Source organism: Rosa chinensis, chromosome 6 (assembly GCF_002994745.2).
Source record: "Rosa chinensis cultivar Old Blush chromosome 6, RchiOBHm-V2, whole genome shotgun sequence".
In the NCBI taxonomy this organism is placed as follows: domain Eukaryota; kingdom Viridiplantae; phylum Streptophyta; class Magnoliopsida; order Rosales; family Rosaceae; genus Rosa; species Rosa chinensis.
The window spans coordinates 60188729-60260817 of record NC_037093.1 but is presented as its reverse complement, the minus strand read 5'-3'; the positions used below and the strand labels follow the sequence as shown (position 1 = coordinate 60260817).

The following is a 72089-nucleotide window of genomic DNA, read 5'->3' as shown; positions in this document are numbered from 1 at the left end:
TGGCCTTTTATGTGTTTTTAAGAGGGCTTTTATATGCTTTTTGTTATATTCTCTTGATTTACCTATTCACAATGGATATCCATTCACAATATTGTAGGTAGGGAAAACATCATCAATGGTCACTGAGTTATGACTTATTTGACACTTAACTCACTGTATTTTCAACAATATCACTTAACTCACTTAGTTTTACATCCGTCTTTCATTTAACTCACTGTCGTTAATTTTACCGTTAAAAACTATTAAAATTGAGGGTATGTTTGTCTAAACACTAAAAAAAATGCATTTCTAACTTCTTCTTTTCTTTTTTTTTCAAATTATATTTAAGTTAAAAAAAAATCATTTTTTATTAGAAATCTCAGAAATTTAAAAAATTGAAAAAAGTCTAATAAATGTAAATTGAGGGTATATTTTTCTAAACACTAAAAAAATGCATTTCTAATTTTTTTTTTTAAAAGACAATTTTTTTTCTTCAAATTATATTTAAGTTAAAAAAAATCATTTTTAATTAGAAATTTCAGAAATTTAAAAAAATTGAAAAAATGTCTAATAAATGTAGTTTTTTTTAAGTTAAAAATGATTTTAAGTGTTTTGACAAATATACCTTCAATTTTAACGGCTTCTAACGGTAGAATTAACGGCAGTGAGTTAAGTAAAAGACGGATGTAAAACTGAGTGAGTTAAGTGATATTGTTAAAAATACAGTGAGTTAAGTGTCGAATAAGTCATAACTCAGTGACCATTGGTGATATTTCCCCTTGCAGGTACGGAGAAGTTGGAGAGAAGAGACAGCTTCAAGTGTAATAGATCATCTCACCTTGACAACTTATTCAAGAAGCGAAGCACTGAGATGAGTCCACATTGGATTGTTATGTGTGCAACAAACTGTAGTTGATAGACCAATCATGGCTTCAGTTATGCACTTATGCAAATGCCTACTGGCAACTCTCTCCCAGTACCTTCACAACCAGCTTTCCTGATTGGATCCCACATATCCGACTCAGATCAATCGCACAGTAACTCTATTCCAAAATCGGTGAATGAGGTTTCGATTACAGGACTATATCCTCGTCACTTGGTCAGTGCTTGATGAAGGGTGAGGCTTGGGAACAGAGGATGTGTTCTGAAAGTATGCATCTCAAGGCGCAATATTTTGGGTAATGAACTTCGGATAACAAATATAGCAATTCGCAATGGACCATATACCATATAGGCAAGTTCGTCAAATTTAGCTATGCACTTACACTTCTCCTTATTTCTCTTTTGTCTCTAGACCAACATTACGTGCCGACGACGCAAGCGCACCGATCATGAGGTCAACCGCGGCGGCCAGACCTTAGATGTTTCTTTGTAGAATGTAATTTAATAAGAAGCCGTAATTAAGAGTTAAAAAGCGACAGAAAAAATACGTATTTCCGTCATGAAGGACTGGGTTCAAAGCCTGAAATTATAATGAAATGATCTCCCAGCAGATTGCTGTGTCTAGCTGATAGGTTGGCTCTTTTTCCTAACCACTCCTGTTCCAACCAATTACTCAAAATATACATACTTATTTGCTTGATTGAATGAGTCCTCCCACCACAGGGATATTAGTTTCGTTTAAAGACAACATGGAATGCCATAGAAGGCAAAATGGATTCCCCATCAACCTTTGGGTTCTTCTTGTCAATACAACTTGTGTTTCTCCTAGCTCAATCCGATCAGTCACCTTCAATAGACAGCTTTTGCGGCCAGAACGGTAACTACACAGCCGGTAGCACCTATCAGACAAACCTCAACAACCTTCTCGGTTCTCTTTCCTCCCCCGGCAACGATAACGGCTACGGCTTCTACAGTTCCTCCGTTGGAGTAAACTCTGACAAAGTTAATGCATTCGGCCTCTGCAGAGGAGATGTCAAGGCTGGAGATTGCGAAAGTTGCGTCAGCCAAGCTAGTGATCCTCTCAAAAGAGCATGTCCTGTCCAGAAGGAGGCCATTATATGGTACGACTATTGCATGCTGCGCTACTCGAATGAATCATTATATGGCATCGTGACAACAGACCCTGCTGTGTTTCTGTCCAACACACAAAACGTTTCGTCACCGGATGAGTTCAATCGGCAGCTGAAGTTGTTATTGGAAGGACTAATTACTAAAGCTGCAGCAGGAGGTACTGATAGGAAGTTTTCACTGGGCACAAACACAACCGCCAGCTTTGTAACAATATATGGACTTGCACAGTGTACTCCAGATTTGTCGCTGGAAGAATGCACTCATTGCTTAAATGCAGCGTTGGCACAAATCCCACTATATAGTTATGCGAAGATTGGTGGGAATGCTGTTGCACCAAGTTGTATCTTAAGGTATGAAGAATACAACTTCTTTTACCCCGCGGCTGATGCACCCGCTCCATCGCCACAATTAGAAACACCAGTCTCTCCTCCTCCACCACAACCGTCAGGTATAATCCCCATTAATAGACCCTCTAGTATTGGATGTGAGTAATGTGTATTTAGCGACTCTGTTTTAAAACAGGGGAATGTTTTCTAAACAGGGGAATGTTTAATTATTTCGTAATTGGCAAATCAGCCACAAATACTTTCGGTTTGAGTATAGAATATTCCTTAAATTTTTCAGGAAAGAAGAAGAACAATACATCTCGGAACATCATCATTGCGGTGACAATTGTTGTTTCTCTGGCACTGATTGCATTGGCAATTTGGATTTATCTGAGATTTTGGAAGACAAAGAAACCACTTGAAGGTAAGTACAGATTTTTTTTTGTCTCCATCCCAAATAACATTAATATGGGGACAACTCACTACTGTTATGCAATGTACTTATTTGAGTTTTGTTGAACTGTTTCTTATACCAAGAAGCAGATGATATTATGAGCGCAGAAGCCTTGCAATACGAGTTTGATTCTATTAGAGTTGCTACAAATAACTTTTCTGAAGCAAATAAGCTTGGACGAGGAGGATTTGGTGTTGTTTATAGGGTAATTTAACTTTAAACATGAAAATAAATGTCAGTTCTATATGCGTCTAAAGGAGAATTAACTTAATTTTTAGATCTTAATTCTTGAGTGCAGGGAAGGCTTTGGAATGAAGAGGAGATAGCAGTGAAAAGGCTCTCCAGAGATTCTACACAAGGAGATATAGAATTTAAAAATGAGGTGGTGCTAGTAGCAAAGCTTCAACATCGAAATTTAGTTAGGCTCCTTGGTTTTTGTCTGGAGAGAAATGAAAGACTTCTTGTCTATGAGTTTGTCCCAAATGCAAGTCTTGATCACTTCGTATTTGGTATGGTTGAAGACATGAAATTCCGTTCTACTTATGTGTATGACATTCTTTTTATGAGTACGTCTGCAACAAACATCAATAGTCGTAACATAATTATATGTTCGCATCCATGTGCAGATCTAATCAAACGTGAACAGTTGGATTGGGATATTCGCTACAAGATCATAGTAGGCATTGGGCGAGGACTCCTTTACCTTCATGAAGATTCTCGTCTTAGAATTATCCATCGCGATCTCAAAGCAAGTAACATTTTATTAGATGCAGAAATGAACCCCAAAATTGCAGATTTTGGCATGGCAAAATTATTTAATATCGATCAAACACAAAGCGAAACCAGTCGAGTTGTGGGAACGTAGTAAGTGTTTCATCACTTAAATTGAGTTCTGCCAAGTTCATGTGATTAAATTATACAAGTTAAGAACAAACCATGAAATAATCTTAGCATAACCATGAAAAGTTTTCCTCCATGTTAATGAACTAAGCCAACCATGTTGTTGTTGATATGCAGTGGATATATGGCTCCTGAGTATGTAATGCGCGGACATTTTTCTGTGAAGTCCGATGTCTATAGCTTTGGTGTGTTGGTTTTGGAGATAGTAAGCGGACAGAAAACTAGCTCTTTTCATCATGAAGGAAATTTGGAGGATCTTCTAGGCTATGTAACATTTATATTTTCTTTTTGGGCACTTGCAGCATAGTATTGCAATTGATTGCAACAAAAGAAAGAAATACATGAAATTATCTTTAACTTTGTTTTTACAAATTCAAAATTATGCAGGCATGGAATAGTTGGAAGGAGGGGACATCTTCAAATTTGATAGATCCCATGTTGAGGACTGGTTCGAGGCCTGAAATAGTGAGATGCATCCATATTGGATTGTTATGTGTTCAACAAAGCATAGGTGATAGACCAACCATGGCTGCAGTCATTCAAATGCTTACCAGCAACTCTGATGATCTCCCAGTACCCTCACAACCAGCATTTTATATGTATAATCAAGGCATTGGATCCTCATCCGACATGTCATTGGGAATTGAGAGTTACTCAGGATTGACATGGTCTGATCAATCCAAATTAAGCAACTCTGCCAACAAAACCTATACTTGAAGCTTCAAATACCCGTTAAAAATTTCAAAGACACATTTTTTTTTCTTTTATTTTGTTATTTACTATTGAAATGTAATTTTCCTATCAATTTTTTTTTTGACAGAGTAATAGAGATTTCATTTAATCCTAAAGCTAGAATGGATAGGACATGGGTACCGTCCACTAATACAATGATGCTTACTTCTTTGAAAGCCTTCAAACTATGACAATTTCATCAACACAAAGAAAACTAATGTGAATCTCCTTTCGTCAATGTGTGGTACTCTGAGAGATTCATTAACTAGGTGTAAAAAGAACCCATAGCTTGTAAGCTAAAAAAGAAAAGAAAAGAAAAAAATTTCTCCTTTCCCTTAGAATTAGGGCAAGGAGAAAAGGTAGGATAGGTCAACCTTAATGGTTCCATAGTGGCATCAAGCTTCTTATTCTTTGGCGGATTCTTGTTCTTGGATCCCAGAGGCCTGCCTCTTTTTTTTTTTATCTCCATATTTTCCTTATCTGCCCCAATTTGAGGTAGCATCAGACCATCCGGAGTTTCCATCAGACCAAAAGATTTTACAAAAATGTGTGTTGGAAATTCCATCATTTTCACTTTCTTAGGAGGCAAGAAACAAGCCTGCCTACCTTCAAGCACTGCCTCCAGGGAGTCCATGACAAGACCCGCCCCGAATTCCACCCTGGAATCCGAAGTGGCCCTGCAGGATCCACCTTTAAAGGAGATTTACCAAAAATTTTGGCATAACCTCCCTTAAAAATGGATAACCCAAAATCCTGTGGAAAACCAAAATTCACTTCAAATAATCCAACCAATCCCATCTCAAAGCTAATAACATCATACACAATCTCCAAAAGTTAAAAGTTACTACAATCACCAAAGTTAGGTCGTAGACCTCAAATATAAATCATACAAGTTTGGGTCACATATCCCTTAGTAATCAGAGCAATTCTAGGAATATAAATAGACAAGGAGTGCAGTAGGTTAAACAGGTAACCTACAGAATGTGATGGCGGAAGCAGGTACGGTCACTATGGCTCACACTCGTACACCGAGCAGCAGTACTGCAATCTGGGCATTTGAAACCGAAGGGCCCAGGGAAAAGTATATAAAAACGTTAGCGTGAGTGGACAAAAATAAATGATTGGAAGGAAAAAGGGATTTTATACTTTTCCACATTTATATCAATCAAAGCTCCCGATGCATGCAATGATTAACAAAATAAAATAAGAGGAGTTTCGCTCTTGAAGGCCGACTAGCCCCGCTAGTCACATACGAAAACAAAAAGGTGGAAACTCTGATACTCAAAGAAATAGAACCAGCCCCGCTGGCTAAAACAAATCGGACTAGCCCCGGTAGTCGAAAATAGTATAATGAGTAGGGGAAGACGATAGCCATACGAGTGAGCCTCCCAGGCTCGGGTGATAGCCTCCCAGGCTAAAGTACTCCCATTACTCCCGTAATATACCCTTACGCCACTATGTGTAGCGATAGGATACTGGGCTTCAGAATTACTGTCACAGAGACAGTAACCAGCGCCACAAAGGCGGAGGGCTTCGGTGATCCCATCACCTCGCCACAAAGGCGGAAGATCAATGCTAGCAATGATAAGTCACCCAAAGTATGGCAAAAGAAAATCCGAAAACCGAGTAAATCCATAAAACTTCCCCAATTCTCGTAAATGAATTTCCCACGACGTGTCCCACATGCCAAGATAATCTCATCATCAAAAAATAAATAGGATATGAATGAGTATAAGGATTAACTTCATCGAATCTCAAATTGTCGAATATAAGTATAATATAAATAGTATAAATCCGGGAATCACACCGGAAATAAATAAATAAAAGAAGATAAGCGTAATCCAATGACGTGACCCCGCACGCCATAAAATCTCCAAGTAAATCAATTAACCAAAACCGTTTCCGAAAATAACCGTTTGCTCAAGGAAGTAAATTGATAAATAATTCAACTTCGGAACTGTTTAAATAAATGCATGCATCATTCTTTAAAAAAATAAAAGTCCACTCACTATATATGCTCAATCCTGACGTCGCTCGGTATTTTCCTCGTACGAAGATTCCTCTCGTCCTGTACGAATAGCACTCGTAAACAAAAACATTTATAGAACGACAATGAAATTGAAATTCATAACGTTCCCCCTTCAAATCCAACTCCTTAATTCATAATAAATCCATCCTCGAAATTCCATCAATATCCATTCATCGATATATAAATTCTAAAGTGAATTCGAACGAATTTCGGCGATCGAATTCACGCAAATCGTTAATTATTCGTTTATACACAATTTGTAATCCCTCCAATCTCCACCAAACTTCATGTATAAACTACTACAATTGTTAAGGGATTTATGGAGCCAAAACAGAGAATAAATTTCAGCTCCACACGCCTCCACGCGCCCCCCACAGTCCCAACCACCACCAATGGCCACCAAATTTTGGCAGCACCACCTACTCAACACGCCTAATCACTTTCTCAACTACAACAAGTGCCAATTTTACCTGGAAGAGCTCCAATTAAGCCGGTGAAGATTTTCCAGAAATTTCAAGAACCCTAGGATCGGGTTCGATCGATTCGACCTCTACACTGCAAATTGAGAAGCAAGACCTTAGGGAAAATAATCTCCAGCAAAAACCCGACCTTCGACGCCGGTCTAGTGACCGGAGAAGGCCGGAATCGCCGGAAACCGGCAAAACTAGCAAACTGCACCCCTTACCTTCCCGGCGCGAAATCGAGCTTCTCCGGCCAAATCTTCGCAAAATACCACCGCCAACGTGTCAAGGGAGAGGAGGCGAGCTCGGGGATAGCCGGATTCCGTCGTGGGTCGGCCGGAGGAGGGAGAAATCGAAGGTGGAACAGTTCGGGCCGAAAGGGGAAGGAGTCGGGGGTGAAGAGAGAGGGAGAGTTACCGGGTTTCCGAAAATGGAAACCCACAGTGGTAACTTTCCATATTTATATTTTTGTTACCATGAACAGTAACTTTCACATTTTAAGCTATAACTTTCACATACGAACTCCGATTTTTACGTACCACATATGCACGCGCTCGGTTTAACGTTCTCTACAACTTTCATGAAGGAAGTTTTCTCAAATTAACAACTCATAAAAAATCAATTTTTAACCACCCCCTAAACGTTAAAATTATAACTACGAACGGTAACCATAACGAATTTCACGTAACTCAGTAAAAAGGTATATCAGATGTGGGGTGTAACAATTCACCCCCCTTAAAAAAAAATTTCGTCCTCGAAATTTACGTACCTGTCAAAACAGGTGGGGGTACTGTCGTCTCATGAAGTCTTCCGGTTCCCAAGTAGCATCTTCCACCAGATGATTACTCCACAATACTTTAACTAGAGGTATCGTCTTGTTTCTAAGGACCTGCTCTCTTCTATCGAGTATCTGGATCGGTTCCTCCTCATAAGTAAGATCCTCCTTCAAACGAATGGGCTGTTCTTCTAAGACATGGGAGGGATCAGCAATATACTTACGGAGCAGGGACACATGGAAGACATCATGGATCTTTGATAACCTCGTACGTAGAATCAATCTGTATGCAACTGGGCCAACTCGATCTTTAATCATAAAAGGTCCAATGAATCGGGGACTAAGCTTCCCCCGCTTTCCAAACCTTACTACGCCCTTCCAAGGGGACAATTTCAAGATCACCCAATCACCCTTTTGAAATTCCAAGTCTTTCCTGTGGTTATCCGCATAACTCTTTTGTCTACTCTGAGCTGCCTTGAGTTTTTCTTTGATCAACTTAACTTTTTCGGTGGTAATCCGCACAATCTCTGGGCCTATGAGCTTTCTTTCTCCCACTTCATTCCAACATAAGGGAGTACGACACTGTCTTCCATAGAGAGCTTCGTAAGGAGCCATGTCAATACTGGAATGATAACTATTATTGTAAGCGAACTCAATCAATGCTAGATGGCTATCCCAACTTCCTTTGAATTGCATAACACAGGATCTCAACATGTCTTCCAAAGTTTGGATAGTTCTCTCAGACTGACCGTCAGTCTGCGGATGAAATGCCGTGCTAAAACTCAATCCAGTACCTAAAGCCTCATGTAGACTCTTCCAAAATTTTGAGGTGAAACGAGGATCTCGATCAGAGACAATGGAAACGGGTGGTCCATGAAGTTTCACGATTTCATTAACATAAAGTTCCGCCAGCTTGTTCATCCCATAAGTCTTGTTAACAGGTAAGAAATGAGCAGACTTGGTGAGTCGGTCCACAATCACCCAAATACAATCATGACCATTGCGAGTTCGTGGAAGACCTGAAACAAAATCCATGGTGATGTGCTCCCACTTCCACTCCGGAATAGGCAACGGCTGTAGTAATCCTGAAGGCTTCTGTCTTTCTGCTTTTACCTGTTGGCATACCAAGCACCTACTCACATATGCAGCAATTTCTCTCTTCATATTTCTCCACCAATAGTATGGTTTCAAAGTTCGATACATTTTTGTCCCGCCGGGATGCATAGCGTATGCAGAACTATGAGCCTCTTCCAAAATTTCTCGTTTAATATCCTGAAGATTGGGCACACAAATTCTATTCTCAAACATTAAGGCTCCATCTCTTCTAAGAATAAAGTCCATTCTAGAGCCATCACTCACTGCCTCCTTTAATTGTCTTAGATATTCATCTTCATCTTGTGCCTCCCGCACCTTATCAATGAGATTCGGTCTCACATGGAAACTAGCTATCAATGCTCCAGACTCATTCTCAATCGTCAAATTAACCCCTGTAGATCGCAATTCATAGAGTAAAGGAACTCGAACTGCCTTCAAATGGGCTAAAGAGCTAGAGGGCTTTCGGCTAAGTGCATCAGCTACCACATTGGCCCTTCCTGGATGGTACTCGATAGTGTAATCATAGTCCTTAATCAACTCTAACCACCTCCTTTGCCTCAAATTTAAGTCCCTTTGGTTAAGCAGATACTGCAGACTTTTGTGATCCGTAAAGATTTGGCATCGTGCCCCATAAAGATAGTGTCTCCATAACTTAAGTGCCAAAACTACAGCAGCAAGCTCAAGGTCATGAGTCGGGTAGTTCATTTCGTGAGGTTTCAACTGCCTAGATGCGTAAGCAATCACATTTCCATGCTGCATCAACACACAACCTAAACCTTGTCTTGAGGCATCACTGTAAATCACATACTCCCCGCTATCATCAGGCAATGCTAGAACTGGGGCACAAGTTAAACGTCCTTTGAGTTCTTGGAAACTTTGTTCACACTCTTCCGACCAAACAAATTTGGCACCCTTCCTGGTCAATTTAGTGAGGGGGGCTGCAAGTCTAGAGAAATCCTGCACGAACCGCCGATAATAACCAGCTAAACCCAAGAAACTTCGAATTTCCGTCACGGTGGTGGGTCTTCCCCAATTCAAAACCGCTTCCACCTTTTGAGGATCCACACTAATACCTTCAGCTGACACCACATGACCCAAGAATCCAATGTTGTTAAGCCAGAATTCACACTTACTCAACTTGGCATATAGTCTAGCCTCCCTCAAAGTTCGAAGTACAATCTTCAAATGCTTAATATGAAGCTCATTACTCTTGGAGTAAACCAGAATGTCATCAATAAACACGATCACAAAAAGGTCCAAGTATTGGCGGAATACTCGATTCATGAGACCCATAAAGGCTGCAGGAGCATTGGTTAATCCAAAAGGCATCACCACAAACTCATAATGACCATAACGTGATCGGAAAGCAGTCTTGGGTACATCAGACTCTCTTATCCGTAACTGGTGGTAACCTGTCCTCAAATCAATCTTAGAAAAGACTTTGGCACCCCGCAGTTGATCAAATAAATCATCAATCCGTGGTAATGGATACTTGTTCTTCACTGTGACCTTATTCAATTTTCTATAATCAATACACAACCTCAAAGTGCCATCCTTCTTCTTAACAAAAAGTACCGGAGCACCCCAAGGGGACACACTTGGCCGAATGAATCCTTTATCCAACAATTCCTGTAATTGGGTCTTCAACTCTTTCAACTCGGTTGGGACCATTCTATAAGGTGCCTGATATATAGGTGTAGTACCCGGAAGCAATTCAATGGTAAAATCTATTTCTCTTTCTGGAGGCAAACCAGGTAGTTCATCAGGAAACACATCCGGAAACTTCCTGACCACAGGAATATCCTCAATGTTCAACACCTCCCTCTTTGTATCCACAATGTGAGCCAAGTAAGCCTGACAACCTTTATTCAAAAGCTTTTCAGCTGTAATGGCCGAAATCAGGCAAGAGGAGAGAATGTTCCTCTCACCACGGAAAGTGATTTCCGGTTTTCCTGAACTTCGAAACACTACTTCTTTACGGAAGCAATCAACCAAAGCACCATGTGTCTCCAGAAAGTCCATCCCCAAAATTACATCAAACTCAACAAGATCTAGAGGAATTAGGTTGGCCTCCAGGCAAAAACCGTCAACCATTACACCACAACCATTAAAAACCCAATCTATCTTAAGTGCTTCTCCCGCAGGTAAATAAACATACCACTCACCAATAAGGAGTGATGATGGCACATTTGCAAAACAGGCAAATCTACTTGACATGAAAGAGTGCGTCGCACCAGGATCAATTAAGGTTAAAGCAGGTTGATTAAAGATAAACAACGTACCAACAATGACCTTCGGTGAATCACGGCCCTCCTGCTGCGTCATGGCGTGCAGTCTAGCATGTGTCACAGGACGACCTCGCTGAGCCCTGCCCTGCTGAGAACTAGCTCGGCCTACCGAGCTGGTGCGGGCACTGCTAGTCGATCCGCCAGCAGAGGACTAACCAACAGTCTGAGTGGGGGTAGATCTGGCTCCCTGAGCCAAAAGAGGGCAGTCTCTCCTGAAGTGGTCCTGCTGACCACACATAAAACATCCAATTGTCTGGTACTGCCCAAACTGAGCTGACTGGCTAGACGAAGCCCCACTCGAACCACCATGATAACTCTTCGACCTCTCGAGCTGCCCAGACTGCTGTCCACTAAACTGTCCCCGAGAAAATCTCCTGCCACGACCTCTGAACCTAGTACGGGATCTCGAACTGGAACCACTGCTCTTCCCACTACCCACTGAAGAACCAGAACCGGAGGTAGAAGTAGCCCTCTTAGATGGACCCTGGCTAGGGCCACCAGGATCCCTAGGGTGAAATCCAGCAGGTGAGTCCGACTCAATGTCTATGGCATAAGATACTGCCTCAGCAAAACTCCGGTACGGTGTGCCTAACATCTTATCCTTAAACTTTCCTCCAAGTCCCAAAACAAATCTACGAATCTTGTTTTGCTCAGAGCGAACCAAATCCGGCACATGGTGGGCCAAGGAGAGAAACTCCTGCTCAAACTCCAACACAGACTGATCATCTCTCTTCACCAAGCCCAAGAACTGATCCTGCATCCGATTAAGGTGGGCGTCACTAAAGTACCGTCCATAGAAATGGGTCTTGAACACATCCCATGTCATCGGGCCAACATTTGCAGGGTCATTGACAACACCAGTCCACCAATGCCAGGCGGTATCCTCAAGGAACTGTACTGCCAAAGTCACTTTCCTATCCTCTGGAAGGTCCATCTGGGAGAAAACTCTCTCCATCCTGTCAATCCACCGCTGAGCCTCTACAGGTGAGGGGGCAGAAGAAAAATTCTGGGCCCCATGCCTCCTAGCACGCTCCACAGTATAGTCGGTACGTGACCCGGGGAGCGCTGCAGCAATCTGCCGAAAGAACTGCCCAAAAGTATCCGCAAACCTCCTAGGTATCTGCTCATCATCCTCAACAGGAGGGGTTTCCCTACGTGCTCGGCGATTTCGAGCCATAGTACCTAAAGAAAGAGTATTTGAAAAGTTCAAGGATCAGTACAACAAGGCATCTACTTTACATGCATAATAACACACTAATACCGAAGAGCACACGATGGGGATCCGCCTCGGTCGGGCCATCACTCGGGAGGTACCAGGCGTCATTAGGCATATAAAGTAGTAAGGAAGTAAGGAAGTCTACAGAATCTAGAAACCTAGTGCTCTGATACCAACTAACAAGACCCGCCCCGAATTCCACCCTGGAATCCGAAGTGGCCCTGCGGGACCCACCTTTAAAGGAGATTTACCAAAAATTTCGGCATAACCTCCCTTAAAAATGGATAACCCAAAATCCTGTGGAAAACCAAAATTCACTTCAAATAATCCAACCAATCCCATCTCAAAGCTAATAACATCATACACAATCTCCAAAAGTTAAAAGTTACTACAATCACCAAAGTTAGGTCGTAGACCTCAAATATAAATCATACAAGTTTGGGTCACATATCCCTTAGTAATCAGAGCAATTCTAGGAATATAAATAGACAAGGAGTGCAGTAGGTTAAACAGGTAACCTACAGAATGTGATGGCGGAAGCAGGTACGGTCACTATGGCTCACACTCGTACACCGAGCAGCAGTACTGCAATCTGGGCATTTGAAACCGAAGGGCCCAGGGAAAAGTATATAAAAACGTTAGCGTGAGTGGACAAAAATAAATGATTGGAAGGAAAAAGGGATTTTATACTTTTCCACATTTATATCAATCAAAGCTCCCGATGCATGCAATGATTAACAAAATAAAATAAGAGGAGTTTCGCTCTTGAAGGCCGACTAGCCCCGCTAGTCACATACGAAAACAAAAAGGTGGAAACTCTGATACTCAAAGAAATAGAACCAGCCCCGCTGGCTAAAACAAATCGGACTAGCCCCGGTAGTCGAAAATAGTATAATGAGTAGGGGAAGACGATAGCCATACGAGTGAGCCTCCCAGGCTCGGGTGATAGCCTCCCAGGCTAAAGTACTCCCATTACTCCCGTAATATACCCTTACGCCACTATGTGTAGCGATAGGATACTGGGCTTCAGAATTACTGTCACAGAGACAGTAACCAGCGCCACAAAGGCGGAGGGCTTCGGTGATCCCATCACCTCGCCACAAAGGCGGAAGATCAATGCTAGCAATGATAAGTCACCCAAAGTATGGCAAAAGAAAATCCGAAAACCGAGTAAATCCATAAAACTTCCCCAATTCTCATAAATGAATTTCCCACGACGTGTCCCACACGCCAAGATAATCTCATCATCAAAAAATAAATAGGATATGAATGAGTATAAGGATTAACTTCATCGAATCTCAAATTGTCGAATATAAGTATAATATAAATAGTATAAATCCGGGAATCACACCGGAAATAAATAAATAAAAGAAGATAAGCGTAATCCAATGACGTGACCCCGCACGCCATAAAATCTCCAAGTAAATCAATTAACCAAAACCGTTTCCGAAAATAACCGTTTGCTCAAGGAAGTAAATTGATAAATAATTCAACTTCGGAACTGTTTAAATAAATGCATGCATCATTCTTTAAAAAAATAAAAGTCCACTCACTATATATGCTCAATCCTGACGTCGCTCGGTATTTTCCTCGTACGAAGATTCCTCTCGTCCTGTACGAATAGCACTCGTAAACAAAAACATTTATAGAACGACAATGAAATTGAAATTCATAACGTTCCCCCTTCAAATCCAACTCCTTAATTCATAATAAATCCATCCTCGAAATTCCATCAATATCCATTCATCGATATATAAATTCTAAAGTGAATTCGAACGAATTTCGGCGATCGAATTCACGCAAATCGTTAATTATTCGTTTATACACAATTTGTAATCCCTCCAATCTCCACCAAACTTCATGTATAAACTACTACAATTATTAAGGGATTTATGGAGCCAAAACAGAGAATAAATTTCAGCTCCACACGCCTCCACGCGCTCCCCACAGTGGCGGCGCGTGGGGCCCACGCGCCCCCGGCCAACCACCACCAATGGCCACCAAATTTTGGCAGCACCACCTACTCAACACGTCTAATCACTTTCTCAACTACAACAAGTGCCAATTTTACCTGGAAGAGCTCCAATTAAGCCGGTGAAGATTTTCCAGAAATTTCAAGAACCCTAGGATCGGGTTCGATCGATTCGACCTCTACACTGCAAATTGAGAAGCAAGACCTTAGGGAAAATAATCTCCAGCAAAAACCCGACCTTCGACGCCGGTCTAGTGACCGGAGAAGGCCGGAATCGCCGGAAACCGGCAAAACTAGCAAACTGCACCCCTTACCTTCCCGGCGCGAAATCGAGCTTCTCCGGCCAAATCTTCGCAAAATACCACCGCCAACGTGTCAAGGGAGAGGAGGCGAGCTCGGGGATAGCCGGATTCCGTCGTGGGTCGGCCGGAGGAGGGAGAAATCGAAGGTGGAACAGTTCGGGCCGAAAGGGGAAGGAGTCGGGGGTGAAGAGAGAGGGAGAGTTACCGGGTTTTCGAAAATGGAAACCCACAGTGGTAACTTTCCATATTTATATTTTTGTTACCATGAACAGTAACTTTCACATTTTAAGCTATAACTTTCACATATGAACTCCGATTTTTACGTACCACATATGCACGCGCTCGGTTTAACGTTCTCTACAACTTTCATGAAGGATGTTTTCTCAAATTAACAACTCATAAAAAATCAATTTTTAACCACCCCCTAAACGTTAAAATTATAACTGCGAACTGTAACCATAACGAATTTCACGTAACTCAGTAAAAAGGTATATCAGATGTGGGGTGTAACAGTCCAGGACATGCTTCATCTTCTTTGGGGACACGGTCAGGGATACCGATCTGCCCCTCTTCTTCTGTACGGGATCATCCACTGATACCACAGCCAAAGTATCATCTGGACTCACTGTAGACCTAGAATCTACATCCCTGATGACCACTGGCCTCTTATCCTGGACTCACTGTAGACCTATAATCTACATCCCTGATGACCACTGGCCTCTTATCCTTCCTAGGTTTGCCAACAAACTGCACGTCCGTAAACAACGACCGTGCCACAGGAGATGGAATAGAAGATTGAAACTGAAAAGAAGCAACTTTTAATTTTCCTATCAGTTAGCTTTAGAGAGACGTTAATTAGATTAAAGTCCAAAAACTAGACTCCATATTGGTTGTAGTCCGCATCAATTTTTCTTGTTAATTGCGGTCCAACGACTCAGTTGCCACCTCAAATTTATTTTCTTTTCCATCGTGCTGACTCAATCGTTATTGATTTTTCTTTTTTACATGACTAATATGTCCTTATTAAATGTCTCTGCACATAAAAAGAAAGAATTAATAGGATTAAAATTAGCAATATGATTAGTAATTTAATATCATATTTGATGCATATCTTTCTTAAATTATTCTTATTGATTTGGTATAAAATTATGGAATTGATATGAAATTGAATAAGATATTTAATGTAAATCATTCCTAAAATTGTTCTAACTTAAAAGATGTCTTCTATAAGTTAAGAATCTTTCTGAAGCAATATTTTGATAATGTTTTTCTTTAACACCAAAGGTTCTATGGTCGTGGCTCTTATATGTAATGTCAAGTATTTTATGAACGTGGTTCTCCTTCTTTAGCATTAAGCTTTCTATGGTCAAGGTATTTTCTTGTCGGCCCTAAACGATTGTGGTCCTTTTGGTGTAAATCATTCCATCGATGGTAGCTATTCTTCTTCTTCTTCATTTTTTTTTTCACATTTCCTTCTTAACTTACCTTTAACCTGGAAAAGAACATGCGTGTGTGCGCGTATATTATTGGTTGACAAACCACTATTGAATCTTATTCTAAGGTAAACATTACGTAATTTTTGTAGTATATGTATTAAGAGCTCAAAATTTCAGTATACCTCATATTAGGTATCTGCATATTAGGTATAGTACGTGGCTAAACTTTTACCTTTGTTTTAGACATATATAGTGAAAGAAATACCTCTTTATGAGGTGAAAATAATTATACCTCTATATGAGGTCTAGATTTGCATATTATTTTTTATGTTGATTTCATGTTCTATAATTATATGTACCTTATAGGTAGGTTTATTTAATGTTCTTCACTTTCCACCTTTTAGTTAGGTTTACACTAGAATACCATATTTTCTCTTTGCTAGGTAAAAATATAGAGGAATGCTAGCTACCTTCCCCTTCTACCTTTCCCTTTCAACCTTCCCCACTCAACAAATGACACGTGGATTCCACTACCACTTTAAACTCAATATTTATTACATTGAATAACTAATTCTATTTTTTTCATGTTTGCCCTTCTAATAAATGTCTCACATTTTTTTTCTTTCTATATTTTACTTTGACTTTGTAGGATGTTGAATTTATTTTGCATTTCTTTTTTCTTCACTAATTTGGCATTTTTTTGATTGTTATTTTGAGAATCTGGGTTGTGGTTTTTTTCTTTCTGGGTTCATCTAGGTCAAACTTCCCTACACCTATCTTCCCTTTCTCTCACATCTTTCTTTATTTCTTTCTATTTCTCTAGCTTCCATTCTGAAATCCATTCCCCTTTTTTAATCTTCATCCAATCAATTCTTTCTTTCTCTCTTTCTATTTCTCTAGCATCCACTCTGAAATCCATTCCCATTTTTTAATCTTCGTTCAATTTCATTTCTTTGGTGGAAGAAATATCTTTTGCAAACTATGGGCTGAATGTAAAATATGAACAAGATCAACAACGAATTGTTTTTAAAAAATTGAAAAGAAAAAAGAACTAAACTAAACTCAGAAAAGAATAGAAGGATCAAGCAAAAGTGCAAAATCAAACCAGATAAATATTTCAACAAAAGAAAAATTAAAAACTCTGATTATGAAATGGAGATCTAAAAACGAAATTGATAGGAAACTAAAAAAAATTAAGAGAGAGGGAGAGAACAAAACAATTTGGGGCGCAATTTGAGAGTTTAATATATATATATATATATATATATATTTTATGGAAATTTTATTGTGAGTTGGTACTAGAGATTCTTTGGAAAAACAAAAATTATCAATTCATGTTTTATAAACTCAGAAAAGGAAACCAAAAACCCAGGGAAAAGTAATAAATGCAAAAATATATATAAAAATATTGTAAAGGGTAGACATGAAAAAAATAGAATTAGTTATTCAATTTAATAAATATTGAGTTTAAAGTGGTAGTGGAATCCACGTGTCATTTGTTGAGTGGGGAAGGTTGAAAGGTACAGGTAGAAGGGGAAAGTAGCTAGCATTCCTAAAAAATATATGCATTTCTATGAGCTAAAACATTCATGCTTGCATACTTTTTGGTTAAATTGATTTCAAGTTCTTTAATTATACCTCGTAGTTTGGTTGACTTGATGTTTTAAGTTTTATATTTTTTAGTTATGTTCATTTTATATTTATTCATGATTTTTGGAATGATTATGTATAATTAATAATTTAAATTTCAATCTTTGAAAAATAAAAAATAATAATAATGAAAATTTTGCATAATCAGGTAATTTAAATTTATTTCCTTTCTTGACTTGAATGGACAAATTGGACAGAACAAATAGTCAATGAACCGCAATTAACAAATAAAAAGTGACCGGACTGCATCCACTATTAAACTACGAAATTGGACCTTGATTTAAATAACTTAGCTTGACTAATTAAGGAACAATATCCCTTGTTTTCGTTGCGAGTATCATTTATTATCCTCATATTCCTACCTGCTAAGCTGTGAGTTTGATTTTAATTTCTTTTGACCGGTTAAAACAACCTAATTGAAATGTTCAGCCAAAATGCCTTCAATTCAAGTACAGAAGATATTCCTGATTTTGCAGGAAAGAAGTAATACATCGCGAACCATCATCATTACTTTGACAATGGAAAGTTTTCTCTGTTGAAGCTAATGCTTACTTTAGTCAGACTAGAAAGAAAAAAAACAGTTGGTCAGCCATAAGGCATTATTAGGCATGTGGTCAACCGTGGCGGCGAGACCTTAGAAGTCTTGCCAGGGACTATTTGCGTCTGGGTAGTAAGTTGAAAAATGGGTGGTTTTTGTCCTGAACCACACCCGTCCCAATCAATTACTCTAAATAAGTAAATATACGTACTTATTTGTTCAATTCAATGAGTCCTCCCACCACGGGGATATTAAGTTTCGTTTAGAGACTACATGGAAAGCAATAGAAGGCAAAATGGTTTCCCCATCAACCTTTGGGCTCTTCTTGTCAATACAACTTGTATTGCTCCTAGCTCAAGACGATCAGTCACGTTTTATATACTACTTTTGCAGCAAGAACGGTAACTACACCCCCGGTAGCACGTATCAGACAAACCTGAACAATCTTCTCGGTTCTCTTTCCTCCACCGGCAACGATAACGGCAACGGTTTCTACAGTTCCTCTGTTGGAGTAAATTCCGACAAAGTTAATGCATTCGGCCTCTGCAGAGGAGATGTCAAGGCTGGTGATTGCGAAAGTTGCGTCAGCCAAGCTATTGATCCTCTCAAAAGAGCTTGTCCTGTCCAGAAGGAGGCCATTATATGGTACGACTATTGCATGTTACGCTACTCGAATGAATCATTATATGGAATCGTGACAACAGACCCTGCTGTGTTTCTGTACAACACACAAAACGTTTCGTCACCGGATGAGTTCAATCGGCAGCTGAAGTTGTTATTGGAAGGACTAATTACTAAAGCTGCAGCAGGAGGTACTGATAGGAAGTTTGAACTGGGCACAAACACAACCTCCAGCTCTGTAACAATATATGGATCTGCACAGTGTACTCCAGATTTGTCGCTGGAAGAATGCACCCAATGCTTAAATGCAGCGTTGGCAAAAATCCCACTATATAGTTATGGGAAGAAAGGTGGGACTGCTGTTGCACCAAGTTGTATCTTAAGGTATGAAGAATACGACTTCTTTTACCCCGCGCCTGATGCACCCGCTTCGTCGCCACAATTAGAAACACCAGTCTCTCCTCCTCCACCACAACCGCCAGGTATAATCCCCATTAATATACCCTCTAGTACTGGATGTGAGTAATGCGTATTTCGCGACTCTCTTTTAAAACAGGGGAATGTTTTTTGGGAAGAAAAAATAAAACAGGGGAATGTTTAATTTTTTTCGTAATTGGCAATTCAGCCACAAATACTTTCGGTTTGAGTATAGAATATTCCTTAAATTTTTCAGGAAAGAAGAAGAACAATACATCTCGGAACATCATCATTGCGGTGACAATCGTTGTTTCTCTGGCACTGATTGCATTGGCAATTTGGATTTATCTGAGATTTTGGAAGACAAAGAAACCACTTGAAGGTAAGTTCAGATTTGTTTGTGTTTACATCCCAAATAACATTAATATGGTGGACAACTCAATATTATGATCACCTAGATTCAAACATACATATAACAAGTTAGAAGTTAATTTTTCTTCAAAACATGCAACAGACTTATTTGAGTTTTGTTGAACTGTTTCTTATACCAAGAAGCAGATGAAATTATGAGCGCAGAAGCCTTGCAATTCGAGTTTGATTCCATTAGAGTTGCTACAAATAACTTTTCTGAAGCAAATAAGCTTGGACGAGGAGGATTTGGTGCTGTTTATAAGGTAATTTAACTTAAAACATGAAAAACAATGTCAGTTCTATATGCGTTTTACTTAATTTTTAGATCTTAATTTTTGAGTGCAGGGTAGGCTTTGGAACGAAGAGGAGATAGCAGTTAAAAGGCTCTCCAGAGATTCTGCACAAGGAGATATAGAATTTAAAAATGAGGTGGTGCTAGTGGCAAAGCTTCAACATCGAAATTTAGTTAGGCTCCTTGGTTTCTGTCTGGAGAGAAATGAAAGACTTCTTGTCTATGAGTTTGTCCCAAATGCAAGTCTTGATCATTTCGTATTTGGTATAGTTGAAGACTTGAAACCTATTCATGTGTATGACATTCTTCCGATGAGTACGACTGCAATAAACATCAATAGTCATTAACATAATTATATGTTTGCATCCATGTGCAGATCCAATCAAGCGTGAACAATTGGATTGGGAAATTCGCTACAAGATTATACTAGGGATTGGGCGAGGACTCCTTTACCTTCATGAAGATTCTCGTCTTAGAATTATCCATCGTGATCTCAAAGCAAGTAATATTTTATTAGATGCAGAAATGAACCCCAAAATTGCAGATTTTGGTATGGCAAGATTGTTTAATATAGATCAAACACAAGGCGAAACCAGTCGAGTTGTGGGAACTTAGTAAGTGTTTCATCACTTAAATTGTGATTAAATTATACAAGTTAAGAACAAAACAATGAGATAATCTTAGCATAACCATGAATAAGTTTTCCTCCATGTTAATGAAAGTCAACCATGTTGTTGATATGCAGTGGATATATGGCTCCTGAGTATGTAATGCGCGGACATTTTTCTGTGAAGTCCGATGTCTATAGCTTTGGTGTGTTGGTTTTGGAGGTAGTAAGCGGACAGAAAAATAGCTCTTTTCGTCATGAAGGAAATTTGGAGGATCTTCTAGGCTATGTAAGTAACATTTTCTCTTCTTTCTGGGTTCATGGATTTTAAATATGGGAGCATATTATTGCAATTGGTTGCAACAAAAGAAAGAAACACATGAAATCGTATTTGATTTTGTTTATAAAAATTCCAAATTATGCAGGCATGGAATAGTTGGAAGGGAGGGACATCTTCAAATTTGATAGATCCCATGTTGAGGACTGGTTCGAGGCCTGAAATAGTGAGATGCATCCATATTGGATTGTTATGTGTTCAACAAAGCATAGGTGATAGACCAACCATGGCTGCAGTTATTCAAATGCTTACCAGCAACTCTGTTAATCTCCCAGTACCCTCACAACCAGCATTTTATATGTATAATCAAGGTATTGGATCCTCATCCGACATGTCGTTGGGATTTGAGAGTAGCTCAGGATTGACATGGTCTCACTCTGATCAGTTCAAAAGCAACTCTGCCAACAAACCTATAGTAGAAGCTTCATCTACCCGTTAAAATTTCACAGACACGTTTTTTATATTTTATTTTGTTATTTACTATTGATATGTTAATTTTCCTATCAATTAGCTTTAGAGAGACGTTAAAAATAACTTAGCTTTGACTAATTAAGGAACAACATCCCTCGTTTTCGTTGCGAGCATCATTTATTTGGATTTAAATTTGCTCACCACTTTTATTTTGTGGTGATATTACCATCTTATTAAAATTTGTCACGTCATTTAGAATTAATTGAATACTTAAATAATATTTTTTTAATAAAACATCATGATTAACTATAATTATGTTTTATAACACATGACAGTTTTATATTGAGTAGTGGTATCACCACAAAAATATTGGTGGTGAGCAAATTTGAATCCCATTTATTTAGCTACTCTGTTTTGAAACAAGAATGTTAATTAATTATTATCGTTATATTCTTACCTGCTAAGCTGTTCTTTGATTTTCTTTTGACCGGTTAAAATACAACCTAATTGAAAAGTTCAGCCACAAAATGCCTTCAATACTAGTATAGAAGATTCCTGATTTTTGCAGGAAAGAAGTAACACATCTCGAAACATCATCATTACTGTGACAATGGAAAGTTTTCACTGTTGAAGTTAATCTATTAACCAGGAACCATGAACTAATTTAGTCCAGCTCAATAAGAACTTAGAAGATGATGCAAATCACATGGCCGTTCACTTTGGTCGGATTAGATTGAAACATTGGTCAGCCATGAGGCAATGGTACGTAGCCCCGGCCCAAAGAAAAAATACATTAGGAGGGACCAAAACTAAGCACGGCTCTATATAGTGAACTAGTGAAGGCATTATTAGGAATGTGGTCAACCGTGGCGGCGAGACCTTAGAAGTTTGTTGCCAAGGACTATTTGCGTCTAGGTAGTAAGTCGGAAAATTGATGGTTTTTGTCCTGAACCACTCTCGTAGCAATCAATGGTTTAATTATAGGGTCCTTGACCAAAAGCCCTAAATGAGCTAAAGTTATCCCACTTACCCTAGCAACAGATTTTTATTCCCACTAACCCAATTTAAAGAGAAATGACAACTTTGCCCTTCACCTAATTAAAAAACTACATGATGCCATTATGTCCTCTCTCCTTTCTCCTCTCTCTCCACGCTGCTAGCAACTCGTTTCTCTCTCCTCTCTCTATCTCTCCTCCCCGATCTCCACCTCCGGTTTCTCTCTCTGCGATCGCCGCGCCGGAGATGCAGTCCAAGCTTGAAGACGATGAAGAAGGTGAGGATGTGAGTGATGGTCGAGATCGACCTCCTCGGAGGTCCAGAACGACCTCATCGACGTCGAAGGTTGCCGATACCCTTGGTCCTTGTCCTCCGGTCTCTCTCTCTCTCTCTCTGCCATGAAAGCTTTGTCGCCCTCTCCTCGTCGTAGTAGGACAGACGATGGCGCTGATCTTCCTACTCGCCGACGGCGGCTTCTGCGATAAGAAGGTTTGGATTGAAGAGCTTGGTCGGCGATCTCCTTCGCCTCGATTCCACTGCAGCCACCAGAAATCAATCATCTCCGGCGAGATTCAAGTCGGATTTCGGGGATTTCGAAGCGGGGATATCCGGGTTTGGTCCGCTCTGGCCCATTCTCTTCATTTCCGGCCAGATTATGTCCTGAGCCAGTCTCCTTTTTACAAAAGCTTTTTTTTTTTTTTTTGGGTAAATGGTTCTACCGCGGTTGCAAAATAGTAGGCCTACAAGGAAAGAAAAAATAAAAAAAAAAAGGTTTTATTGTCTCCCAATAGAAATCTATTGGGGGGCAATAGACTTTTGAATTGATGTAATTTTTTTTTTTCTGTATTCAAAGCTTTATTTGTCTAAATTTAGGGAAATTAGTTCCCATTCTGGAGACTGAAAGTCCTATTGGAGGGCAATAGACGTCTATTGGGGGCAAAAAAACCTTTCCGGTGAGATTTTCAGCAAATTCCGATGGGCGGCGGCCGGTGACCGGAATCCGGCGAAAGTTGGCCTGATTCCTGCGACCGGTGACTGGGCTCCAGTGAAGTCTCTTATGATTTCTCTATCTTCCATTTTCTCTCTCTCTAAATAACAAAGAGGTAAGGGTAAAATAGTATTAACAAAATAAAAAAACAAAAAAAAAAAATCTTAATGGGGTATTAGGGAATACCTCCTTAGAGTGTTTTGGGTAAGAGAGAATTAAAAAAACTTAATGGGGTAAGTGGGAAAAAAATCTCTAAAAATGGGGTAAATGGACAAAAACCCTTAATTATATAATGAATTTGATTAAGATGTTCAAATTCAAATTCAGAATATAATGATGTTTCTTTCTTTGTTTCTCGGGTGCCGGCAAGCAAAGTATGGTTTCCTCATCATCAAGCTCTAGATTGTTTCTTTCATTGATAGAACTTGTGTTGCTCGTAGGTCAAGCCCTTGATCAACCATATTTCCTATACAACTTATGTATAAACGAGACGGGTAACTATACCGCTGGTAACGGTAACGGCTACAGCTTTTACAACTCCAACTCCTCCTTTGGAGAAAACTCAGACAAAGTTTATGCACTCGGCCTTTGTAGAGGAGACGTTGAGGCCAACGACTGCGGCAGTTGCCTCAGCGACGCCAGATATTGTCTCACGGCGGCCTGTCCTGTTCAGAAGGAGTCCATTGGGTGGTACGACTATTGCATGCTACGCTACTCGAATCAATCCATATATGGGAAGCTGACATTATCTCCTTTTTTGCGGAACAATTCTTAGGTTCACCCCTTGGGTGAATGAGCATATTCACACTTTCTTGCGATTAAGGCATAATAATTTTATAATTTTCTAATCCGACCGTTCATGTTGTATAACTTAATACAAAGATTAGCTCTGTAAAAAACCAATCAAATTGAAGACCTTTTAGTTATTCATTACTATGAAACATATGGACGGTTCATCATAATAGTAGTAAGTGTTGTTAGAACCATCCATTTGTTTGATTCAATTAGATAATTAAATGATTTCTGATTCGATTGATTTTTTACAGAGATGATCTTTAAAAGCTTATTTAAGATATGAACCGTTGGACTATAAATTTATTAAGTAAAAGTATGTTAATCGACAATAGGGGTGAATATGCTTGTTCACCCTAGGGGTGAACCTAAAAATTGTTCTTTTTTGCGTACGTGGAACCTACAGAACGTGTCGTCAACACTAGTGGAGGAGTTCAACCAAAAGCTTCAGCCCTTGTTGGAAAGACTGTCTAGTCAAGTTGCTGAAGGAGGTATTGATCGTAAGTTCGTTGTAGGCTGGCAAAACACAAGCGCCGCCAATGTAACAATATATGGACTCGCACAGTGTACTCCAGATTTGTCAGCCCAAGAATGCACTGAATGCTTCCAAACAGCTTTAGCAAAGATCACAGTATGTTGTTTGGGGAAATTTGGTGGGAGAGTTATTAAACCCAGCTGTAACTTAAGGTATGAAATTTACTCATTTGTTAACATTGCAGCTGTGGCACCCACACCTTCGTCACCATTAGCAACACCGGCCTCTCCTCCTCCACTGCTGTCAGGTATATTCCCTATTCATAATTTCATACATCATTTATTTTGTCACCATATCTATGTCGCAATTCCTGATATATTGTTTACTTTCCTTTAATTTCTTTATAATTGGGAAAAATAGTTATTATTCTTCGTTTAATTATCTGATCTAAAACTAGTTTCTTTAAACCCTCTGGAATCCTTTGCTGCTTGAAAATTTAACCACAGAATGCTTTGAGTTGAGTAGAGAGGATTCTTGATTTTTGCAGGAAAGAAGAAGAGTAATACATCTCGAACAAAAGTCATCATCACTGTGACAATTGTTGTTCCTCTAGGGGTACTGATTGTATCTGTTTGAGCCCAAAAGTAATTTTGGCAAGATCCGTTAATGGATTTAGCATAGCGGGCCGATACCTGCGGCCCAAAAATAAGCCTACTTGGGTTTGGGCTACAGCTTCACCCATTCCGTGATCCATAAGGACAACGAGTCCTAATTGGAGTCAACTAGCAGAGATTGAATAGGAAACTTCAATCAATAATCCTTCTATGGCAAAGAACAGTCGAAACCCTAGTTATAAATACCAGGTTTCAAGGACGAAAAAAGGACGACTCTCAAATCAACTAATCTCTCAGATTATCAAAGCCTCCCCGGAGCAAACCTTCAACCTAGTTGAAACCCAGCGACCGTACTTCTAGTCTTAGTCTCCCCAGGAGCCTACTGTTAGTGCTACTGCCACCGATACTACCAGCGAAGCAAGGGTAACGCCCTCGCTACCCAGCGAAGCTAAAGATACGCTTTAGAAAACCCGTGCTTTCTCAGAACTTCCCAATGATTGCTCTGCTCAACCTACAACGTTGAGTATCGATTCGGTGACACGAAGAGATCACAACCAAAGCCCTTACCCGTAAGGCAAGAAGTCCTTTTCCGGAAGGCAGAGAAAAGAGCCTTGTGACGAGGTTGGTGCTCTCCTCATCCACAGTGCTTGATTCAAGAAGTCAGGTCAAGGGACTCCCTGACGACTGCACCCCACGATGCTGGCACGCCTGCGCATAAGCTCAAAAGAGATAGTTTGCAAGCCAGCTGGTTTTGGAGCCAAACATTTTGGCACGCCCAGTGGGACCTGTGCATAGCGTTTCTTCGTGAACGTAACCATTGGGAAGTCAAGCGAAAACCCTTACCAAAAGGTTTACGCTAATGCTCAAAGCATGAGACCTCCAGTTACAGACCGCATTCTCATGCGGACTGTCATGGTCTTTCTGAAGAACAAGTGACTCAAAGGTTTTCTCACCCTCAATCATCCGACATGTCGACTGAATAGAGAGAGAATCACCCGCCCACTACTGAGGGTCAGGATGTCACTATTAACCAGGCAAGTGAGCCTATTAACACTACCGTCGTCATGCTGCGGAGAGTCAAGAAAGAGAGGCTTTAGTTCCAAAGCCTATTCCAGAGGGAGCGACTTTCGAGGAAAAGCTCACGATCATCATGGAGAATAACAAGAAACATCGTACAAAGGTAGCTGTTGACTTTGACAGGGAAATCGAGAGGACAGACCAGCTCATACGCGAACTAGATCAGCGAATTGCCCAACGTGCTGAGGATACTAAGTAACAAATCGCACGATCAGAGAATGCAATAAGGGCCCATGCCAGAGGTATCGCCGATGAGCATAGTCAGGGCCAAAAAGAAGTCATGGAAGCTATCGCGAGCCAAGCCAAGCAGACTGCGTAAGATTTGGCAGGTCTTCACAAGGATGGTTCTAACCTTGCAACTGAGGTCGCCATGTAGGGAGCCGAGTTGAACCAGACTAAAGAGGTATTGAATAAAGCTTTAGGGGATCCTAACGCCATCCTGGGTTCACTTGGCCAGCCCTCCGGTTCTGGTAAATATATACCACCAAATGCTCAGGAGAAGGCGAGCAGTAGTACGGCTACTCCGTCTGCAACGGCCACTGCCACGTCAACCAAGAATAAGGAAAGACCCTTGGTGATCGGTGGTAACAAGGCCACTCCACCGGCCCAGTAAAAGGATAAGATTCAGAAAACTGGTGAAGGTACTCCTGCTGATCCTGTTGTGTTTACTCAGTACGACAGCGACGGGGTGGAGGATGTCTATCATGAACTCCCAGACAATTACTATGGCATTGACCAGACAGGTAACCCGGTAGAGATAACAGCTCTGGTAAAGGATGTACCCGTGCCAGCAGTAACTCTTTGGCAATCTACTAATCCTCGGACCATTCACCTCGGAGAAGGAATAGCGACTGGCAGCCAGGCTATACCATTGCAAACTGCCCGCCAGACTGTGGCTGTTAACGTTTGGATCCGTTGGATCTCTAGTTAGCTTTAGAGAGAGAGAGAGAGAGAGAGAGAGAGAGTGACACGAGATGTATAGTGGTTCGTCTCCCGCCTTAGCGGGAAACTACGTCCACTTGAATGTTTAACTAGTGTGTCGAGCCTTGCGGCCTAACAAGATTACAAGAGATGTAATCGGATTGTGTTTAAGTGGGAGGATGTATTCCTTTTATCGGTGAAGGAAGCCATCTCCTTTACATTTTTTTCGATGTGGGACAAGCAACCACCATTTCTAGTCTAGAAAGCCTATTTGTGAGGGCATGTTGGCAAGGCCGGGAAGGTGGCTTCCCAGTGACGGATTTGCGACTTCCGAATACCGTAGCGTAGCTTGAACATAGGGCTGCAAGATGCAAGTAGCGGTTGGATCCCATGAGGGTGTTGTTTATGCTTGGTGAGGTAGCAAACTAGCCTTGCTAGTAGAGGTATCTACAGTGGCGATGCCTCCTCCTCCTCCCGGGCCAGATTATGTGAGATTCGAAAAGGTTGAGGAGATGATTAGGCTGGCTAATCCTAGGGCCCAACTCGATGGAGTTTATGAGGAGCCTTTCCCACCGAATATTATGCTCGCGCCTTTTCCTATAGGCTACAAAAATATCATATTTTCTACTTTTTCAGGGGAAGACACTAAGAATGCGGCAACTCATCTGGCCAGGTTTAGGGTACAATGCGGCTAGTATCAGAATGATGAAATCCTCAAGTGCAGGATCTTTGGCACTTCTCTTTCTGGAGCTACTTTCAGATGGTTTTCTAAGCTCCGCCCAGGATCAGTGGCTGATTGTCCAGCAATGGAAAAGCTCTTCCGAGAGACTTTTGGGGCCATAGAGCCTGAAGTTGACCTGGCTTCTCTCACTCAGATGGCTCAGCAGCCCATCGAATCTGCCGTAGCGTATCTCCAACGCTTCCAGATTCAGAAGGCCAAATTGAATATGGTATTACCAGAGAAAGAGCTAGTTAAGTTGGCCATCAAAGGCTTGGAGCCTCGCCAGCGTAAGAAGCAACATGGCAGCATGATCCAGTCAATGGGAGAACTCATCACAGAGGTGGGAAGCTTTGAACATCTTCTCAGAGAGACTGACACGAGGAAGAATGCGTCCAAAGGGACATATGTGCCAGGAAAACACCGCACAATAGCGGCGCTGAGTTACCAGCCAACTACTTATGATCCTTACTACCACCGTCACAGTGAAGAAATTTTCCAGGATGAAGAAGAGGAAAAAGAGAATGATGTCTCTGCTTTTGAGCTGACAGGAAGGAAGAACACAGCCTTGAAGCAACTGAAGATATCCAAGGAACCTGTCAAACTCAAATTTGTGGCCTTCACCAAATTCGCGACGTATACATATGATGCCAATAAGGCATATGAGATTTTAGATGAGATGATCACCGCGAAGATGATGAAGACAGATTTTGGGCCTTTCCCTCGATCAGATCAGCTAAAGGGTAAAAAGTACTGCAAATTCCACAACCTGTGGAATCATAACACAGCTGATTGTGTGAAGCAGAAGGATCAAATTCACGTATAGCTCAATAATGGTAGTTTGCAGGTGGAAGCTCCAGTGACTGCGGCAGCGCTCGTAGATCTGAACTCTTTTCCTGACACCGGAGTCAACATGGTCAATGAGAACTGGACCAAGCAGAACCGGAGGAAACCAACCCTAGACTTGACGAACAGGGGAGAAGAAGAAAATAAGAACGAGGCCCCGGGAAAAAGGAAGGCCAGACCTGTCAGCGAAGCCTCACCAATCGTCCTTTGTTCGCGATGCAAAAAGGAATGTGGCATCCAAGTGTCACACAAAGAGGTCGAGCAAACATTTCGCTTTGCCTCTTTCCCACCAATCAAGTAGGCTTCGCCATAGCGAAATTATCAACCCTCGAGCCCTAGAGCAAGAGACAAAACCGAGTCACCGCTATCCCCAAAGGACTCAAACTTATTCAAGAAACTGAAAGAGGCCACGGCCGAACAAAAACAGGATGGCAAGGACAAAGATGTCTTGACGAAACCCTACATCCCACCTGCTTCAAACTTCACCATTAAGGAAGGCAAGTGGTACACCATGGAAAAGGGGAAAGCAGTGGAAATCAGTCCTTCCAAGAAAAGAAAGTTGTAGCGCAGGTTTGGAGAAGCCAAGTGAAAGATGGAGGCTCTGGATCAGGGTCTGATCAAACCCTCGCAACTAGTTAAATCTCCTGAGCAATATCAGAAGGAGATGGAGGCATTAGCTGCTAAGCCATTCCCCGCAGTTTTCAAAAGTAAGCACACTCAGAGTCAAGGGCCTCTAAGCCTAATGTTTTCTGCAGAATCACTACAGAAAGAACACCTCGCCAGCTAGGAAGGAAAGCTCACCAACTAAGCGGCCACATGCCAGGCGCAGGTTGTTTCACGAGGAACCAAACACCAAATCCTAGCTCTTTGAGAGACTGGGGGGTAAGGACAACACTGTAGAAGCTTTATAGTGGAGACCTAAAAAAGTCCAAAGTGTAGTGGTCGCGCCCCCAAAACAGAATACAGCAGGGGAGGCGGTGCAGGAACACAAGCAGTGTGAGGTAAAAGGCCTCGTAGAGGAGTCGTTAGTTGCTTCGTTGGTCAAACAATTCAACACAAACATACCAGCTGATGAACCCAAACTCAACTTGGACGAGGAGATGGACGAAACAGAAGGGCTAGATACCTCCTACAACATGGTTTACGTGCTTCCGGTGAAGTACGCACTGCTAGTCGCTGCGCAAGAATGTGTTGAAACTGAAGAGAACAGTGAGCAACCTCTACAGATTACTTCAGCGGCAACGACACCTACCGAGGAGGCTGTGTTTTTGGAAACAGAGGATGCTAACAGCAAGGAGTTCTTCATGAGCTTTACAAGGCCAACCCCAGCTATGGTCCAACACATAAGGCCTCTGTACATCATTGCGGAGATTGGTGGTACCAAGGTTAGCAAAATCATGGTTGATACTGGAGCCGCGTTCAATGTCATCATAACAAGGACCATGCATTTGCTTGGGATCAAGAAAGAGAAGATCCAGTCTACGTCCTTCACGCTCAAGAACTTCGCAGGGACTGTAACGAAAACATTGGGCTTATTGTTCCTGCGTATCAAGGTAGTCCCCGCAGAAGGCGTTTATGCATTCTTCGTAACGGACTGCTACGCGGCTTACAGCGCCATTCTAGGCAGGGACTGGATCCATCGGAGTTACTGTATTCCGTCAACTCTCCATCAGGAACTGATTATTTGGAATAGGGTAACAGATAAAGCTGAGGTGATTAAAGCGGATCCTCGTCCATTCCCAGTTTCCGCAAATTATGTAGGTGTCAGGTAGTACTTGGAGCCTATTACTCCATTGCAGGTCAGTGGCACCGACGACAAAGGCCGCCCCACAGGGGTGATGGCCTCTGAATTGGCACAGTGGGGGCTCACGCTCGTAAAGGAAGGCCTGGAAAGGCCTGGCTACGCTGTGCCCAAACCCTTAAACAATTAATGGATTACGACCTTCCAGAGGAAGGAATAGAGGCCTTCCACTCACTGTACGAAAGACTATCCTAGAACCTGGTGGAAAAAGAGGCCTATGATCGAATTGCAACCTTGGAAATTGTCAACGAGGAGTTCTCTGACCAAGAACAAGAAGAAGAAGCAGAGATTCAGCTGGCTCCGGCAGCGCTGGATGATACCCCTCCCAAGGTCAGGGACCCTACCGAAAAGGTCAATCTTGGAACAGTAGATGAGCATATGGAAGTGGCTATTAGCGCTTATTTAGAGCCTGGCGAAAAACAGAGGCTCATGGATTTATTACTGGAATTCAAAGACTGCTTCGCGGAGAAATATGAGGACATGCCAGGCCTGTCATCGGATTTGGTATGCCATCAGCTGCCCACACTCCCTGACAAGAGGCCTGTGAAGCAGGAGCCGCGAAGAATGAACTCTGAGACCCAAGTCCTGGTCAAAGAGGAAGTTGAAAAGATGCACAAGTCAGGCATCATCAGGGTAGCCAAATACAATCAGTGGCTATCCAACATAGTGCCAGTCTGCAACAAGAATGGCAAGATGAGGGTTTGCGTAGACTACAGAGACCTTAATGTCGCTACGCCTAAAGACATCTACCCCATGCCAGTCGCCAAAAATTGATGCGGTTGAAATAGCCTCACAATTTAACCCTGCAAAATGTAGTTGTTAGTATAGGATAAGCAGGGATCGTTCAGTCCGAGGATTGTAGGGTACACCTACACAAAAAGATCAATTAACAAATAAAGGAATAAAATGGGGGGTTTTGAAATTTGGTTCCTAATCTACTTAAAATAAAAACAAAACAAATAAAACTATATATAATGATCGACTTTCGTAACCTAGACCATTACCACTCGAAAATTACTAAGTGTAAGAACAGAAAATTTATTTCAACATGCTACAAAAACGTGCCCTTCTTAAATGCTAGATAAGAGCCCAAATGAAAAGCTGTACGGTCCAATCCATTTATCTGATCCGGTCTTCGAATCAACTCACACGTGCAAATTAACCATTACATATAGCAATTAACACGTAATTTCCAGAATCGTTTGATCATTAAAGCATGATTTTTACCACTCTTTAGAACTAATTACTACTTGTTTAAAACTCAGCGTTTTAACAAATAATAATTACTCTTGGAAAATTAAGCAAACACACATGAATACTCAGCGTGATTCTAGCATGCAAACTTATTAACCTAACTCTGAAAATTACCTAAATACGTAAAAGGGCACAAGATTGTAACATGCATCATCAAAGAATTCTCGAAATTAACTTAATAATAAACTGAAAATCTCAAAAATATTAATAAAAATATTCTAAAAACTTCATGTCTCCAATTACACAACTTGCAAATCCAAACACACAAAACCAAAACAATAATTATAAGTAGAGTCATAGTTACACTTTTGAAGCTTTCCTCAGCGACTTAGCAACATGGTGATGAACTCGTCTCTGCTATGGTGGTGGAGCGTCATTGACTCAGCGCCTAAGAACTTTGTAGATTGATGGAAGGATGGTGGTCACAGTCTTGTAAGTGATGGAAGTTTGAGAAGTGAATTGGGCAGAGTTATGGAGCAGTTTTTAGCTAGGAAGTGATGATTTTGGAGTAGAGAATGGCTGCTATTTATAGTGGAATTCTCCTCTCTTGTGATGTAATCATGGCCTATCATCTAGAGGTGATTTCTCCTCCAAATTTGCTTGATTTTCTCATGACAAAGTCTTGATTTTTCTGATCTCTTTTCCCTTGATATATTCCCTAGAAATCTCTAGAGTTAATCATGCAATACTCCTTCTTTTCCTTGAATAGTGACCAGATACATCCCTTATTCCTCTCCTTTGAATTGCACTAATTTCTTCCAAGAATTGTGCACACAATAAACTCTTACAATCAAGAAAAATCATAATTTAATTAGAGTTTATAATCAATAAGAAATAAGATAATTAGGAATAAATATTGATTAAAAACACTCCATTTTATCTCCTCGAATTCTTCCTGATTTATGCAAGTTTTATTCTCTTTTAAGTTTTCCTTGATTTCATCAGTCAAGAGTTTTCAATGGGATGGACTCTCATTAAAATAGGAAAATCAGAAATAGAAAAGTTCAAATAGAGAAAGTTTCCTAAAACAAAATAGGAAATATTTCCTAAAATGAAAGAGCAAAGTTTCTAAAATGACTTGTCCTTAATTTATGCTCATTTCTGCTCTTTTTTTACCTCTTTTCTCCATTTTCGACCATGAAGTACCTAAAAATATAAACTATATTATAATTATTAATTTTAAGAGAATAACTTAGCCAAATGAGGGAAAATACATATTAAAAACGTCACACTTTGTGCTCCTACCAGCAGATATGCTGGTAGACACAGTAGTGGGACATGAATTGTTGTCCTTCATGGACGGAACTGCAGGGTATCACCAGATTCTAGTTGCGGAGGAAGACAAACATAAGACCGCGTTTCGTTGCCCAGGGTTTGCGGGTGTTTTTGAATATGTGGTCATGCCTTTTGGACTGAAGAATGCTGGGGCAACGTATCAGAGAGCCATGAACCTGATCTTCCATGACATCATTGGGAAGATTTTAGAGGTTTACATTGATGACATGGTCGTAAAGTCTAAGAAGAGAGGGGACCATATAGTAGATCTTAGAAAGGTCTTCGACTGCATGCGGCAACACAAGCTCAAGATGAATCTCGCCAAATGCGTTTTCGGAGTTCAGGCAGGTGACTTTCTAGGATTTATAGTCCACCGTAGAGGAATTGATGTCCTTGAGGATAAGGCAAGCGCAGTTATCAACGTGTCCCCCGCGAACAAAGAAGGAGCTACATCGATTGCTGGGTAAGATCAATTTTTTAAGACGTTTCATCTCTAACTCTGCAGGTAAAATCCAGCTCTTTTCCCTACTATTGAAGTTGCAGGGACAGAACGAGTTCTTATGGGAACCTAAACATCAAGAGGCTTTTGACAAAATTAAGGCCTATTTAGCGAGCCCGCCAGTACTTGTTCCACCTAGAGCTGGATTTCCATTGAAACTGTATATTTCAGCAGCTGAGGCTTCCATTGGCAGCCTACTTGCTCAAGATGACGAGGAAGACGTCGAACATGCCATCTTTTACCTCAGTAGGACACTTACAGATTGCGAAACAAGGTACACTCCAATGAAGAAGTTGTGTCTTACAATATACTTCTCAGCATGCAAGTTACGGCACTACATGTTATCCTTTACTACTTGCATCATTTCTCAAACAGACCTGGTTAAATATATGCTGTCGCGACCTATTCTGAGAGGTTGCATTGGCAAGTGGGTGCTGGCCTTATCCGAATTCTCGCTACAATACGTTCCACATAAAGCAATAAAGGGACAGGCCATTGCAGACTTCTTAGCACATCACCCTATGCTGGATGTCCCCACAGTGAAAGAGTTAGAGATAGCGACCGCCACCACAACTATACCAGATTTGGCGCGCATTCCAAAATATACTATATGGTATCAAGCCACAGTTTCCCTTCAACCCTAGGTATTGTTTTTTTATGGTTCAAGAATAGAAACACTAGCAGGGGCAGGAGTGGTTCTGGAAAACCCAGCAGGCAATCGTTTTTCATATTCTTTCCAGTAGGAGTTTAAGTGCACCAATAACCAGGCAGAGTATGAGGCCTTCATTATTGGCCTAGAGGTATTACTTGAGCTAGGAGTGAGAGACGTCCAGGTACACGGTGACTCTTTGCTCGTGATCAATCAGCTGCAAAAGAAGTACAGGTGTGTAAGCTACTTGCTCGTACCATATTTGAATCATGCCGTTGAACTCCTGGACCAATTTGATGACGTGGGTTTGGAGTACATTCCTCGCGAGCGCAACTTCGCGGCCAATGAACTCGCTCAACTGGCTACAGGAATTACATTGAAATATGGGGTTCGCGAGCGCATTCTGAAGGTTGAGCGACGCACGCTACCTTCGTGGCTTGTGCGACCTGACCCGCCTGACGATCCGGTCGTTGCGGTCCTAGAGCCTATTGACGTAGACTGGCACTTCCCTTTGATAGATTACCTCAAGCAACCAGACCCCACGGCAGACAGGAAAATTCTTTTTCTTGCTTTAAATTACTTCCTTAGAGGTGATGAGCTGCGACGACGTGGCGAAGATGGCGTTGACTTTAGGTGTATCTATGGCCGCGAAGCTAAACGATTGATGTGCGAAGTACATACAGGAGTATGTGGCGCCCATCAAGCGGGTCCAAAGATGCGCTGGCTCATCCGGAGACATGGGTATTATTGGCCCAGCATTTTGAAGGACTATATCGCGTTTGCAAAAGGCTGCCAAGATTTTCAGGCTCATGGACCAGTCTAGCACATCCCCAATATCCCCATGCAACCTATTATTAAACCTTGGCCTGCGCGAGGCTGGGCATTGGACTTGATTGGAATGATTCACCCTCATTCCTCCCTCCAACACAAGTTCATCATCGTCACTACAGACTTCTTCACCAAGTGGGTGGAAGCGGACCTTGAAAGTGGCCTCTGGTGCTACCATTCGCCAATTCATCTTTCAAAATATTATTTGCAGGTTTGGCATTCCTGAAATGTTGGTATCAGACAAGGGGCAGCATTTATGGGTGGCGACGTAGAGCAGCTTGTCAACGACTTTGGCATCCAATTTATCCATAGCACACCCTACTACACTCAATCCAACTGTCAAGCGGAGGCCAGCAATAAGATTATTATCACCCTCTTGAAGAAGATGCTTGTTGAAAATCCTCGCCAATGGCACGAAACTTTGTATGAAACATTATGAGCTTATCGCTCTTCCAAGCGGAATCCTACCGCCACAACACCCTATGCTCTCATGTTTGGTCACGATGCAATTTTGCCGTTGGAACTCAATGTTCAATCTCTGCCCCTCCAAGATCAACATCATCTGATTGGTGAAGATTATGTCAAGGCTATGTGGCAAGAACATGAAGACCTTAGCGCGAAGCGCTTAGAGGCACTGGACACCTTGGTAATGGAAAAGCAACGGATCGCCCGCACCTACGATAAGAGGACGCGTGGCCGCAGTTACAAGGAAGGTGAACTCGTTTGGAAAGCAGTCCTTCCATTTGGCGAAAAGTTGACTGGCCGGGGTAAATGGACTCCTCGCTGGGAAGGACCTTTTGTTATTCACCGAATTTTGGAACGCGGGGCTTTTCACCTCAAATATGTAGACGGAGACCTCTACCTCAACCCCATTAATGGTAGGTTCCTGAAGAAGTATTACCCCAGTGTTTGGGAGTTTGAAGACCCACCTGATCCATCTGTTCCTGGGACAGGGGGCAAACCTAGTGCTCTTTGGCTTGATCCATCCTTTCCATTTAGGCCAATCTGTGGCCTCATTCTCATGTATTCACTCCGCCTAAGAACACTAGGGGGCAACACTCTATGCATCTAGGCCATTTGAATGCGGCCATTACATTGTGCAGTAAAATTTTCATTGAGACTTTTCTTTCAATATTCTTGACAATATGTGTTAAGCATATATGTAAAGGCCTATACCAGAGGCCATATTATATCGTAATTTTTTCAGAAAATGACAAAACTCAGAACATTTCATACATAAAATGGCTTTGCGGCCAAAAGCAGGACAATGTGGTCGAACAACATTACATTTGCGGTTTACAAAGCCAAAAGTGGCTAAACATCATAAGGATTTCAGATCTTCTAAGTGCTTCTGGATCTTACGGCAAGAAGAGGCAGTGAGATGATCATTCTTACTCTTCCTCTCTGCACCCACATCTCTTGACTCCGGGCTGCAGCTGCTATCGTCTGTACTGGAAGGAGAGGGAAGGAAATAATCCATTGCAACCCTTCCAGTTGGCTATCCTCTGAGATGGAGATGGAACCAGCGCGTTAGCACAGCCTAGTTGCCTCATCTACCTCCAGGGGAAAAACAGAAGTCGTTGTGTCAGACCTTGGAGGTAAATTGCAGAAGAAGAACGGTCGGCCTCGAGTGGCCTTCCACCCTTCTTCGTTTTGCTCCGCTCAGGGAAATCTGAGGAGAGGGAATCCCCAGAATGTGGTATCCCGCGATAGGAGCCCCTCGTATTCTTCAATCTAAGTGGAATCGATGAATCCCATTCGGAGTTCTAGAGACCATAGACAGGAGGTTGAACCTGAGATTAGGTTATAAGGCCTACTCAGGCATTGAGATTAAGCCATAAGGCCTAAGATTTAGAGGCTAAGGGTGAGATCGTAAGGAGAAGATTTCAGAAATAGAAGGAAAAGGAGCAGGGCTTGCAGAGTTATTTTTTGGTTAGCCATGTTTGTGTGTTCACTTCTCCAAAGTATAGATATTTATAGGGCCAACCTCAATGGCTTCAACCTTTCGATGGGCAGTTGAAGCAATTTCAACGTTATCAATGGGTGTATCAATAGAATTGAATGTTATAATCTCGGAAAGGAAAGAAGTTTGAAGACGCGTGGGAGCGGAGCAGTCTTCGAGGAGGTAACCGCTTTATTTTGAGGTTATCTTTTCAAATGGTTTTAATATATAATCTAAGGCAATTACCTCTTGAGGGGGCTCGCATATTACAATCCCAGCCTGGACCGGGCGTGGAGTTCTTGCGGGTTGCTGAGCCGGTTCATGTGGGATATCTCAGTCGTGCCTCGTCTTCAGGAAAGCGAGCAAACAACTCAGTATCAGCATCGTAGGGATATCTCAGTTCTGCAAAGATGGTCGCGAAGAGTTCGTCATCCCTTTGTCCCCAGCAGTTGACAGAGACTTCTGACCACCATTGTTCGTACCCTTTAGCGTTCCCATCCACCGGAACGATGTCATGGGCCCATTCAGGGAGATCAACTAGTGCAAGCATGCTTTGTGCTGATGGAGGCCTAGTAGCGGGGCCAATTCTGCGCCAAGAAGTGTTGTAGTTTCAGGCATCATAGAGGGGGAATGGTACTAATTGGGTGAGGCCAAATTGGCGAGCAAAATGGTTGGGCGCGTAAAGCTCATAACTATGTTCATCAGCAGCAAGCCTAATATCTGAACAGGAGATCGCGCGGCGAAAAGCCATGTGCGCGCTATCACTATAGTCAGAAGCCCCGGGAAGGAACCCATTTTCAAGTGGAGGTGGGAATCTTCTACCAAGCACTAGGTCACAGTAGGGCATTTCGTGCAGAAGGTACAAATATGTGAAGCACTTAGAATAGGGAGGGGATGTGTACCTTTCCTCGCGGCTAAGCCATTGACCCAAAACTTGATCAGGCGGTGAAAGCAGTGAAATATCGTCGTGGCGAAAATATGGAAAATAAGTTTGAATCCAGAAATCGAGGATCCAAAAAGGGCCAGAAATGCTAGTCTCAAAAGGATGTATGGTGGCCTGGTATAGAGTGTGATAGAGGGCGCCCAACACTGGTTGTCCGCATTTTTCTACACCCTAGGCCTTTTGGCCGAATTTGGGACTTCTCTCCCTTCTCACCTCTTCTTCTCTTCTTCATCCCCCATTCTTCATATGTAGGCTTGCACAAAGAGGAGGCACACACATTTCCGGTATCTAGGCCACCATCTCTACACCATGGCTTCATAAGGGTAACAAGAGAAGCCATGAAGTTATGGCAATAGTGACAAGCTTTGCCTTAACTTTCATGAACTTCTCCTCTCTTTCCCTCTTCTTTATCTCTCTTATTTCTTGCTTATGGTGTTGTTTGATGTGTATTGATATATACTTGTGTGTGACCTCTCATGGTTTTAGGGTTTTGAAACCCAAGTTTAGTTTTGTATGGTTTTGTCGAGGAATTAATAAAATTGATGTTTATTCATATGATTTGTGTACTGTTGCTTTAATTTCTTCACTCTAGATGTATGGTTTAGGTTTTCCCCTCCTTAATCTATGTTTGGTGTGTTGGAATTGGAATATTAAATTGGGGAATTTATATTTCGATTTAAATTATGGCATGAGTATGGTGGAATTAATTTGCCCATTGCATATCTCTATTTCCATTTGGATTTCTTAGATTGTGGTTCTCAAGTCACCCAATTTTGAGTATTATTACCCTTGATTGTCGGAATAGTATTCGGAATTGTTGGGTAGGGTGATTGTTATCACAAATACTCTTTTCGACCTTATTATTTGTGGTGATGGTTGCTAGAGTGTGTTACAATCGATTGTCGAAACATAAAACATTTAGTTTTGAGCACTTATGGCCCTAACAAGGCATAAGGTTTGAGAGTAGTATAGGGTAGCCAAAAACTAGGTATTCTTTCTCTTCTTGTTTTTGCTTAGGGTTTGACTACTATTTTATGACAATCAATTTAGCTTTCTTTTCGACCTCTTAATGCTAAATGGAAATCCGACAAAACATTTGAAGCATCATTTGAATTAATAGTCATCATTCCATATGATTTTAGATTTGTGTGGAGAACCTTAAATTCCATGGTGACCCTTGATGCGATGCATCCCATCCTTCTATCTATCTTATTTTTATGTCATAGTTAATTAGTTTATTTATCATTTCTGAAAATCCAAAAACATTGTGACCTTCCCACTACCATTCATTTGTAAATTCATGTGGGCGTTGACTTGACTCATAAACTTTCGCAAGCATACGAAGCGTTGTCAAGTAAGGGAAATATTGAGCCCAAAGATTCTCGTACCACGGGGATTAGTGGCTAACCCACAATCCTTGGGTGGTCGGAACTAAAGTCACTAAGCAAACAAAATAAAAATAAAGTGAATAAAAGGGCTACTCTAAGGCACCAAGCCTTAGTAATGCTCGGCTTTGGTTTTCACCAAAGCCTAATCAAAACTAAGAGCCTAGTGGTGGATATGCACAAATGAGTCGAAATTTGTAGGGGGTTTTGAATTGTGAATTAACTAAATTAAACGCAACCGAAAAATAAACTAAACAACTAATTAACGAACTAGAAAATTAAATTTGGGTTTTCAAATTAATGGGAACATGGGAGTGTCGGGTGATTCACACTAACCCCTTGCAAATATCGAAGCCAATTTCACAAATGCATGCATTTCCTATATGTGTCGAGTCCCGTATTTAGTACCGGTTAAGGCTACTAAACCAATTATCCTTTCGGTGTATTGATTATACCGGTTAAGGCCACAATCAACTCTCTAATTTGGGCATTACGCCGGTTAAGGCCGCAATATCCAAAATTAGAGGCCTAGAGAGCAAGATAATAGAGACCCAAGCAAGCTTAGCTACAATTAAGCTGGCTAATGGTCACCACACTTAAATCCTAGATGCCACAAGACTAATAAGTTGTCAATTTATCAATCTATTCATCGTAATTGCCCACAACATAATTCCAAAGGTTGACAAAGCCTAGAAACATGCTTCTAAGGACCAATAAATTCAGATTTAAAGCATACACAATGGAAATTGCATTTATTAAAATTAAAGCATCAATATTTATACAAGATGAGTTAGGAGTTCACAACCCTAACTCCCAAAATTGAACTACTCACTATCCATAGTTAAATACATCATCAATAGCAAATAAAATTATGGAACAGATAATAAGGAAGAGAGGGGAGAATTAGCTTGGTCACTTCTAGCTATGAGCTAGTATGAACCAAACAATTTCTTCACCCAACTACCCAAAATAGAGGTGTGGTACTCTTGATGATGATTCCCTTAAAGCCTTGAGTGAGTCTTTCAAAATTCCCAAAATAAAACTAAAGAAACTAAAGAAAATGAAAAGGGAGGAGGAGAGGATAGGAGAAGAGAATGAGAAAAGAGAGCAGCCCAAAGGGGCTGCCTCTGTTTTTGGTTTTCTGGTGCGGCTGTTCTAGGGTGTGTGTCTCTGGAGGAAGAGATAGGGATTAATATATATATATATATGGCTTGCTGTTCGTGCAGGAAGAGTGAAGGATGGAATGGGCTGCCACGTGGCAGCATGCTAGTGGCCAAAGAGAAAACAATGAGGTGATGGTGGGTGAGCAGCACGTGCAGTGCGTTTTGGAAGTTAAAGAGAGAAAGAAATGTTGTTCCTCCTTGAATGATTAAACCCCAATGTTTAATTGTATTGATGCCATGTGTCAAAAGGATAATTAAGCAATGGGTGATTAACCCATCCTTCCTTGCACATGGGCACGTTTTGTTTTGTGCTTAATTAACCAATTAAGCATAATTGCATTAATCAATTAACAAATTACATATAAGTTATTGATAAAAGATGATTTAACAAATACATCATCTAAAGATTAAATTAAACATATAAGAACTAAATCTTACAAATAAGGACAATGTGCTCTCCACTTGCCACATGTCATGAGTTAATTTACCTTTTTATCCTTATCTACTTCTTTTGACTTCTAATCCCTTTATAAGGTTAAATATTACAAATAAGGACAATCTGCTCTCCACTTGCCACATGTCATGAATTAATTTACTTTTTTACCTTTAACTACTTTTTTTGACTTTTTTTTTTTTACTTCTAATTCCTTTTATATTACTTTTTTTTATTTTTTAGAATAATCACTTTATATTACTTTTTTTTTATGTTACTTTTTTTCGTAACTTAGCTTTATCGATATTTTAAACTCTCCAAAATATCTTCAAAACTAGTTTTAGATACGAATATTTACCACATATATCAAAACTTCCATCAAACTTTCTAAATTTTAATTTAAGCAAAATATCCATTGAAATTTCCACAATTTTGAGGTACCAAAATTTTCTAAACTTCGTCTCACTAGTACATTTCCCAACACAAATCCCCTCTTCCGGTAATGCATTCGTCATCGCGTAATCCTGCTACTACATTTGTACTCGTGTTCTGCTACTGCACTCGTCATCGCCTAATCCTGCTACTGCACTTGTCATCACCTAATCCTGCTACTGCACTCATACTCGTCCAGTTCTGCTACTGCACTTGTCATTGCCTAATCTTGCTACTGCACTCGCTGCACTTGTACTCGTATTCTGCTACTGCACTCGTCATCGCCTAATCCTGCTACTGCACTTGTCATCACCTAATCTTGCTACTGCACTCATACTCGTCCAGTTCTGCTACTGCACTTGTCATTGCCTAATCTTGCTACTGCACTCGCTGCACTTGTACTCGTGTTCTGCTACTGCACTCGTCATCGTCTAATCCTGCTACTGCATCGTCAAATCCTGCTACTGCACTTGTCATCACCTAATCCTGCTACTGCACTCATACTCGTCCAGTTCTGCTACTGCACTTGTATTCGTGTTCTGCTACTGCACTTGTACTCGTGTTCTGCTACTGCACTTGTCATCGCCTATTCCTGCTACTGTACTCGTCCAATCCTGCTACTGTACTCGTCCAATCCTGCTACTGCACTCATACTCGTCCAGTTCTGCTACTGCACTTATACTCGCGTCGTCCAGTTCTACTACTGCACTTGTACTCATGTAATTTCACAAAAAAATAAGTCTTGGGCACATCTCATTGACAATATATTATTATTACTTTGAAACAATTGCCCCATTCAATTTATAATTACTTATCATTTATCACTATTCTTTTTAATAATGTATCAACCTAAAGTATTGCTAAAGCAATCACAAATTGGATCATTTCAGATTCTTCATACAAAAGATATTCACATGCCACACTCCACTACTTCACCTAATAACTAAGAAAATAACAACATCATAGGTTCTACAAATCCAAGTCCTATTCTTTGATCTATATCCTGCACTCAAAATTTGAATCCCAAACTTGATCCCAACATATTAACACAACAATTATTGCACATTTCACTACCAATCTCACTAATAATCATCGAAACAACATAGCACAGAGGCAGAAATGACAGAAATGAACCGAAAAAATGAATTACCTGAAGGCAATAGCAATGTCGTTGCCGAATTTCTCAAGCGCCTTGTCATGATCTCAAGAAGAGAAGCACTCTCAAGCTCCTTAGCCAATTGCTCATAGTCCTCTGCCTCCACTTTCTCAACATCCTCTGCAAAATTCAACCCAATTTCAATGTCAGTCAAGCCCACAAAAAAAAAAAATCAAAAAATCAAAATTCACAGCAAAATCTGCAATCTTTACCAGGCGCAACAATCGTTCCTCTTCGGCTGAGCATTCACAGCCTTCGCCGAGCTCCACCTCTGCGAAAACGTCACCGCCTAGTTCGGCACACGAAATGAACCTAGCGGAGCTGCAAAATTCCACAGAAAAATTCATACTTATATTTACAAGGAGCTTGAAATTCTTGAAAGACTTGCAATCAGCTCCAAGCTCTCGTCGGTGACGACCATCCTCTTGAGCCTGATCTCCTCGAGCCAAGGATAAGCACCGGCCATGGCGGCGATCCAGGGATACACGTAGCCACCCCAGCCCTCCGACACCAGATTGAAGTCGGCGAAGTGCGGCTTCCCTTTGAGCGTGATGAATCTAACGTCTGGGAACCGACTGATCAAAATCCTAGGGCACGCAGCTTAGCAGTTCCCGACGAATATCCTCCTCCTGCACCACCGCTCGATGTCGTACCACGACTTGCACACCAGCAAGATCGAGTTCCGATCGCCGTCCGATTGCAGAAACGAGAACACGTGCTGCAGCCACGGTTCCGTCCATTTTGCAAAGGCGAGTCTGGTCGGGGATTCGGTGGGACTGACTTGGATTAGGATCGAACGGGTAAAACGGCGGAGAGCAAACAGAGAGATTTTGGTCAGTGGCATACGCGTAAATATTTCATCAAACTAAGCATTTTGGTCATTTTCTATTAAAATTGGGAGACAGACTTGCATCATTTGTCTTTTGGGCCTGGGCTCATGTTCTTATTTGTATAAATATTTTTGAAAGTGAGTTTTTTGTGTTTACATCTTTGGTCATGTGCTACTATGTAATTTTCTAATAATCAATTAACTTAATTGCTCAATTAAGATTTCCACAATTTCGTCCTTTTGCTAAAAACTCCAAATTGATCCATTTCGCGTCATTTTCTCATAATTTCCGTAATTCCGCTTATTTTCTGCAAAATAAATAAAAATAGATTAATTACATATTAATTGACATGGAGATTTTCTTATTTATAGTGTTTTAGATATAATTACACGCATATAAATGCGTATAATCAGGCGTGAGCATTACAAGCACTTTTGTGTGTTTCACGGCCCTATCTAGGCCTTGCTTGGTGCAAGGCCGTCTTTGTGATTTTGTGTGATGCAAAGTCATGCTTGAATGAGGCTCGGTGCCTTGTTTAGCATTTATTTTGTTTTGGATTAAATACTGTTTAGTCCTTGAGCTTTTGACCAAAAAACACTTCAGTCTCTGGCCTTTTAATTTCACACGTTTAGTCCTTGTACTTCAAAATTTCGGACCAATAGGTCCTTTCCGTTAGTCTCCGTTTAAAAACTCCGTTTATAGCTGACGTGGCAATCCCTTTCTTGCTAAAATGTCTATTCTACCCTCGTTTCATTTTTTATTTATTATTTATTTATTTTGTTTTTATTTATTTTCTGTTTATCTCTTCTTCTTCCCCATCTCTCTCCTCCTTCTGCTTATCCCTCCTCTCTCCTTCTGTTTATCTCCCTCCTCTCAAATGATCATCCCCAAACTCTATTTATTGTTGCTTCTTTGATTTCGCCGCCATGAGGTTGCCTCCGCCTCCGCCTCCGCCCCTACACTACTCGTTCTCTGACTTCGCCATTTGCTACTTGTTCTCCGATCCCCTAGCCCGACTCATCCGCCTCCATAAGGCCGCCTATGAAAGTAGCCGAAACATCCCCTTCAACTTGGAGCCCTCACCGGCCCAAACAAACACCAATTTTAATATATCCTCATCCCTATGAATCTACACAATCACAATTTCATAATCTCAATTTTAAAATCAGTTTAGAACAGAAAAATAAGCACCACGGCCACGGTGGTTTGAGGATCTCATCCACGGCCAACAAATACTCCGTGGACTCATTCGGCGACTCTTCGCAAGGTACGACACTCCTCATCCCATCGTGATTAGCCTCCCACAGGAAAATCACCTTCTCCTCCTCATCGAATCAGTCGTCCTCCACCTTTGATTCGTCGTTGATCATATTGGTCAAATTCGACAGCCGGTTATCAAAGTTGGAGAAGATCAACAACATATCCTCCCCCACCTCCTTCTGCGTGTTGCCCAGGCTCTTCATTATATGTTGCGCCGCCGTGAGCACCCGATCCTTTTCTTCTCCATAGCACGCAGAGGCCGCTATGCTCGTCATCGCCGTCATCATGAAAGGCTCTGATAAGGTTTGGGAGAGAGAAAATAGAGATCAGACAAGTAGGGAAGCTTGGGTTTGGAGATACGGGTGTGAGGCGGAGCGAGGGTTTCGATCTGGGCATAGAGGACAACAAGTTAGAGGAGGAAGAAGAGGGCACAACATTGAGTCGGTGAAGGAGGAGAGAAAGAGGACGAAGAAGAAAAGATAAACAGAGAAATATATATATATATATATATAAATAAAAAATGAAATGAGGGTATAATAGACATTTTAGCAGGAAAGGGATTGCCACGTCAACTATTAACGAAGTTTTTAAACGGAGACTAATGGAAAGGACCTATTGGTCCGAAATTTTGAAGTACAAGGACTGAACGTGTGAAATTAGAAGGTCAGGGACTGAAGTGTTTTTTGGTCAAAAGCTCAAGGACTAAACAGTATTTAATCATTTTATTTTTATTAGTTTGTGCAAGTGATTTTCGGTGACTTAGAACCATAGGATTCTTAGCTAGCTCGTAACCCCCGAGGTACGATAAACCGGGACGTAAATACTTCCCATCTTTGATGACCGTATTGATTGTTACGCGATAGGCGAACGAAAAATGAATCAAATCAGGTTGATTTCTAAGCCGGGGTTACAAGCGTAATTTTCCTTTCCATCTTGGGTTCATGTCAGCAGTTAATGTCCAATTTGGACAAAGCATGAGAAAATTGAACATGGAAGACTAAAATTGAAAAGCTTGGAGATAAAAATTTAAAATTGGGTGAATGAGAGTAAAAAACTCTTAGTGGAGTAAGTGGGAGTATATTGGCCTAAATTTAGGTATTGGGTCAATATCCTTAAAAATAAAGTAGTAAAGTAATGACATAATTGATTTCATATCTAATTTACAAAAGAAACATGTGTGTATGTAATGGCGTATTTTGGTTTTAGATGAATATATGTATATATATTGGCACCTGGCTTCGAGTTTGATTAAAAAATAATAAAAAATATGTGTGTATGTATCATCTTAACAATACCATTGAAAGTGAGCTTAATTAGCTAGAAGGATTAAGGTTTCTAGAGCTGTAGTGATAGAAAAAAAAAATATTAGATGAGAGTAGAGGCAGAGGCAGAGGAGGATAGGGGGAAAATACCTATCAACAAAATGGATGAGTGTCATCTATTAAGAGCTGTTGCTTCTTCTTCTTCTGTTTTTAGTGAAGAGCTTCTTCATTTTTTGAGTGAGAAAGAATCCATCAAAATCTCTTGGAAAGTGGTTGGATTGTTTTTTAGTTTTGATATGTATAAAAAACACTATAAATCCTCCAAAATCCATCATTTAATAAAATCCTTAAAAATCCATATATTTTTGAATATCTGTAGATTTGAATAGATAATTTTAAATCTTAATTGAATACATTAAGATTTTGAAGGATTGTTTAAAATCTCAATTGAATACCCATTGACTTTCAAAATACAAAAAAATCTTGTAAACTTTTAAATGAATACACCCCCTGAGAGTAAAAGGGGTGAAATAATGTCACTCCCAAACTTTAGGGGGTAAACTGAAATTAATCAAAAAGCTAAGCATACCTCTATATAGTATGTGGTCAACGGCGACGGCGAGACCTTGGAAGTTTCTTGCCAAGAGTATTTAATTTTTTTTTTTAATTATTGAAAAAAAAAAAAAAAAAAACTTGCCAGGCGTACTATTTAATTGGTCTCGGGAAAGTTGAAATTTTCAATGGCTTTTGTCCTAATCCACTTCCGTTTCAGTCAATGTTTTAAGGGATAATGATAAAAAAAAGGTCATTTTGAAGTGTCTTATTATAATTTAAACACCACAAATGTTCCGATGATAATTTAGGTCACATGTTCATGATCTACCACTGTATTTCAAATTAATTACAAAACTGCCACCGTCAGTTTTCTTTGGGAGTTTGTGGCCTGTAAAGTAAAATGGCACTATTGTTCATCTTCTCCATATTATTTCGGGATTTCAAACGTAAAAAAATCACTCAAACCTACTCCGAAATAGAGAATTCTTAATCCTCTTCATCTCCGGCGGCCACATTCTGAGACACATACATTCTCCGACGACTGTTTTGCTCAACGGTGAAGCAGCGCTGACTCTGCAAAAGTACTTCACAGAAAAAGCCCCAAATTTTAGGGATTTGAAGAATTGCAGAACTCGAATTGTCTACCTCGACCGGGTAATCTTTCAGCCTCGATTCTAAGAAACTTCTCTTACTTAATTTCGAGTCATTGAGATAGTGTTTAGTTTTGGAATTATAAGTCGAATATGATTTATAATTATTTCTGCATTTGATTCTGAAACAAAACAATTCGATTCCAAGTTTTGGTTTGGTTTGAGTGAAGATTTAAAGCTTTTTTGAGTGGAGATGATGAATGACTGTCTTTAAATTTTTAGTTTGATGTTGTAACATAGCCAGTGATATAGGCTACTGAGTGGGTATCATTTGATTTTGGAGTGGCTCTGTTTCCATTTTGGTGTGATTTGATACAGAGAAATGGATAGTAACATAACCATTTATGTGGAGATAATGACTGTGTGTTATGCTGTTTAGGCTTTAGGCTTTACTTGAATGGAAATTCTTCTTTTAACTGATCATGTATGGGCTCCTGTCAGTGATCATGTAACTGGCCATGTAACTTACATGTATGTAACTGATCAAGTAACTGGCCATGTAACTGGCCATGTAACTTACATGTATGTAACTGATCATGTAACTGGCCATGTAACTTACATGTATGTAACTGATCATGTAACTGGCCAAGTAACTGATTATGTAACTGGCCAAGTAACTGATTATGTAACTTACAACATATGTAACTGGCCAAGTAACTGATTATGTAACTGACGTTGAAATTGACATGAGATGTAACTGACCATGTAACTAACCATGTAATTGATCATGTAACTTACAATATATGTATCTGGCCAAGTAACTGATTATGTAACTGCAAACTCAATGCTAACCTTCTTATTTTTTCAACAGAATTTAAACATCAGAAATGACAAGAACAAAAAGAAAAGAAAGGGAACCAAGTGATGATGAAGAAGACTACCAAGAGGTGGAATTAGAAGATGAAGAAGACGATCAAACGATACACAGAAAGAAGAATTCAAAGAAGAGCTTGAAGAAATAAAAAAAAAGGAGACAGGAAGAAACAGAAGAAGAAGAAGAAGAAGAAAAAGAAGAACCATCGCCGAAGAAGATTCCCAAGAAGAGATTGAAATAATAAATAAAAAAAGACAGGAAGAAACAGAAGAAGAAGAAGTAGAACAATCACCAAAGAAGGGTTCTTCAAAAGTTATTAGCAAAAAACAGAAAGTAAAGAAGGTAAAAGATTCTGAAGAGCAAGCAGAAGTAGAAGAAAAACCTGAAGCAGCACCAAAGAGAAAAAAAATGTGAAACCAGGACATGTGCAGTACAGGTGCACATTAATAAGTTTCTTGAACACAATTAAAGATAACAAGAAGAATCTTAGTGCAAGAAGATTAGATTTGCTCAGGCAGTCACCATTTGGAAATATTGTCGATGCATTCCATGGTGGCTACATAGAGGAGAAGTCAGCCAAGAAATCTGATGATTTCATTACACTCCTCCTGCAGGCCTACGACCATGAAAATGACCTCTTCTTCTTTGGAAAGAAGAAATTCAGGATCTCGACAAGAGATATTTCAAAGATCCTAGGAATGCCAGAAAAAGGTGAGTTGGTCCCAAAGACTTTTGAGGGTGCATATCAGTCCGACTTTGTCCAGCAGATTTTTTTCAAACACGGCCAGAATTAACAAGAGAGCCGTGGAGAAAGCTCTGGAAGATGCGCTCAAAGAGAATCCAACAACAGAGGAAGGGATTGAGAAGAAGGACAAAAATGTGGCAAGATTAATCTTGCTGGACTTCATCAAGTTTCTGTTCCCAAATGCAGGAGGAACAATTTCATGGGACTACTTAAAAGCCTGCGAAAACTTGGATAAGATTGGATCTTATGACTGGGCAAGGGAAGTTGGAAGCTTCTTAAAAAAGTCTATAAAGACTTTGAAAAAGAAAAAGGAGTCAAGCAACCCATATAGTAATACAGGGGGCTGCGTTCTGATAATACTGGTAAGTTACTGTCAAACTGAAATGTAACTGGTCAAGTCACTGATCAAGTCAAACTGCATGTCATTCGTCAAGTCTCTATGACTAATTTTTTATTTTTTTTTTGTGCAAGCAGTATTGGTTCTGTCAAAAGACTGGAAAAATCAAGCCAATATTTGGAAGGGAGAACGAAGATCATGGGATGAGAAAATGGGACATCCAGAAGCTGATACAGAATTGGACAAATTTTAACAGCTTGAAAAAAATAGAGGTATTTTCTTCTTTGTCAAAGTAGTTGTCACTGGACACATGACTGTCCAATTAACTATCTTGGTTAAAAGTCACTGATTAAGTCACTGTCACACTGCATGTCAATGGCCAAGTCACACTTCATGTCACTGGCCTTCGTAACTGATCAAGTAACTGGCCATGTAACTTACATGTATGTAACTAATCATGTAACTGGCCATGTAACTTACATGTATGTAACTGATCATGTAACTGGCCAAGTAACTGATTATGTAACTGGCCAAGTAACTGATTATGTAACTAATTATGTAACTTACAACATATGTAACTGGCCAAGTAACTGATTATGTAACTGAAGTTGAAATTGACATAAGCTGTAACTGACCATGTAACTAACCATGTAACTGATCATGTAACTTACAATATATGTATCTGGCCAAGTAACTGATTATGTAACTGCAAACTCAATGCTAACTCAGTATTTGTCAAAGTAGTTGCCACTGGACATGTGACTGGCCAAGTAACTGATTATGTAACTAATTATGTAACTTACAACATATGTAACTGGCCAAGTAACTGATTATGTAACTGAAGTTGAAATTGACATGAGCTGTAACTGACCATGTAACTAACCATGTAACTGATCATGTAACTTACAATATATGTATCTGGCCAAGTAACTGATTATGTAACTGCAAACTCAATGCTAACTCAGTATTTGTCAAAGTAGTTGCCACTGGACATGTGACTGGCCAAGTAACTATCTTGGTTAAAAGTCACTGATTAAGTCACTGTCACACTGCATGTCAATGGCCAAGTCACACTTCATGTCACTGGCCTTCGTAACTGTTGTACACATGTCATTGCTCATGTCACATAGCATGTCACTGACATAGTGAATATGTTTCTTTCATAAAATCTTTGAAAACCTGAAGGAGGATAGAGAGGAATCAGAATCCGAGGAAGAGGAGAATAGATCAGATGAAGCAAAGACAGTTCCTGAAGGAGAGGAAAAAGGAGCTGATGATCAGAATTGTGAAAACGAAGAAGATAACCTAGAAGTTGAGGTGGCTGAACAGGGAACAGCTTCAGAAAAAAAACAAGTGGGAGAAAGAGCTTCAGAAAAAGGAGGAGGAGATAAGATATATGACTGTGGAGAAAGATACTTTGAAGAAAAAACTGAACGAAAAGGAACATGAACTAAGGAAAATCACGGAGGACATGGTGAATCTGGAGGAAAGAAATGCTACACTTGTGACCGAGAATTTCTGCCTTGCATCATCGGTGAAGGAGTTAGAGATAAAATTGAAGGAATTGGAGCAAATGTTGAGCCCAAAGATTCGCACCTCAACAGCAGCTCAGCAGCACAGCTCCCCACCTCCTAACTCAACAGAAGAAAAAAATGAATCAAATGGAGCTGCATCTAAGGCTGCTGAAAACACAAAAAAGAAAGATCAATCGATTGTTGAGGAAGGTTAGTCCCATGGGATCTGCACAGTCGAAGAATCTGCAGAAGCAGCATCTCAATCTCCACCTCACTGCACAGTGGCAGAAGAAACTAAATCGACACCTCCATCACACAAGGAGTCACAGTTCCAGAGCCCCACAGTCCACATGCTCACAGTGGCGGATATGGAACAAGCTGACAAGTGTCAGATAGTGAAAAGTCCTATAGTTGAAGAAGCATTTCAACTTCGTACGTTGAGCATAGAGAAAGAGAAGAAGACACCAGAGCAGAGCAAAAAGGGAGAGTTAACAATGCACCTCACAGAGCAACATTCTGGTGAAACGGTATCATCAATGGGTCTCTACTCTTACGTTGTGAGATTAAAGAATAGGAGAAGAACACAGAAAAAGGACAACATTTACTGGTGGGGAGATGTGAAAGCAAAACGACAGAAGAAAGCAAAGGAGATTGAAGAGAGATTGAAAGATGCTGAAAAGAAAGAAAAAGAAAAGGAGATGAAGGCCTCATTGCCAGATGCTGAACATAAAAAGGTAGAACAGATGGTAGCACAACAGAAGTTGGACGATTTACCAGAGGATGTTCTGGAAGCAATAAGAGAGATGGACACTGCAGAAAATGCACAAATCAATAAAGAGCCAGAAGAGAAACAGCTACCTCCTGAGGTCGTAGACTGGGAGGAGAGCAAAGTATACAATTTTATGGACCATGACACCAAAAGGAGAGTCCAGAAATACTGGCAAAATGCACCATCAGGGTAATACTTTAATTAAGTTAAAATTCTATTTTAAACTTATTGTAACTGGCCAAGTAACTGTTTATGTAACTATTAAAGTAACTAGCCAAGACGAAAATTCTATTTTAAACTTATTGTCACTGGCCAAGTAACTGTTTATGTAACTATCAAAGTAACTGGCCAGGCCATCGTTCATGTATATGGCGAAGTCACTGGCCATGTGAAGTCACTGGCCATGTGAAGTCACTGGCCAAGTCACTATCCATGTAACTGACAAAGTAACTGGCCAAGTAAAGTCGTTGGCTAAGTCACTGTCCATGTAAATGCGGAAGTCGCTGGCCATGTGAAGTCACTGGCCAAGTCACTGTCCATGTAACTGACAAAGTAACTAGCCAAGTAAAGTCGCTGGCCAAGTCACTGTCCATGCAAATGCGGAAGTCACTGGCCAATGAGTTGGGCAAGTGAAGTCACTGGCCAAGTCATTGGCCATGTAATTGTTAAATAACCGACATCACAAACTATGTTACTTACACTTCATTCTTTGCAGAGTATACTTCTGGGATGGAAGACGGTATGGAGCACAGATTTCAAGACAGGATTCAAAAGACATGATGATGGATGAACCGATAGCAAGCAATTGCATCGAATGTTATGGAATTCTCTTGACTGATCAGTTGTTGGAGAAAGAATCACAAGGCTTGGATGTCCCAACTTTTATGAATCTCTTATGCTGGGTAAGTAGTGGAACGATTATCAATCTAAAATCAAAGCAAATAATTCTTAATTGATAATAACTTGTCTTCCTTTTTCCTTACAAATAGCATTCTGTAGAAAATTTGACGGTGTATTATGTACATCTGTACCTCTGCGAACCACTGTTCCAAAATCTGGCAAGATCCAACTATATATTCTTCCCAATCTCACATGAATCAGGATTTCATCATACACTGCTCATTTTTGACAAGGAATTAAAGAAATGGTTCCACTGTGATTCAAGAAGACCAAAAAAATCATCAACTGGAAAATGCTTTCAAAATGTCCAAAAAATGGTATGGAACACTTTCGTCATACTAATTTCATATATTTAATTTAAGCAGAAAGCATATTATTGATTATGTTGCGATGTTGGAAATGCAGGTTGAAATGGTAGAGCTTTGGATGACAGCAGTCAAAGAACAAGCAGATGACATGCTAGGACAAGGTTGCAGGATGAAATTTTATGAAAAGAATAGTTCAGAAGAACAACTGAAAATGATGGAAGTTCCATTGACTGAAACAGAGAGAGAAAGCATAAAGTGGATCAAGGATAACTATAAATGAAAAATGGGAGTGACAGAACTCAAAGACAACCCTCAGCAAGGAGAAGATTCGTAAGTACACAGCTCTTTAAAAATGTCAATATAATCATTATAAAGTTCAAAATCATTTACTTCAATTTTTATATGATGAACATATTGGATTGCGGACTTTTTGTAATGTACACAATGGAGAAAATTTCGCAAAAAGGGACAGTTCCAAAGAAGCTCACAAAGGATATATTTTGAATTTTAGAGCTCATATGGTAAAGTCATTTGCAGAAAGTAGGCACAGCTAGAACTCAAAACATAATGAAGTGTAGAAATTTGTTTAAGGAATAGGATAGGTTATATAGTTTTTTCGAATTGATTCATCATATATATCCATTCATTTGTTCAATCAGAATTTCCATTTTTTAATATTTTCTTGCAGATATTGCTTCAGTATATAAAAGTTTGTTTGATATGATCTTCTAAAACTAATTCATGTACTTAGGTATCTTTTGAAGTAAGTAAATGGCTAAGTTACAGAGAAACTGAATGTCACTGGAAATGGCGACCTGAATGTCATTGTACGTCTCAAGTAACTGGCAAAGTCACTGACAACGTAACTGCCAAAGTAACTAGCCAAGACAGTAAACTAGTCAATCAATAAGTCTACAGATCTTATAGCAAGACACTGAACAAGTCACCAGCCATGATTTGGCAAAATAATTGTAAAAGGTAATGTCATGAGCCAATACATAAAGCAAGTAACTGTAAAAAAATTCATGTCCTTATGTACCCTATAAAGTAACTAGCCAAGTCACTGGCAAAGTAACTGACAAAGTCACTCACTAGCAAAAGACAAGACATTACCAAACTGATCTTTTTATTTAATTGCAGCGTGCCGCTGCACCGCGACTGCAACGTTCCGCTGCACAACAACAAACTGTAAAAAAATTCATATCCTTACATGCATTATAAAGTAACTGGCCAAGTAACTTAAAAAATAATGTCATGAGCCAATAAATAGAACAAGTAACTGTAAAAATTGAAGTCACTGCTTATGTCACTGTCTATGTTTGAAATTACCTATCCAACCCTTCAACTACAAGAAAACTGCCACTAGCAGTTATCTAACCCGAGGGTGACTATTTCTCTTGGTTCATTTTACAATATCTTTTCACAATTTCAAAATTCAGAGAAACTGCTCACAGATTTTCTCTTCGGCTAAAACAGCGGACAACGACTGATTTCCTCCACCGTCAACGGTGGGTAAGCAAGAGTGATTCACCGACTAAGCCCCAAATTCTACGGTTCTACAAATTTACCGAAAATATTTGAAAATCTGTGCTCGTCAGACAGCCGCCGGTAACTTCCTCCTACTTCTTTCATATAATTTCGATATGAATAGCTTGCGTTTTGTTTGAATTAGAAAAGATATTTCAATTACATGTGGAGTCTCATCAGAAAATGAATTTGCATGCGAGATTTGTTTGACTTACATGTGGAATCTGATGAGAAAATGGTGAGACTTATTTGACTTACATGTGGAATCTAATGAGAAAATGATGATTTCTGTTTGAATTACATGTGGGATTTGATGAGAAAATGAATTTTCATGTTAGTTTTGTTTGAATTACATGTGATGCCAGAAAATTTCAGCATTTTGTCATTGTTCAATGTCTTTGTCACTGCCCATGTCGCTGCACTGGTCACTGGCTATGATCATGTAACTGTTCATGTCACTGTTTATGTCACTATCATAAACATGTGCATAAATATGTCACTGGTTATGTAACTATCAAAATAACTATTGAATTCTAATTTTCTTAACTGTTTACAGGATTTTTTTTAAAAAAGTTCGAGGAATGGGCCAACTAAAAAGAAAACAAAGTGAGGAATCCGGAAAAGAACAATCTGAAGAACAAAGTCCAGAAGAAACAATTGGGGAAAAGTTAAAACTGATAAAATGGAAGAAAGTAAATGAGAGAAAAAAGAGAAAGCAGAAAACTGAAGATGAAGAAGAATCAACTGAAGATGAGGAAGAAACAACTGAAGTTGAAGAAGAATCTAATGAAGAACAAGTCCGGGGTAAGAAGACGAAGAAGGATAAAAAGAAGAAAACTGGAAACCAGAAAAGAAAAAAACTGGAAGGAACTGAAGGTGAAGAAGAATCTAATGAAGAACAAGTCCGCAGTAAGAAGAAGAATAAGGATAAAAAGGAGAAAACTAAAAAGGAGAAAAGAAGAAACATGGAAGAAACTGAAGATGAAGAAGAAGAATCTGATGGAGAAGAAGTTCGTGCCAAGAAGAAGAAGAAAATGGATAAAAGGAAGACAAAAAAAGAGAGTACAAAGAAGAAGGAAGAAACTGACGAGGAAGAAGATACAAAGGATGATGAAGAGGAAAAAGTCCCAGGGAAAAGGAAAAGATATGTAAAAGAGGGTTATGTGCAGTATCGCTGCACAATGCTTGTTTTTCCGAAAACAATTGTAGAAAACAAAAATAACCTGACTGAAGGGACTTTAGAGCTGCTGCAGAAAACTCCCTTTGCAACGCTGATAGATGCATTCCATGGAGGTTCAATTAAAGAAAAGGATGCAAAGAAATCAGATGATTTAATCACACTTCTGCTACAAGTATACGACAGCGACACAGACCTTTTTGTGTTTGGAAACAGGAAATTCAGAATGTCAACAAGTGATATATCTATGATTTTAGGAGTGCCGGGACCCAGGTTATCAGTACCAAAGACCAAAGAAGGGGCATACGGATCTGAGTTCGTGACTAAATACTTGGCAAAAAGCAGAGGATCAACAAGGTGGCTGCAGAGGAAGCTTTGAAGAAGGCATTGGCAGAAGCTCCAGAAACAGGGGAAGAAAAAACGAAACGGGACAGAAATGTTGCCGTATTAGTACTCTTGAACCTTTTCATCTAACTCTTGTTCCCAAACTCTGGAGGAACAATATCTTGGGACTATATAAGAGTTTGTGAAGAGGTGGAAAGTCTGGGAAAATATAGCTGGGCAAAGGAAGTTGGCGACTTCCTTAAAAAATCAATTAAACGAAAGGGAAAAGAATCCCAAAACATGGCAGGTTGCGTGATATTGGTGATGGTAAATTCCCGTAGCTTGTTAAAAATTTGTTTATGCATCATTTTGCTGTCCCATAATTAACTACGTATGCTGTTGTAAGTACAAACACTAGATCAGTGTCATGTCATTGGTCAGGTCACTGGACAGGTAACTTGTCAGGTCACTGTTAATATTACTGTCAAGTTTATGTCACTGACAATGTCACTGTTTATGTATTTGCATATGTCATTGGGTATGTTTGTGATATTCATATTGCTAAGCAGCTGTTTGAAAAATAACTAACTAGTTTTCTATTTTTATTTTTTATTTTCCAAACAGTACTGGTTTTACCACAAGATGGGAGTAGTGCCGCCAATCTCTGGAAGAGAAACCGAAAAACACGGAATAAGAAAGTGGCAATTAAAGACCCTGATAGAAAAAAAAAATGGATTTCAACACCATGGGGAAGTTGAAGGTATGTTAATTCGATGTAGATAAACTAGGTCACTGGTCTTGTCACTAGTCTTGTTAATGTTGTAGGGTTCCAACTGGTCAGGTCACTGAGCAAGTCATTGACTATGTCACTGCTCGTGTTATTGTTATATTTTCATGTCACAGTGCATGTAACTTCCCATGTCTATGATTGTGTTGTTGTTTTATTTCTGTCACTGCTTATGTCACTGACAACTTTTGTAATTTTGTTTCAGAAAATCTTTGATAAAGTTAAAGAAGATGCAGAGGAAGAAGATTCTGAGTCTAATACAGACACAGAAAGTAAAGAAAAAAAGAATGATAGGCAAGAAGAAAATGTTGAAAATAGAACCAGTTGAAACATGGTGAAGGAGACTGCATGGAATGATAAACAGAAGAAAGAATTAGAGACAAATCTTCAGAAAAAGGAAAAAGAGCTAAGAGATGTGGAAATAGAGAAAAAGGGCTTGGAAGAAAAAATAAGGAAATTGGAGAAAGAACTGGAAACAAGAGAAAAGAAAGCTAACAACATTAACAATGAGAAGATGGAGACAGAGATAGGGAAGACCAATGAAGAGAAGAATGAATTACAGAGAAAGCTCGAGGGAAAGGAAGAAGAGCTAAGTGCTTTGAAAAAAGAAGTTGAGGAGAAAGAAAAGGAAATTGGCAGAATAAACGAAGAGAAGGAGGATATGTTATTGGAAAATGAGGTGTTGAAAATTGAGAAAGCCTCACTGATTAAAAGAGTGAAGCAATTGGAGGGCATAGTAATGGCACTAACTGAGAAGTATGAGTCGCCAATAGCACATCCAGGTGATGACAACGACTCAACTCCTCCTCCCTCACCACCTAGTTTCCTTCCACCAAAATCAAAGGCCCCTCAGGACAAGCCAACTGACAGCAAGCACTCCAAAAACACAAAATCTCAAAGTGGAATTCAGGGAACTCAATCACAACCTGCCAACTCCACAGCAAGCGCATCTGCGGAACCTCACTCTACCGACCGAGGACATCAGTCACCACTTGAATGCCTTGCCCAAGTAGCTGCACAAGTTCATCACCAACCTCTCCTGATGTTAAATTGAGAATGAAGAAAGATGCTTGCACACCGAATACTGCTTGGGTTAATGCATTGTTTGTGTTTCCACCTCCGAGTGCGTTACAAACTCCACCTCCAAGAAAAATCCGTTTGGAAGATATGCAAGCAGAGCCACACAAGTATCAGATCATTATATCACCAGAAGTTCAGCCTGTTTTTGACATTGAACCAATCAATTGCTTTCCTCATACGGAACAGATGACAAGAGCTGAGTTCACCATGCCAATTTTAGATGACATATCAGGGAAGGACTCAGAATCTATTGGCCTCTATTGTTATGTGGTTAGGATGAAGAGAAACGAGAGAGTACAAAAAAAACATCATATTTTTTGGTGGGACGAAGTGAAAGAGCAAAGGCAGAGGGCGAAAATGACCAGAATCACAGCACTGAAAAAGAAAAAAGGACAGACAGCTGAACAGTAGCCAGAGGAGGAAGTGATACATGATTTGACGATTCATGTGGATGACGAGGAACAAACAGAAAAAAGCAAAATTGAAGTGATAGATTGGCAAAAGCTACAACTGTACAACCTACTTGACATCCCAAATAAAAGCAAATTAGAGAAGTACTGGAATAAGGTAAAACAAAGGTAATATTTCATGTTACAGCCCACCACCTAGTGACTTCAATTGCCATGTAGCTGGCCTAGTCACTGGCCAAGTCACTGTCCAGATCATTTTCAATTGCCATGTAGCTGGCCTAGTTACTGGTCAAGTCACTGTCCAGATCATTTTCAATTTCCATGTAGCTGGCCAAGCCACTGTCCAGATCATTTTCAATTTCCATGTAGCTGGCCAAGTCACTGTCTAGATTATTGGCAAGTGAAAAGTAACTGGCTAAGTCACTAGACTAACATCGTTCTATGTTATGCAGCGTATTATTCTGGGAGGGAAAAGAGGATGGAAGCGAAATTACAAGGGCAGATGTCAAAATGTTCATAAGCGATCAATCAATAGCAAACAACTGGATTGATTGCTATGGGGAAATGTTGAAGGATGAAATACAAAACGAAAGTTCACAAAGTTTGAGAAGATCTGCTTTTATGCATAGCATGTGTTGGGTAAGTATGACGAGCACTTTCTATAAAAATTGAATCCTTATATCTCATTCTTTGTTTATTTATAACTCGTTCTATGTATTTCTTTCTTTCTTTTTTTAAATAGTATTCGACAATACATTTAACTGTGAGAAACCTCCATCAATACTTGTGTGAGCCGCTGTTCCAAAACATGGGAAAATGCAGCATGCTTTTCTTCCCAATTACCCATAATGAAGAATTTCACCACACGCTATTGGTCTTTGAAAAGGACATACCGCAATGGCTGCATTTTGATTCAATGAAACCAAGAAGAGCAGGAACAGGGGAGTGCTTTAAAAGTATAAAAAAATTGGTAAGAAACTTCTTATTGACCATGTAACTATCACTCACTAATCTATTAAAAAATACAGGTTGAAATGGTCAAGCTGTGGATGAGAGCAATAAAAGATCAAGCAGACGATATGCTGCAGCAAGGCTGCCGAATGAAATTTGACAAGAGTCAAAGCACTCACACAAAATTAAAGATGGTTGAAAGTATTTTGAGCAATGATGAGATAAGAACAATAAGGTGGATAAAGGAAAATTATGACAGTGGAAGGATCCCTTTGAACCATGCCAGAATCTGCCCCCAACAAGACGAAGGATCGTAAGTCTATATTCAAAAATTTAAAATGATAACTTTACTGTTACCAAGTTGGTCAAAATCATTAACATGAAATTTTTAATTGACAACAGATTAGATTGCGGAGCTTTTGTAATGTATTACATGGACAAAATGGCAAAAGAGGAGAAGATGCCAAACAAAGTCACCAAAGCTCAGATGATGAAATTCAAAGCTCAAATATTCAAAAAATCTGCTGAACATAAGCAGAGCTGGAACTCAGCAAATTAAGAATTTTAGATATTTGTTTGTTTACTTCAGAAATTCAGAAATTTGTTGTTTAGTTCAGACTATGACTTGTATGGATCTTTTTATTCAAGATTAATGCATCTTCTGAATTCATAGGACAAGTCACTGACTATGTAAATATGAAGGCGGCATATAATTGAAAGTGTCATTGTTAAATTCACTACTGCCCATTATGTAAGTGCTCAAGTCACTGACCAAGTAAAAAGAAAACTGAATGTCATCGGCCAAGTCACTAGGCAAGTTACTATAAAACTCAAGTAACTGACCAAGTCACTGATAATGTAGCTGACCATGTAACTGACAATGTATGTAACTGACCATGTAACTAAGCATGTAGCTGAATATGTAACTGGACAAAAAACATTAAAACTCTAAGTCACTAGAGAAGTCACAACCAAAATGACCAAGTCACTGATAATGTAGCTGACCATGTCATTGACAATGTATGTAACTGAACATGTAACTAAGTATGTAGTTGGATATGTAACTGGACAAAAAACATTAAAACTCTAAGTCACTAGAGAAGTCACAGCCAAAATGATATTTCTATTTCAGTTTGCAGCGTTCCGCTACCAATTAACAAACCAAAGTTGGTGTTGATACTTTATTTTTTAATTTTCATTAATATTTGCCGCGTTCGTGCTGCTGTACCGCAACAACCAAACAAATTTTTTACAGCTAATTTTTTTATTTTTCATTAACATTTACAGCATTCCGCTGCCAATAACCAAATCTATATGCAGTGATCGAACTACAAGTCATTGAACAAGTCACTGCCAAGATAACTAAAAACTAATGTCAATGGACAAATCAATGTAAATCTAAAGAAAATGGTTATGTCACTGTACATGCAACTATTAAAAACCTGTAGACACAAAGAATACTGAAGAATTTATAAAAGAAGAAAGCAGATACACTGTCTCATAGTCAAAAAAAATTCCAATGAGTAAGCACTTCTTATCATTTATTGAAAAAAAATGAAAAATCAAAACAAAATTTCAAACTGTATTGGAGTCACTTGCTATGTCACTTGCCAGGTCACTGTTAAAGGCATGTAAGCAGAATTGAACCTATATCGGAGCTGTACAACTCTTTCTGTTGTGACCATCACATTTTCCGTACCTACCACACTTGATCACCCTAGTTTTCTCGCTCCTTTTTCTGAACCTCTTCTTTCTAGGCCTTCCCGGTGGTCTTCTAGTCAAAGGCGGTTGCAATATCACCGCATCTCTACCAAAATCATGCACTTGCTTCGAAATAGAGGGAAGATGATTAATTGGGAAAGAATAAGTTTCTCGATATTTCTCCACCTTGTACAGCTCATTGACATACAAATACGGGGAAGAACCATGTTGTTGGATCACTACAAGGGCATGGGAACATGAGAAGCCATACAGCTGCCATTCTCCACATGAACAAAAGTGAGTTTCCAAATTTACCATGCTATTGTACTTCTGGCAGTGAACTTCATACACATAGGTATCAGACCTGCTCACTCTCCAATGCCTTCCAACTTCCAAATTCTCCTTCAGCTTCTTTTCAATCACTGGGCACAACCCAGAGAACCATTCCTGAGCATCCTGCTTCCGAGCAGCAATTGAAGCCATGGACTTCACTCTAATCCCATCATTAATATCAAGAATAGGAAGACTGTTCAAAGGCAACACCCAATTATTGAAAGACTCAGCCAAGTTATTTGTCATTTCACCAAATCTTTCGCCGTTAAAGTAAGCCATACACCAGTTCTCCTTGGGGAGATCCTCCAGAAATTGAGCAACTATGTCGCCGCCTTCACTCCTCAAGATTTCCATGCTGAACTCATACATCTCCGGTGTGCGAGAATAAGCATAACACATAAACAAGTGAGGGATCCGATCCTTAAGGTAAGAACCTGCTGGAAATTTGTCAGAAAGGTTAGCCATCAGATGTCTAAAACAAAACCCATGTGGATTATTGGGAAACACCCTAGGGAAAGCACTAACAAGCCCAACATGACGATCAGAAATGAATGTCACCCTCCTCATAGGGTGTTTTGCAAACTCTTCAACCAAAACCTCAAGAAAAAATCTCCAATTACTCTCATTTTCAGAATCCACAATAGCATAAACAACTGGATACAAGCCTGAACAGAAAAACAAAATGATGTCACTGTCATGTAACTGTTAATGTCACTGACCATGTCGCTGACATAACTGCATATTACTTGACAGTGACATGGCTAGAGACATGACATTCAAATCACAGAACATTTAAGTCATTGGACATGTAACTATCAATGAACATATAACAGACAATGTCAGTAGCTATGTAACTAACCATGTCACTTACATTACAAAAAAAAAAAAACATGGTAGGAAATAGAAAACAAGAAAAATAAAAACTAGAAATAATGAAGGAGATTCAACCTTGATTGGCATCCTTTGCCGATGCAACAATAATCTGCCCCTTTTACTTGTTGGTAATGAATGTAGCATCAATGAAAAGAATAGGTCTACAAGATTGAAAACCCTTCATCCATGCACCATTGGTCACAAACATACGCTGAAACCTGTGTGTTTCTCGATGAAACTCAACCACTATCCTAGAGTTGGGGTTTGACTTCATAACAGACTCACTGAACCAAAGTAGCTGAGCATAAGACTCAGCTTCATCACCATGTAGGGCTGTTTTTGCCAACTCCGTACCATACCAAACTGTACGATAAGGAACATCCAAACCATAATCACTCTTGATCTCATCAGCTATATCAATTGGCTTTTTGTTTGGATTGGCACGAATCTTATCAAGCACAATAGACTTGACAACCTTGGATCCCATCATCTTACTCTTCTGCAAACGAATCACACTATGACAAGTGTGAACATTAACCAACCTTTTAATCATAAAGAAACCATTAACCCTGCATAAATGAGCCTTCACAAGCCAATTGCAGCCCTGAGAATGTTTCTTAGAACACTGAGCAATAACATGAACCTTGTCATTTCTAACAAACTCATATGAAAAACCAATTTCTATGGCATACTTACGCAGCTTATCCCTAAACTCAATAACCCCACCCTCAAACTTTTGGCCTTCAGAATGAATATAACTCTCCCAACCTTTCGTCATATAACTCTTCGGTGCCTCAGCCCTATAACACCCCAAATAATCATTCTCCTCAAGCATGGTACTAGAATCCTCACACACTGTATTACTCACCACGCTTTCACTAATAGAAGGCAAATCAGTCACAAACACTTCAACAAAATCAGAATTGTAACGAACCAAATTCCTAAAAATCATTCTCATATCAACTTCACTCTCTAGAAAACATGAACTAGAATCTGGAGGAATAATGTACCTCAACATGAAATTTCCTTGAATCAAATCCGGAAAAAGAGAGCGTATGGAATTGCATAGGTCAACAAACGACCAATTATGCAACAATGGAACTGTCACTGCTTCACCAAAATAAATAAACTTGACAACATAGCTAGTATCCATAACAACTGCACAAGAATAAAACAAATTAGTATCCATGTCACTACTAAGAAAATCAACAGACTCAACACAAACAAGTCACTGCCAAAGTAACTGTTAATGCCTGAACAAAACAGCAGTATTAAAAATGTAACTGGCCATGTCACTGATAAAAAAATCACAGTATAGAACAAATATAGTAGCGCAATAGCACAAAACATCATCAACAATTCAACATAGAACTGAGTCGACGAAGGAGAAGAACAAAGTAATCCAAAACGAACAATTCAACAATTTAACACAAACAACAAAAATACACTGCAAAATCCAAAACGAACAAATTCACAGAGAGAAGGCTTACCGATCAAATCAGAGAAAACCAGAGAGAGGAAGAAATAGAGAGACTATAACTAAGCACTGAGTCAACGAAGAAGAAGAACACAATAACGTGATCAAGACGAACAACGACAAAGCCAAAGATCCAGAAAAAGAGAAGAGTTGCGGAAGCTCCAAAACCACTCAAAACTGAGATTTCAGATCGTCGCAGAGGCACAAAGCTAAATCGGAAGCTTCCGACGGAGAGGGCGGTGAAGAAAGAATCTCGGAAAGAGATCTCCGAACAAATCGAATCGGAAGCTTTCTGATCAAAGGAGAGAGAAAATTTGAGCTCGCAGATTTTGAAATGGAAGGTTATAAAGGTTTATTACCTTAGGGGCAGAATCAAAATGATAAAAATTAAAAACTGACCTTTTGTAACATGATCTCATTATTCAGAAGGACTAAACTAATATTAATAACAATTCACAATGGACCTTTTTATCAAGTGGGAAACTAGGTGACCTTATTATCATTTCAGTCTCTAAAGTGACATTTTCCATCATTTCCCTATGTTTTAATTATATAATTAATTAATTTCCGTATCAGTCAATGTTTTAATTATATAACTATATAACTAATTTGATTAAGATGTTCTTCAAATTCAGAATATAATGGTGTTTCTTTCTTAGTTCATCGGAGGCGGCAAGCAAAATATGGTTTCCTCATCATCAAGCTTTTGGATTGTTTCTTTCATTGATACAACTTGTGTTGCTCCTAGCTCAAGCCCTTGATCAATCCCCTTTTCTGTACAGCTACTGTATAAACAGCTCAGGTAACTACACCGATGCTAGCCCGTATAAGACAAACCTCAACACTCTTCTCCTCTCTCTTTGCTCTTCCGTCAACGGTAACGGCCACGACTTTTATAACTCCTCCTTCGGAGAAAACTCCGACAAAGTTTATGCACTCAGGCTCTGTAGAGGAGATCAAGCGGCCGACAACTGTAGCAGTTGCCTCAGCGGCTCCGCCATATATCGTCTCACTGAGGCCTGAGTAGAAAATAAGAATTCAAGGTATTTGGAATGCTTCGATAATAATATTCATCTCCAAAAGAGGAGGTATATATGGAGGTACAAGTGTAATCCTAATAGGAAAATATCTCCTATAATTATACAGGACACTTAATCTACACATACAAGGAAAGTAAATATTTACAGAATATTCTACACTCCTCCTCAAGTTGGTGCATAGATATCGATCATGCCCAACTTGCCAATTAAGTTGTCAAACACTTTCCTTGACACTCCTTTCGTAAGAACATCTGCTAACTGATCTTCTGTATACACGAACGGGAAACAGATGATTTTCCTATCCAGGTTTTCCTTAATAAAGTGTCGATCTACCTCCACATGCTTAGTCCGATCATGCTGAACAGGATTATGAGCAATTTCAATAGCAGATGTGCTATCACAATGCAAGTCCATAGGTTTCTTGAGTTTAAAACCCAATTCTTTCAACACATTACGAACCCACAACATCTCACAAACTCCATGTGCCATACCTCAAAACTCAGCTTCAGTACTCGACCTAGCAACAACCTTCTGTTTCTTACTGCGCCAAGTCACAAGGTTTCCTCCAACAAATGTAAAATACCCAGATGTAGACCGTCTATCAGTCTTATCACCAGCCCAGTCTGCATCTGTGTACCCCACAACTTCCAATTCACCCTTCTTTTCGAACAATAAACCTCTTCCAGGTGCCATTTTAAGATATCTCAAAATACGATACACTGCATCTATATGCTCTTCACTGGGACAATGCATAAATTGACTAACCACACTCATAGCATAAGCAATATCAGGTCTAGTGTGAGAAAGATAAATAAGCCTCCCGACTAGACGTTGGTACCTTCCTTTATCAGTTGAAACCTGATCCGGATAGATGGCAAGGTTGTGGTTCATCTCGATCGGTGTCTCAATAGGGTTGCAGTCAAGCATTCCGGTCTCAGCTAACAAGTCAAGTACATACTTACGTTGGGATAAAGAAATCCCCTTCTTAGACCTTGCGACTTCAATTCCAAGAAAGTACTTCAATTGCCCAAGGTCCTTCATCTCAAATTCCTTAGAAAGATACTTCTGCAGGGCCTCTATCTCTTTTAGATCATCCCCTGTGACAATCATATCATCAACATATACTATCAGAGCGGTAATCTTATCCTGTCTACGCTTAATGAACAAGGTATGATCTGAGTTGCTTTGTTTATATCCGAACATCCTCATAGACTTGGAGAATCTCCCAAACCAAGCTCTAGGAGACTGTTTCAAACCATACAAAGACTTCTTCAACTTACAAACCTTGCCAGTATCGCAAGGCATATTTTTGACTCCTGGCGGCATGTCCATATACACTTCTTCCTCCAAGTTTCCATTGAGGAAAGCATTCTTCACATCAAACTGATGTAGAGGCCAATCTTTAGTTGCTGCAAGTGAAATCAAGATTCGAACAGTATTGATCATTGCTACAGGGGCAAATGTCTCTTCATAATCAATTCCATAGCGCTGAGTGTATCCTTTGGCAACCAATCTGGCTTTGTACCTGTCAATGCTCCCATCAGCTTTCAGTTTTACTGTAAATACCCACCGACATCCAACAGTCTTCTTTCCAACAGGCATAGTTACAACATCCCAAGTCAAGTTTTTCTGCAAAGCCTCTAGTTCTTCATTCATCGCTTGAGTCCACTTCGGATCCGCCAAAGCATCCTGTACACTACTAGGAATAGATACAGTGGATAATTGATCAACAACAAGTGCATGTGACCCAAACAACCTATGGTTAGACATGTAATTAGTTATAGGATACTTCTCTTTGGTTTTAATGTCTGGTTCATATTGTTTCTTAGGAATACCCTTGGTAACCCTCTGTGATTTCCTAGGCTCAATATTATCTACTCCAGATGACTCATTCGAAATTAAAGGTACCTGAGGAGGAACATTCGCAGCAGATTCTTCAGTTGAGGATGTAGAAAGGGGGAAGAACTCTGATAAATGAGGATCCATTGAAGCGTCTTCACCTTGGGAATGCTGGAGTGCTGCATCTGTCCTATTTGACAGATTATGGTGTCGGCTGGCAGCTTCTTTGCTATTTTTGCAGGTGGTGACCCCACTGGTCCCTCCACTGGTCCACCGTTGGAGCTAAAAACCGGTCTGTTGGCAGCATCCTTAATGATCTCGCATCCAGAGGGCCCCACGGCCTCTTCTTTTTCTGTTTCGTAGGTAGAGGGCCCCTCGGCCTCTTCTTTTTCTATTTCGCACTCTGCTTTTTCTGTTTCGCAGGTGGAGGGCCCCACGGCCTCTTCTTTTTCTGTTTCGGCAGCATCTTTATTGCTTGTTGGTCCACCGCCAGTTAATACATCTTCTTGGGCGTTTTCTACTGCCCTAGCTTCTATTTCGATTTCAGTTTCGTTGTCCGCCTTTGTTGAAGAATTTCCAACTCCAAATCTTGATTCCAAGGCTTCTAATTCTTCAAATTCTTCAAATAATGAATCTCGATGATTTCCTTCACAATCTTTCTCCTCCTGAAGGGAAGACGCCGAAACTCCCTTTGAATAATAAGGCTCGGATTCACGAAAAACAATGTCAAGAGAGACATGTATAGTGCCAGTAAGAGGATCATAACAGCGATAACCCTTTTTAAATTCAGCATAACCAACAAAGATACACTTACGGGCACGGGGATCAAGCTTGCTGCGTTGAGGCTTGGGAATATGAACATAAGCTGTGCATCCAAACACTCGGGGCTCCAAATTAGGCATGGAAGGGATGGTCAGAAGTGTATGAAGCTTTTGATGAGGATTCTGAAACTCAATCACCCGCGAAGGAGTACGGTTGATAAGATATGCTGCTGATTTCACTGCTTCTCCCCAATAGGACCGAGGTACATTCATGATCAACTGCCTGTTCTTCCGTTCTGCTAAACCATTCTGTTGAGGAGTATAAGAATTAGAGGTCTGATGACGAATTCCATGTGACCGGCAAAACTCAATCATAGGGCCATTCACAAACTCTCCACCATTGTCAGACTGAAACACTCTGATGGATTGTTGATACTGAGTTGCCACCATTTTGTGAAATTCAGTAAACATCCCGAATACATCACTCTTATTCTTCAGTAATGACACCCATGTCATTCGAGTGCAATCATCAATAAACGTTACAAAATACCGAGCTCCAGAAAGAGAAGGAATTTTCGCAGGACCCCAGACATCAGAGTGAATTTTCATAAAAAGAACAGGACTTTTATGAAGACTTGGTGAATATGAAATATGGTGGCTCTTGGCCAATTCACAAATGTCACAATGGAAATCTGAATCACTGACAACTGAAAACAAATGAGGTTGCAGCTTCTTAAGATAACTAAAAGATAGATGGCCTAAACGGCGATGCCATAACCATACAGCTTCCTTCGCATTCTCTACCCCGTTGATCTGATTAGCCTGTCCCTGGCCCAAAAGATGCTTATGTTTCTCTCCAGTCTCTGTCAGGTCCAGGTAGTATAACTTCCCCCTTCTAACATCATAACCAAGAATCCGCCGAGTCAGAATGTCCTGAAACACACAGAAAGACGGATAGAAAGTCACAATACATGCTAGTGCTAGGATAATCTGGCTAACAGATAGGAGATTATATGCTAATGAAGGGACAACCAATACAGAGTCAAGGGTTAACGTGTCAAATAGGACAACAGAGCCTTCTCCGGTTACCGGAGTTGGAGTACCATCAGCAGTAGAAACAATATTTTGCGAGGAGGGTTTCAACTGTTTCAAGAGGCTAGGATCATTAGTCATATGGTCAGATGCACCTGTATCAATTATCCAAGAACTATTCACAGATACCTTACCCCTCATACCTGACTGTGCTACATTAGCGGAGGCATTAGATGGTTACTCTTCCTCTGCAGTAGCCACGGTAGCTTTTCCAACGTTCGTTAGTGGTTTCTTGGTGAAATCCCACCAATCAGGGTAGCCAATTAGTTCATAGCATCGTTGTTTGCTATGACCCAAATTTCCACAGAGAGGACATTTTGTATTTGCATATGGATTTGTTTTACCCGAAGGACGGCGTGGTGGAGGAGTCGAGGTATGATAACGGTTGATGATTGGAGGCATGTTACGGAGTGTGAGAGTAGCAGTGTCGTCTTCCATTAAGTAAACAGTAGCAGACGTGTACGTGACCAGAAGGAAGCGTGCAACAATCAACCTAAGTCAAAAAAGGTGAGTGCAGCAATCAACCTAAGTCAAAAAAGTGCAGCTAGTACTTTAGCAAGGCTTGTTGGCTGGTACTAATTAAGTCAAACAAAGGGGTACAGCAATCTAGATATGGTGATGTGGGCCAATTTTGATGTGGTGATGTGGTCTTTATTTGGATTCGGTGGTGGTCAGATGATGCTACAAAAACAATTGTTTGGAGTTTCAAATTCAAGGTATGGGATTGGGGTTCTGGGTTTCAGCGGAATACAGTGCAAGTTCAAGGGATTGAACCTGCTCTGATACAAAGTAGAAAATAAGAATTCAAGGTATTTGGAATGCTTCGATAATAATATTCATCTCCAAAAGAGGAGGTATATATGGAGGTACAAGTGTAATCCTAATAGGAAAATATCTCCTACAATTATACAGGACACTTAATCTACACATACAAGGAAAGTAAATATTTACAGAATATTCTACAGCCTGTCCTGTTCAGAAGGCGGCCATTGGGTGGTACGACGGTTGCATGCTACGCTACTCGAATCAACCCTTATATAGGATCCTGACATTATCTCCTTCTTTCTCTATGTTGAACACACAAAACATGTCGTCAACACTACTAGATGAGTTCAACCAAAAGGTTGAAGCCTTGTTGGAAAGACTGTCTAGTCAAGCTGCAGCAGAAACTGATCTCAAGTACGCCATAGGCACGTAAAACACAAGCGACGCCAACGTAACAATATATGGACTCACACAGTGTATTCCAGATTTGTCAGCCTAAGAATGCACTGAATGCTTAAATTCAACTATAGCACGAATCCCAGTATGTTGTTCCGGGAAGATTGGTAGGAGCGTTGTTGCACCCAGCTGTACCGTATGGTATGAAATTAGACCAATTGTTGCAGCTCAGGCATCCCCACCTTCGCCACCAAAAGCAACACCGGCCTCTCCTCCTCCACTGCCAGGTATATTCCATTCATATACCGTTTATTTCATCACCAACTATGTTTCGACTCTGTTTTAAGTTTTAACAGAGTAAAACTTGCTTTTTCTTTATAATTGGGACAGGATGTTATTATGTTCCGTTTGATCTTATCTGCTCTAAAATTAATTTCCTTAAACCCTGTGGATCCCTTTAATTAGCCGCAAAAGCCTTTTGAGTTGAGTATAGAAAATTCCTGATTTTTGCAGGAAAGAAGAAAAGTAATGCATCTCAAAGAAAATTTATCATCACTATGTCAATTCCTGATTTTTGCAGGAAAGAAGAAAAGTAATGCATCTCAAAGAAAATTTATCATCACTATGTCAATTGTTGTTCCTCTGGTGGTACTGATTGTATTCATATGGATTTATTTGAGATTAGTTAGGAAGACAAAGGGAAAGTTTGAAGGTAATTTGTGTTTAATTACTTCTCCAGTAATTGCTCTCCTTAAACTAAATGAGTACGATGATCAGCTCTCTACTTCTATTAGTACCTACATTCAATTGTACATATAACTAGAACCTTTATGTCCTTCAAAGAAGGTAATGAACTTGCAGTATTTGATTTTTGTTGAACTGTTCATCATACCAAGAAGCAGATGACATGAGCACCGAAGCCTTGCAATTTGACTTTGACTCCATTAGAGTTGCTACGAATAACTTTTCTGAAGCAAATACACTTGGGCGAGGCGGATTTGGTGCTGTTTACAAGGTAGTGACACTTCAAACATGAGCAAGAATGTCAAGTATACATGTGCCCCGCCCCCATGTGAGCAATCATTTAGTTTTTAGACACTTATTCATCACTGCAGGGTAGGCGTTGGAACGAAGAAGATATAGCAGTGAAAAGACTTTCTAAAGATTCTGCACAAGGAGACATAGAATTTAAAAATGAGGTGATCTTAGTGGCCAAGCTTCAACACCGGAACTTGGTTAGGCTCCTTGGTTTTTGTCTGGAAAGAAATGAAAGACTTCTTGTCTATGAGTTTGTACCAAACGCAATTCTCGATCATTTCATATTTGGTATGGTTGAATGCTTTGATCGATCTGTATACAAAATGTTATGCCTAGAAGTGTATAACCAAGCATCATTACTGCTCATCAAAATCATTTTTCTTGTACAATTGAATGTGCAGATCCAGTCAAGCGTGCAGATTTGAATTGGGAAACTCGTTACAAAATCATAGTAGGCATTGGGCGAGGGCTCCTATACCTTCATGAAGATTCTCGTCTTAGAATTATCCACTGTGATGTCAAAGCCAGTAATATTCTATTAGATGCAGAATTGAATCCCAAGATTGCTGATTTTGGCATGGCAAGATTATTTAATATCGATCAAACACAAGCTGAAACCAGTCGAGTTGTGGGAACCTAGTAAGTACTATAGCGTTTAAAATTGAGTTTATGCTAAGTTTTTGTAATTTGATAAGTAAAGAACAAGCAAGGAAATAATCTAATTTAGCATAACCATGTTCGTCCTTGTTAATTAAAGTCAACAATATTGTTTTTGATGTGCAGCGGATACATGGCACCGGAGTATGTTATGCGTGGACACTTTTCTGTTAAGTCTGATGTCTGTGGCTTTGGTGTGTTGGTCTTGGAGATAATAAGCGGACAGAAAATAAGTTCACTTCGTCACGAAGGAAAATTGGAGGATCTTCTGGGCTATGTAAGTATAATTATTTCTCCTTTGAGTACATGTCTCTGAAGTATGGGAGCATATACATAATTGCAATTGCTAGGAAAAAAAATTAAATTAATTTGATTTAATTTTTGTTCATACAAATTCAAAATTATGCAGGCATGGAATAGTTGGAAAGAAGGGATATCTTCAAACTTGATAGATCCCATGTTGAGAACCGGTTCAAGGCCGGAAATAATGAGAAGCATTCACATCGGACTGTTGTGTGTGCAGCAAAGTATAGCTGATAGGCCAACTATGGCTCAAGTTATTCAAATGCTTACCAGCAACTCTGTTGATCTCCCAGTACCCTCACAACCAGCATTTTTTATGTATAATCATGGCATTGGATCCTCATCCGACGTGTCGTTGGGATTTGAGAGTAACTAGGAATAATAGGGTCCGATCAATCAAAAAGCAACTCTGCCCACAAATCTATACTTGAAAATTCAACTACCCGTTAGAATTTCACAGATGTAAAAGTAAAATGGAATTGAAATTGGTCTACTCATTTCATTTCATAGCCTCTTTATATAGGGATAGAATTACAATGGAAACATCGATTAACATCGATTACAATAATGATAGTAAATGTTGATTGCGATGTGATTGCAATTCCTTGATTCCCTCTTTCGTCAGTTTCTTTGACGAAGACACATAATGTGTTTTTCCTTTAACACTCCCCCTTGTACTAAGTCAAAGACGAAATGGTGCATGAGTTGTTGCCTCACTAAAAACCTTGCCAAGTAACAATAAAAACTCTGTGGGACAAAAATACATCTTGGTATAAGGAAAAGAGCACAACACACCTTTTACATTTGAGGATGACATGTATGTGTTAGACTCCCCCTGACGTCTACACCTCCTCCTGATCCCTACATTAATCAAGGGAGCTTGGAAACTCTTCACATTTCTATGTTTTTCACATGTTTCTCAAATGTGGGTTTAGGCAATGATTTGGTGAACAAATCTGCCACATTCTCCTCAGACCTTACTTGATTCACTTGAATCTTGAGGAGAGCCTGTTGTTGCTGATTGTAGAAAAACTTGGCGATATGTGTTTTGTATTATCACCCTTGATATATCCTAGTTTCATATGTTCAATGCAAACTGCATTATCTTCATAAATGCAAGTAGGCTCTTCAGTGGTAGAACTCAAACCACTAGTTCCTCGAATAT

The 72089-nt window shown here is 40.0% G+C and overlaps 3 protein-coding genes across 6 annotated transcripts; all 3 read left to right on the top strand.

The window, feature by feature from the left end:
* The first annotated feature begins 1427 nt into the window (after positions 1–1427).
* On the top strand, positions 1428–4568 carry LOC121048751 (putative receptor-like protein kinase At4g00960). 3 transcript variants are annotated; one of them, XM_024309667.2, is made up of 7 exons: positions 1428–2440; positions 2617–2742; positions 2859–2977; positions 3071–3281; positions 3399–3636; positions 3790–3940; positions 4060–4568. In XM_024309667.2, the coding sequence occupies exons 1-7, from the start codon at positions 1633–1635 to the stop codon at positions 4387–4389; spliced, it is 1983 nt and encodes a 660-aa protein (XP_024165435.1). In that variant the 5' UTR covers positions 1428–1632; the 3' UTR covers positions 4390–4568. The 3 variants fall into 3 exon arrangements, with proteins under 3 accessions (XP_024165435.1, XP_040363524.1, XP_024165436.1); XM_040507590.1 differs by having other exon boundaries at positions 2856–2977; XM_024309668.2 differs by having other exon boundaries at positions 2862–2977; positions 4060–4566.
* A 13776-nt stretch (positions 4569–18344) lies between these two features.
* On the top strand, positions 18345–21491 carry LOC112172360 (cysteine-rich receptor-like protein kinase 10). Of its 2 annotated transcripts, none has more exons than XM_040507589.1 (7): positions 18345–19269; positions 19461–19586; positions 19757–19878; positions 19961–20171; positions 20284–20521; positions 20653–20803; positions 20940–21491. In XM_040507589.1, the coding sequence occupies exons 1-7, from the start codon at positions 18462–18464 to the stop codon at positions 21288–21290; spliced, it is 2007 nt and encodes a 668-aa protein (XP_040363523.1). In that variant the 5' UTR covers positions 18345–18461; the 3' UTR covers positions 21291–21491. The 2 variants fall into 2 exon arrangements, with proteins under 2 accessions (XP_040363523.1, XP_024165434.1); XM_024309666.2 differs by having other exon boundaries at positions 18350–19269; positions 19763–19878.
* Positions 21492–23622: 2131 nt separating this feature from the next.
* Positions 23623–71300, top strand: LOC112171708 (putative receptor-like protein kinase At4g00960). The gene is given in 9 exon segments (XM_040508617.1): positions 23623–23936; positions 24022–24034; positions 24445–24776; positions 44690–44724; positions 69823–69941; positions 70042–70252; positions 70366–70603; positions 70748–70898; positions 71031–71300. Coding segments are annotated over 9 exon segments (1683 nt in total).
* The last annotated feature ends 789 nt before the right edge of the window (positions 71301–72089 follow it).

Bases quoted from the DNA above. Each gene is read 5' to 3' on its own strand.
- LOC121048751 (XM_040507590.1), top strand. From the start codon at position 1,633: ATGGATTCCCCATCAACCTTTGGGTTCTTCTTGTCAATACAACTTGTG. The intron at 2,743-2,855 runs GTAAGTACAGAT...TCTTATACCAAG, and splicing joins GACAAAGAAACCACTTGAAG to AAGCAGATGATATTATGAGC. The intron at 3,637-3,789 runs GTAAGTGTTTCA...GTTGATATGCAG, and splicing joins AGTCGAGTTGTGGGAACGTA to TGGATATATGGCTCCTGAGT.
- LOC112172360 (XM_040507589.1), top strand. From the start codon at position 18,462: ATGGTTTCCCCATCAACCTTTGGGCTCTTCTTGTCAATACAACTTGTA. The intron at 20,172-20,283 runs GTATAGTTGAAG...ATCCATGTGCAG, and splicing joins TCTTGATCATTTCGTATTTG to ATCCAATCAAGCGTGAACAA. The intron at 20,522-20,652 runs GTAAGTGTTTCA...GTTGATATGCAG, and splicing joins AGTCGAGTTGTGGGAACTTA to TGGATATATGGCTCCTGAGT.